The sequence below is a fragment of the Colossoma macropomum genome, unplaced genomic scaffold (assembly GCF_904425465.1).
Source record: "Colossoma macropomum unplaced genomic scaffold, Colossoma_macropomum, whole genome shotgun sequence".
NCBI classification, from domain to species: Eukaryota; Metazoa; Chordata; class Actinopteri; order Characiformes; family Serrasalmidae; genus Colossoma; species Colossoma macropomum.
The window spans coordinates 2420130-2492218 of record NW_023494801.1 but is presented as its reverse complement, the minus strand read 5'-3'; the positions used below and the strand labels follow the sequence as shown (position 1 = coordinate 2492218).

At 40.2% G+C, this 72089-nt stretch overlaps 3 protein-coding genes across 5 annotated transcripts in view; 1 reads left to right on the top strand and 2 right to left on the bottom strand.

Moving 5' to 3' along the window:
• Nucleotides 1-4079, bottom strand: part of LOC118821262 (pentraxin-4) — a 9837-nt gene extending 5758 nt beyond the window's left edge. The window contains exons 1-3 of the mRNA XM_036589798.1: nt 3694-4079; nt 2244-2832; nt 515-607 (exon numbers count right to left, since the gene is read on the bottom strand). Of these exons, the coding sequence (XP_036445691.1) occupies nt 515-607; nt 2244-2832; nt 3694-3837 (826 nt within the window). The 5' untranslated portion in view covers nt 3838-4079. The remainder of the gene's footprint in view (nt 1-514; nt 608-2243; nt 2833-3693) is intronic.
• A 10428-nt stretch (nt 4080-14507) lies between these two features.
• si:ch211-157c3.4 (uncharacterized protein LOC561592 homolog) lies at nt 14508-29037 on the top strand. The gene is made up of 5 exons (XM_036590353.1): nt 14508-14647; nt 23750-23805; nt 24769-24873; nt 24959-25133; nt 27060-29037. Exons 2-5 carry the CDS (start codon nt 23769-23771, stop codon nt 27172-27174), a joined length of 432 nt encoding a protein of 143 aa, XP_036446246.1. The 5' UTR covers nt 14508-14647; nt 23750-23768; the 3' UTR covers nt 27175-29037.
• A 1949-nt stretch (nt 29038-30986) lies between these two features.
• Nucleotides 30987-67691, bottom strand: usp7 (ubiquitin specific peptidase 7 (herpes virus-associated)). Of its 3 annotated transcripts, none has more exons than XM_036589476.1 (31): nt 67610-67691; nt 61687-61791; nt 59836-60034; nt 58551-58689; nt 58342-58430; nt 56668-56776; nt 56432-56562; nt 53988-54042; nt 53783-53863; nt 53598-53688; nt 52131-52213; nt 50511-50620; nt 46786-46963; nt 45195-45339; nt 43797-43927; nt 43394-43528; nt 43000-43101; nt 42524-42629; nt 41962-42054; nt 41800-41867; nt 41594-41694; nt 41356-41509; nt 41198-41265; nt 39543-39651; nt 39165-39242; nt 36864-36964; nt 36504-36603; nt 36215-36334; nt 34547-34618; nt 34324-34414; nt 30987-32590 (listed from the first exon to the last, which is right to left on the bottom strand). In XM_036589476.1, the coding sequence occupies exons 1-31, from the start codon at nt 67689-67691 to the stop codon at nt 32484-32486; spliced, it is 3333 nt and encodes a 1110-aa protein (XP_036445369.1). In that variant the 3' UTR covers nt 30987-32483. The 3 variants fall into 3 exon arrangements, with proteins under 3 accessions (XP_036445369.1, XP_036445370.1, XP_036445371.1); XM_036589477.1 differs by having other exon boundaries at nt 32233-32590; nt 46807-46963; XM_036589478.1 differs by lacking the exon at nt 67610-67691 and adding an exon at nt 66265-66348 and having other exon boundaries at nt 32233-32590.
• Between the last annotated feature and the right edge of the window lie 4398 nt (nt 67692-72089).

Below are 72089 nucleotides of genomic sequence, written 5' to 3'. Positions count from 1 at the left end.
GACGGCTTCAAACAGCTGAAAAACACTAACCAAGCTAGTTTGTGTTTAATATGAGACCAAATATTCTCTACAGGGTTTAAATCTGGACTAACTAGATTTAAATCTGACCAGCAAAAACCATCAGTAAAACACATTATATTTTGGACTTGACGCATTTTTGCCCATGAGCTCTATACAGAAACATTTCTTGCTTGCATAGTGTTTCATATTGATGGTGAATGTGTTGTATATGGTTCTTTATAGAAGGGAGGCTGTATAAGGTATTTGAGCAATGTATTCTGGGAATTGTAGTCAGAGGACACTGATAGACTGATAGAAAAGGGATAAAAAAATATGAATTCTGTAAAACTGATGAGGCTGAGGGATGCAATGCTGTATGATTTAACTCTGTGTCTTTGAACCTGACCTTTTTATTTAGCTTACAAACTGAGTCAAGTGTATTAAAGCCAGGAAAACATAGAGGGCAAGCAGAGCAAGCAGGCCCAGAACAGGGTCAAATGAGGCGGGCACGTACTTGTAGTGGCTTTCTTTGGGGTGTAGTGCTGTGGGATCTTGTGTCTGAGGGGAGGAGATGTTGGCGGGGCGACAGTCTGACTGGGTGTCTCCACTGAAAAAGAGCAAAGTATTCAATTGACTTGATTAAATTTGTATCATTTCCATTAATAATGTACACCGATCAGGCATAACATTCTGACCACCTCCTTGTTTCTACGCTCATTGTCCATTTTATCAGCTCCACTTACTATATAGGTGCACTTTGTAGTTCTACAGTTACAGACTGTAGTCCATCTGTTTCTCTGATACTTTGTTAGCCCCTTTTTACCCTGTTCTTCAGTGGTCAGGACCCCCATGGACCCTCACAGAGCAGGTACTATTTGGGTGGTGGATCATTCTCAGCACTGCAGTAACACTGATGTGGTGGTGGTGTGTCAATGTGTGTTGCGCTGGTCAGTGGATCAGACACAGCAGTGCTGCTGGAGTTCATATTCACGGTCAGTGATGGATCTAGAACTTTCAGAAGGACAGAGTTTTGTCTGTCACTTCCTAATTATGCTGGTAGTTAATCTAACATGTTAGGCCAGGGGTCGGCAACATGTGGCTCCAGAGCTGCATGCGGCTCTTCTACTGCCCTGTTGCTCCACAGCTGAATCAGATTTGTAGGTTAAAATAAAATAATCCTCCTTTACAGTAAAATAAAGCTCTGCTGATCGTTCAACATAGTTTAACAATAAATGGTCTTAAACTCTGGAGTTAATGTAGAACTGCTAATTCACCCCCTGCTGGTCACCATAACAACACAGACAACAATCTCGCCTAGCTAGTAGCTAACGAAACGGCAAAGAGAGAGATTTAAGATGAACATCGATAATTTGCAGACAAATTGACTAATTTGCATGTATAATCACTCCAGCTGGTTTCCTGATACGTTTAATCTGCAACGAGAAACTGACAAACACTAAAAAGTCACAAAGCTGATGTCAGCTTCTTGTTCGAATTTTCCCGTTCCACCTTAAATAGTGCCGCAGTTACATTCTGGCACCTCAGGCACCCTTTAAGGTGGAACGGGAAAATTAGAACAAGAAGCTGGCGAATGAGAAGCGACTTCAGCCTCTTAAAAAAGCGAACATTGGAGACGTTTTACAAGAAACTGTTCTACTTTTTGAGGAAAAGTTTCCTGCCAGAGATGCGAGAAAAGCAGCTATAGCTGAGCTAAAGCTTAAAGCAGAGCAAAGTAAGTCTGCGTTTTTGTTTGTATTATAGTTTTTAGTCTATACTAGTTCATCAGCACTTACTAAGACATATTTACAGCCAAGATGGTAAAATGGACATAAAATGTTGTGGCTTTCAAAAGGTTTGATTTTTGTTAAAAGGCCAAAATGGCTCTTCTTAACATTTGGGTTGCCGACCCCTGTGTTAGGCCTTCAGTCCAGCTCCTGAGGTCTTAACCAACGGGAGAACTCGCTCAGCTGTATCTAACTTGGTACCACAGAGAAAATAATCCTCATTGCATAATGTTCCATTGACGGTTTTAAGAATTTAACCCTTTTGTTTCCAACCAAAACATATCATTGAAATCTGAGAATTGCTACACTACTTGCAGAGTTTAAATACAACAAGCACAATGACTGTATTAAATAAAAATCACAGATTTTTTAAATTCAAATCATTAAGCATTGTCTGAAAGCACTGAAGGCCCTGATGCTCCCCCTTTTGGTCTTATTAATGTAGAAATGTTTTATCACCTGAATATGGATCCGGTGCGCTGGTGGCCCTCACTGCTGGAGGAGGAAGCCAACTTTTCATCCTGGTGTCCTTGGAAACTTTGGGCTGCCCTGCTCTGTGTGAAAAAACTTGATTCTTCTCCTTCCTACTGAGGGCGTTTCCGGAAGTATGCTGGACACTCCTCATTTGATCCTCCAGCTTACTCATCTGTTCTCTAAGGGCATCCTGAAGGTGATGGATCTCGCCTTGCTGGGCCTCCACAGCCCTGATTCGGCCCTGCTGAGCCCCCAGCTCCTGGGTCAGGTTGGCCATAGCTGTCCTGTGTTCCTGGAGCTGCCTGTGGGCCAGCCGGGCGTTCTCCTTGACTGCCCGTTCCGCGCTGACCAGCCTCAGCTCCAGCCGCCTGGTCTTCCTCTGCAGTTTCCTGCTCCATGACTTTAGAGAGTTGAGGTCCTGCTCAGTCGCCGCTCTAAAGGAGCTTATCTCTTTTGAAATGCCCTCAAAGTGCTGGGTCAGCATGAGGAAGCGGGAGTCCATGCTGTAGGAGATGTTGTAGCTCTCAGCAATGCTCTGAAGATGCGTGAGGGTCATCTCTTGGAATCTTCTAAACTGAGTGGGATATAGAAACATAGAAATATTCAGAGACCTCACATTTAAAACATACATCGATCAGGCATGACATTCTGACCACCTCCTTGTTTCTACACTCATTGTCCATTTCATCAGCTCCACTTACTATATAGGTGCACTTTGTAGTTCTACAGTTACAGACTGTAGTCCATCTGTTTCTCTGATACTTTGTTAGCCCCCTTTTACCCTGTGTGTTAGTGTGTGTTGCACTGGTCTGAGTGGATCAGACACAGCAGTGCTGCTGGAGTTTTTAAACACCTCAGTGTCGCTGCTGGACTGAGAATAGTCCACCAACCAAAAATATCCAGCCAACAGCGTCCTGTGACCACTGATGAAGGACTAGAGGATGACCAACACAAACTGTGCAGCAGCAGATGAGCTATCGTCTCTGATTTTACATCTACAAGGTGGACTGACAAGATAGGAGTGTCTAATAGAGTGGACACTGAGTGGACACAGTGTTTAAAAACTCCAGCAGCACTGCTGTGTCTGATCCACTCAGACCAGTGCAACACACACTAACACACAGGGTAAAAGGGGGCTGACAAAGTATCAGAGAAACAGATGGACTACAGTCTGTAACTGTAGAACTACAAAGTGCACCTATATAGTAAGTGGAGCTGATAAAATGGACAATGAGTGTAGAAACAAGGATAATGCCTGATCGGTGTATCAAGCAGCATTTAGCATTGAAAAAAGATAAAAAAGAACATTTTCCAAGACACAATCTCACATGACATCTCAGCACTGTGAAATCCCCTTGCACTGTCAGCTGTGATGGAAAAATAAGCTCAAGACAAAAAGGCGAAAGCTTCAACGCGTTCATGTTACAGCACAAACCTGCTCGTCCAGCCTCCTCAGCCTTTGATATAAACGCTTCCTCGTTTCTGCAGATGCCAGCCGTGACCTTTGCCCCTGGTTCAGCTGTACCTGAAGGAGGACGAGGATCAGGAGGACGCCCACAGCTGCCCTGCTGCAACCCATAATGAACGGACCGGCGGGAATGTCCACTTTTTCAGTCTTTCGAGCGACGGGATGTGAGCGGGTTACTCTACATAGACACACAATGTGGCCTTTCCATTAGATATGCAGGCCAAGAGGGAGTCCAGAGCAGAACTAGATGGATTTAACAGAGCAGCGACAAAGACGTCCAACACAAGGATACAAGTGCTCTGAGATTCCTGCCCAAGAAATCACTACAGGCCCCTAAATCTACGCATGGCCAACCAAACACTCAACATGCATGCACACATGAATGCAGTCCAGTGATGGCAGCATTGCACTCTTGCAGACAGACACATCGTCCTGTTTAGCACGAGCGTGTGTGGGTGTGAGGGTAGGCGAGCGGACCAAATCACAAAAGAGAAACTGTTCAGAGTCACACTCCGCCCTCCTGAAGACTTCTTGCCTGAAAAAACAGGGATGCATTGAATTGACTTGATTCAAATGTTTGTCAACATGTATATTACACTGTAAGTACATTAAAAGACGAGTGTGTTGACGTTGACTGTCATTCAGGAGTTTTATATCACATGTTATATCCACCCCTTAACCCTTGAGCAGTGTTGAGGTCTGTGGGACCCATTTTTATTGTTTACCAAAAGAAAAAAATGTGATTTATTATTATTTCAACCCCAGATTCCTTGGCCTTTGCTCATTTTCTGTGAAGAACTTACACCGATCAGGCATAACATTCTGACCACCTCCTTGTTTCTACGCTCATTGTCCATTTTATCAGCTCCACTTACTATATAGGTGCACTTTGTAGTTCTACAGTTACAGACTGTAGTCCATCTGTTTCTCTGATACTTTGTTAGCCCCCTTTTACCCTGTTCTTCAGTGGTCAGGACCCCCATGGACCCTCACAGAGCAGGTACTATTTGGGTGGTGGATCATTCTCAGCACTGCAGTAACACTGCCGTGGTGGTGGTGTGTTAGTGTGTGTTGCGCTGGTCTGAGTGGATCAGACACAGCAGTGCTGCTGGAGTTTTTAAACACCTCAGTGTCGCTGCTGGACTGAGAATAGTCCACCAACCAAAAATATCCACATGCGCAACACACAATACCTAAAGTTGGACAGCAAAAAAAAAATCTTAGCGAGTTAAAACATCTTATATGTAGTGAATATAACTAATATTTCTCTTTTTGAGGTTGTTGTAATAAGATAAGCAAAATTATCTTCATTATTTCTTAAAAACATGTAAATTTTGTCTGCCAATGGGATAACACAGTGATTGGATGGTTTTTTGTTGGGAGGTTTAAGAATTTGATCTCAGTATGTGCTGATGTTCTAGTATAGGCTAAAAATATAATATAAATGAAAACACAGACTTACTTTGCTCTGCTTTAAGCTTTAGCTCAGCTATAGCAGCTTTTCTCGCATCTCCAGCAGGAAACTTTTCCACAAAAGTAGAACAGTTTCTTGTAAAATGTCTCTCAGCGTTTAACTTTTTATGAAGCTGAAGTCGCTTCTCATTTGCCAGCTTCTTGTTAAAATTTTCCCGTTCCACCTTAAATGGTGCCTGAGGTGCCAGAATGTAACTGCTGCACTGTTTAAGGTGGAACGGGAAAATTGGAACAAGAAGCTGGCGAATGAGAAACTGACTTCAGCTTTGTGACTTTTTAGTGTTTGTCAGTTTCTCGTTGCAGATTAAACATATCAGGAAACCAGCTGGAGTGATTATACATGCAAATAAGTCCATTCGTCACCAAATTATCGATGTTTGTCTTAAATCTCTCTCTTTGCCGTTTCGTTAGCTACTAGCTGGGCGAGACTGTTGTCTGTGTTGCTATGGTGACCAGCAGTCTGCGCTGATCTTCAGGGTTAAAGGGTGAATTAGCAGTTCTACATTAACTCCAGAGTTTAAGACCATTTATTGTTAAACTGTGTTGAACGATCAGCAGAGCTTTACTTTACTGTAAAGGAGGATTATTTTATTTTTACCTACTAATCTGATTCTGCTGTGGAGCAACAGGACAGTAAAAGAGTCGCATGTTGCCAGGCCAAGGAGGATTTGAGGGTTCTCCACTGTTTATCATTAACAGCTAACGCTAATTAACGCTAATTACTTTAGTGTTTTCCTGCTCTGGAGCTCCTGATTCAGCTCTGTAAGGACTTGATCATTCGCTAATGACTAGTAAAGCATGAAACAGACTACAGTACCGTAGATGGGAAACACTGGCCTACAGTGCTAAACAAAACAGTGAAAACTCCTCACAATCAATCCATATATCACTGACAAGGTGCCTTTTGTCTTCATAGTCTCTTCAGGCTCCGGAATGGTGTTACACACGTTTTCTACAACTGTTGAGGAATTAGTCCATTCTTTACAGAAACAGGACCAAAATCACGTTAAGACAGCAGAGACTGACAGCAGGATAAAGGCCTTAGGCTCTCTCCAAGCAAGACGGGCTCACAAATGGTGTAAAAGATTAAAAGAATACTTAAACTGAGAGTCACAAATACTCAGTTCATTGTGGAGAATCTTACAGACTCAGATGTCTTTACAGTGGTGGTGATAGGAGCCAGGGGTCGCCATGACAACACAAATATAGACATTTTATTTACTATCCAGAACCACCAGTGAACCTACACGAGTCTTCTGAGTCTATATGGAATGTTGATGATGGAAAATAGTGGAAAATCTGAAATAATAAGTTTTCTTTGGGGACTATTTTGCCTCACAACACCCTGCATGTATCCATCCACCATGTATTAGAATATTAGAATAAACACAAATCAAAATAAAAGCCAGCATGCATGGAATCAGCATCTGGTAAGAGTGCGTTTAACTTTGAGCACCAAATTCTGACCAATTCAAAATGAAAAATCAATGATCGGTGCACTGTTAGCTGTAATACGTTAGAATAACACTGATTTGATTCAGCTTACTCTGACCGGTTATATGAGTGGACTATAAATTCTATGGATTGTTCAATTCAATCATCGGCACATTTGATTTAAAGGGGAACTCCACTGACTTTTCAAAAATTCTGCGTAGTTAAATGATTAAGGTGTAAACAGAGACATACTAAGTTTTCTTTGGGGACTATTTTGCCTCACAACAACCTTCATGTATCCCTCCACCATGAATAGATTTTAAAAATACATTTTGCACCAAAATTATCATAAACTATCATAAAACTCATAACAAAAAAAATCATAACCATTTCATGTAGTAACTCTCTGTGAGGGAGCTTTTAGAGGTGGATGTCTGGTTCCTATCACCACCACTGTGAACAGTTCTGACTCTAGGAATGAGCATTTCACACCAAACCACTCTGAGTGACTCTGTTTACATCATGCTGAATTCTGCCGAAATTCTGAAAATATTTATAGAAATATTAGCGATTTATTACATTAAATGGTTATGAATAAACTGCCTGGTGCCTGAGACATTTTAGTAGTTTTGAGAAGGTTCTGGTCTAAAGCTGAATTTTTTTAATACGTTTATAATGAAGAGATACAGTCCTATGCAAAAGTTTGGGCGCCCTGGTCAAATTCCATGTGTTCTTGATTTTCTGATGTTGACCAGTAGAAAGTATGACAGGAGTCCAAAGTTAACCATACACTGAGACGTGCTGTGATGAATGTGTGGCCGGAGCCGTGGGCGTGGGCGTGGCGGAGGTTAGACTGAGTGAGCCGACAGCTCCGGGGCAGGAGCTGTTCCGTAGCCGTGAGGTGTTGGAGTAGGTGGTCCTGTAGGGCCTGCTGGATGACAGGAGGTTGAGCAGATGATGACCAGGGCAAGTGGTGTCGTCACAGATGTTTGTGCGGTGTAGATGTGCTCCAAGCTCATCTGCTGCACGGCTTAGTGTTTATACCCCTTGTGTCAAACACCAGGCCCACGGGTCAGATCAGGCCCGCCACACAATCCTACCCAGCCCGTATTTTAATTTTCTATTAATATTAGCCTGTTTCACAAAGCGCTGCACTACAATCCCCAGCATGCACTGCAGCGAAATGTGTGCCCCGACTCTCCTACCCCAACAACAATCTACACTCTCAGAAATAAAGGTACTGAACTGTCTCTGGGTCAGTTCCCCTCTTGTCACTGGGGTGGGACCCTCAAGGCTCCATCTCAGTACCTTTAGTCAGGGAACATAACTGAACCATAATCCACTGAAATGATATGTTCTAAGCTGTACTGACTCCACACACCCCGTCTCGTCTCCAGGCTTTTATTTTACTGTTCTGTTTAAAACATTCGGTTATGAAAAGGTACAAATACAAACTTTTCACCTGGAAAAGCTTATTTAAGGTTCACAATCAGACCTTAAATCCACTGTTGGAGCTTTGAGGGAACATTTACACTGTTTGTACCTTGATGAACGAAAAATGTACCTGAGCAGAACCTTTATTTCTAACAGTCTATGGGACACTGGTTACACCTCAGTTCTACACAATTCTATGCAATTCCAGACCAGTCATATCACCAAAATGCATCTCAGCTGCATTTCAGCCAGTATAAACACTTAACATCAGCTCAGCAGCTCAGAAACTGAGCACAAGTCTTAATGAACTTGCAGCAAAGAAAGGATATCAGGTGTTTAGTTCAAGCAGTTGGTAGGTTTAAAAGACTGAGCACCTGGGGACATTTAAATTATGAATATTTTAAGGTCCACTACAAGTTTCTGTATTTTACCATTGAAGTTTTTGCATATTTTGAATGAACAATGGCCAGGTGGGGTTATAGTACAACATTAATTCAAAATGAAATGAAAACATTTTTTCCCCTGGCCTGCAGATTTGATGAGGGTTTTTAATACGGCGCTTTTACTGGTTGAGTTTGACACCCCTGGTGGTCAGAAGCCGGTAGGAAACCAACAGCTGTTGCATTCTTAAAAGTAAAGCTGCTAGGACAAAGGGTCCTCTGAGCGATAGAAGAACCACTTTTTGTTCCCTAAAGAGCCAAAAGAGATGAGAGTATGAAAAACCTTTTAAAAGGTTAAAGGTTCCTTCCTAGAACTTTTTGTGGAGGTTCTTTAAACTTTTTAAAAAGAATAAAACTGTTTTTGTAATGTCATAAAAAGCAAGACATTTACTGCCTATAGCAGTTTAGCTCCGCCCATTCATGCTGAAGTTATGAGGAGTTTATAAATTAATTTAAAGAATTTAGAAATACATTAGGGCATAGAAATACAGGAGGATGTCTATGTTAAGTTGCATTAGCATGTTTTAGTCATTAGCAAAATATGCCTGTTTCTTTACAATTAATAGTTCTTCAAATAAAACGACGAAAACATATATATATATATATATATATATATATATATATATGTTTCAGCCTGGTCTGCTTTTTGAATGAGGCGGAGCCAATCAGAACAGAGATCATTTACATATGTCAGTCTTACAGGTACAGTTACAAAATTCTGAGATAAAGAGAGGCGGTCATTATGCCTGTCATCTGTCTGCACTGCAAAAATTATATCTGAACTGATGAAAACATCTTAAATCTAGTCAATATATCTAATATTTCTTCTTTGTAGATTCCTGTGAGAATATTATAAAATAATTTAAATCTATTTCTATAAATTTTTACTTGTAATTTATGTTATGGAGATTTTTATGAAGATAATGTTGCTTATTTGAAGAACTAATAATTAGAACAAGTACATTGATCTGCCAATGGAATAAGAATGGATAAGAACAGAACTTTAATAAGATAAAATTACTTAAAACAAATAACAAATTCTAGAAATACGTGGAATAATCTCATAATATTTTTCTAATATTAGATATATTAATATATTAAGATGTTTTCACGTTTGTCCATCTAACATATTCCACCCAGCCAGCCTCTCTCTATTACTCCCAATTCCTCCCTCACTCTGCCTCACCTGAGCAAAGCTGCATCTCATTTACCTGCCTAACCCTAAAGCCTTTTATCGGGGAGCACAGCTCCGGTCCTGGAGGGCCGTCATCCAGCACAGTTTGGAAGTTTCCCTTCTCAAACACACCCACTCAACCTGGCAATTAACAGACGGTGTGTTCCGGCGTGTTGGAGCAGGTAAATCACCAAACTGTGCTGGACACTGGCCATCTAGGACCGGAGTTGTGCACCCCTGCACTATAGAAACTCTCTCTCTTCAGACCCCTTACACAGCACTGTACTTCACCATGTGCTTTTGCTCTGCGAAATTCTGCCTCCTATGATCCTGTATCTGTGTTTATTTCTTGTATTCTGCTTGCTTTTGTTTGTTACCTTAGTTTAGCCCCTACGCTGCAAAAATGGTATCTTATCAAGTAAAATTATCTTAACCCTTGTGTGGTGTTGGTGTGTGTGTTACTCAGTGGTCTGCTGGACCCACTGCATTATTGTGTTTTAAATCAATACAGCCATAACAATTTATATAAAAATACCAGATGTTTAAAATATCACAAGTGGCCAGCGTAGGGTTCTCCTTTAGCAGCTGTAGCCAGTCAGCAGCCTGTCCATGTTGTCCACCCTCACACACACACACACACACACACACACACACACACTAACAGCAGGCCATGTAGGAGGAGAACAGAGTGAAGGACACAGCACCTCCACACTTTTACTCCCCGCGGGTTCACCAAACACCACATGTGTAATATAAATGTGTGGGGGGTGAACAGAGTGAAGACACTGAAAATGGGTTATTTTATATGTAGAATCTGAGGTTGAAATAATAAAAAACCATCATTTATTTTTTTAATGTAATATTTCTCCTGTTGAGATTGTTATAAGTTTAATTTAAGATTATTTACCTTATTACTAGACATTATTTACTTGTTTTAAGTCATTTTATAAGGTAAATTTATCTCACTATATTTCGGATAATTTTGCTTGTTGTAAGAAATGAGCCTGAAACCAGCAAAATTATCTGCCAGTATAGTGAGATTAGTTTACCTGATAAACTTTCTTAACAAGTAAAACAAGTAAAAAGTGTCTAGTAATAAGTTAGATAATTTTATAATAAGTGCACAACCATCTCAAAATAGGAAATATTAGATATATTGACTAGTTTTAAGATCATTTCACTTGACAAGATCACGTTTTTGCAGTGCACGTCTTGGTTTTTGCTTTGTTTACTTTCTGGTTGCTTTTTATGTTCCATTTGCTCCGTTTTCACTCTGGTTCTGTTTGTTGCTCATTCCTTGGTGTTTGTATTGTAAATAAACGTTACAATCTAGGTTAAGCCGTGGTGTGTGTACTAAACAATCTGCTCCTTTTATTTGCCCAAACTGGGCCGGTGTGTTTCAAAAATGTCCACTTTTGAAAGAAAGTAAAACATTGAAAATAACCTGCGTAACGTACAATGTCAAAAAGATACTCATGCAGGATAACGGCCCACCTGAATGTACATCTGAGGAAGAAGTAGATTCGGTTTCTCATCATCATCATCCTGTACAAACTCCAAGCTCCAAGTGCAGTTATGGTTTGGCTTTACAGTAAATAGACACTGTTCTTACGAGGGGCTTCATCCACCATTTCCCAACCACTAGTCCCTCAACAATGAACTCAATAATTAAGAGTAGTGTCCACATACTTTTGGCCATGTAGTGTACATCAAGGTAAAGTACCTGCACGACACCCCTCCAGCCAACGCTTGGCATTGTGCATAGTCCTGGTCTTAGGCTTGTGTGCAGCTGCTCAGCCATAGAAACCCATTTCATGAAGCTCAGGTCTAAAAGTTTGCGTGATTTACTGCATCATAGCTTAGCTATTGTTTTCATGGACTCCATTCCAAAATAATAGCACTTACAGTTGTCTTGGGCAGATCCAGCAGGACGGAAATTTCACAAACTGACTTGTGCTAAAGGTGACCGTGCCACGTTTAAAGTCCCTGAATTCATCAGTACGACCCATCCTACTGCCAGTGTTTGTCTATCAACATTAAATGACTAATTTTATCCACCTGTTAGCAACAACTGCGGCTGAAACACCTGAACTCAATAATTAGGACTGGTGTCCACATACTTTTGGCCATATAGTGTATGTGAATTTTCCGTATGGTTGCTTGGCAGCAATAGCTGTAAACAAACTACATATCATAATAGAAGAAGTGTTTATTTTGATTATTATTGATCAACTCAAATGAACTGAATACTTTGTTACAGGTGTTTCAAGGCACAGTAAACAACAGGCTCTCCAGGTTTATTGCATTATTACTGACGTTACACCAGAACAGCATGATTATAATTTTTCACATTGTTCTCAGTGGTGCAACATACACAAGTGCTGAATGGGACAGTATAAACAAATACTAAAGTGATTAACAAGGGTAGAGGGAGGGCCCACGCCTACTCTACGAGCGCACAGCCTGCTGAGGAGCAGAAACTCTTCTGCCCTTTTTTGGAATGTAGAACAGAGAGAGGTTTGGTGGAATGCTGCAGGACAGGCTGGACCGCGGTGGCAAAGGTGTGTCACATACATCGCGGCGCGTTGGCCAGCTGTAAGCCCACAGCTGACAGACCCACACTGGCACTCTGTCTACACGCCCTGTCTCCTCCCAACACTGTCACTGACGACCCAAGCTATAGTAGCCCACCCCTGGAGGCAGAAGGGTGTGGACATCTCGCCCCTTCCCCCACCAAACACTGTCGCTAAGGCAGCTGAGGAATCTCGCGGCTCAGAAAGCTTTCGAGAACACAGTTACGCTCACTTTAGTGAGGGAAGCGAGTGCTCAGCCACAGCGAGAGATTCATGCCCTCGGCTGGTGGAAAGGCCCGAAGGCCATATCTTAGCGCAGGATCGCAAACAACCAGTTCTGTGAGGTATGAAAAATGTGAGAAATGCTTGTGGAAACTGATGCGCAGACTTTGTATTTAAAGCTGCACTATGTAAGATTATTTTGTTAACGTTTAAAGAAGCAGCATTATTAAAAAAACAGGCTGAAATGCGGTGAACGGAGTCGATTCGATGAGTTTTTCACACCACGTCGCACGTCTTTATGCATTAATGTCGCATACGCAGACTAAAAAAGATGATGTTTAGGTCTCGAATGATCTCAAAATCAACATTATACTGCTGAAGATGTGATGACGATAGTAGATAATTCACTCAAATCCTCAGAAGATGCGTTCTTTACTAAGTTTTGACTGAGTTCTCTTTGAATTCTCTTTCAATCGTTACATTCACCTACTCAGGGAAGGGGGCCGAAGCAGAACCCATGCTACAAAACACTGGGTGCAGTTACACATTTCCACCAAAGAGGGCTCCAAATCCCTAAAACGTACATAGTGCAGCTTTAAGAACATTAAAAATGGCATTGAATTTTAGTGCAGCTATTTATTTATTTAGATTTAAATAATAAATCTAAAAATAAATCTAATAAATTTAAATCTATTCGATAAAGTCCAACTTAAAAATAACTACTGCACACTCATTCAGTAATTTACATACAAGACTTTTGGGTGGTTCCTGTTTAATTATGTAGTCGATTTTGTATTTTACAAAGGGGTGGCACGGTGGTGTGGTGGGTAGCGCTGTCGGGCCTGGGTTCGATTCCCGGCCGGGTGACCAGGTGCTCTGGTTTCCTCCCACGTCCAAAGATATGCAGTCAGGCCAATTGTACACGCTAAATTGCCCCTAGGTGTGTGTGTGAATGTATGTCTGCCCTGCGATGGACTGGCGACCTGTCTAGGGTGTTTCCTGCCCTCCGCCCAATGACCGCTAAGATAAGTTTCAGCTGCCCCCGCAACCCAGAAGGATAAGCGGCTTAGAAAGTGTGTGTGTGTGTGTGTGTGTATTTCACATGAATCAAGAAATTCCAAACCCTAAAATGAGATCTTACAAATAAAGGCTCCCAAATGGTTCTCCACTTTTTAAACTTTAAAAAGGTTCTACATTAAAAGGCACTGTGTTAATGTGGCAGCTTGACTTTTAAAGGGATATTCTACTGATTTCTCAGAATGTCAGTATAATAATATGACTGGGATGTAAACAAAAAGCAAAGCCATTCAGAGCGGTTTGGTGTGAAATTCTCTGTTCTAGAAAAACCTGCAGAGTCAGAATTGTTCACAGTGGTGGTGATAGGAACCAGGCGTCCACCTCTAAAAGCTATGAGACATTGGTTTACAATAGTTTTGAGAAGATTTTGGCATAAATCACATTTTTAAAAAATCCAGTCATGGTGGAGGGATACATGTAGGGTGCTGTGACGCAAAATAGTCCCCAAAAAAAAGAAAACATATTTTTCAGATGTATCACTAATTTACCATCTTCAACGTTCCATATAAACTCAGGAGACTCGTGTTGGTTCACTGGTGGTTCTGGATAGTAAATAAAAGGCCTATATTGGTGTTGTAGTCATGGCGACCCCTGGTTCCTATCACCACCACTGTAAAGACATCTGAACCATTTCACACCAAACCACTCTGAATCACTCTGTTTACATCTCACACACTGAGTTATGCAGAAATAACCCTCATTCATATTCATGGTCATATTCAGAGAGTCTGATCCAGACCACAGTGTCTGAAACCAGAATGACACACTGGACATCCTTTGCTGTGAAAATAAACACATAGCTTCCATAACTTACTTAACGCTATGACTAACAGTTCTGCCAGTTTCAGGTGCTGATAAAACGCAAAACCCCAGAGGAACAGGTTATTCTGAAGATCTTCCAGAAACAAAGGGCGACGACTTCCTGACTGGGTCACATGCATATTCATCAGGATGATGTTAATGCGTGTGGCTGAGAGTGGGGAGGAGTGCAGGTGAGGCGATGAAAAGCTACAGCAGAGCAACCTGTACTGCACCACTTCCAGACACACTGACAACAAGAGCGACAGCAGCAGCAGCAGCTCCAGTGCGGCGAGGTAAGAGCACCTTAACTCTGCCTATTCTCCACTAATGCTGTATTAGCTGACAGAGTCTGCTGTTATGTGGCTGATTATGAAGATTCAAGAGGACTTTGATGTGTTTAAGGCAACATATGTGTGCATATAATTCAATAACAAGGACACTGTTAATACTTATAATGAATGTATAACTATAAGCAGTATATAATTGTTGTGAACTTCAGCTCAGTCTGTAAAACCTTCACTGTACGATTCTGAACAGTTGGTGAGATCTGAAGCGCAGATTTACAGATCAAAGTTACCTTTAACCTATAAAACACAGAGATAATTACCACAGGGCTGGGACTGACAGCTGGCGCTCCACCACACCTTGTTTCTTACTGTATTGTATTTCACTTGTTAAATTAACAAGGTGGCACCCGGTTAATGATACGAATCTGTTTAGACACTTTCTGAATCTCGGGCTGATAATCTCATCGATGTTTTAAAGGGTGTGGGTGACGCTCTGGAGCAGGGCTGAAGGGTGAGATCTACAGCTGGTCATATCAAAGGCCACACTTGATTTGGTATTTGATGTTGTCCAACAAAAAGGTCGTTAAACAAGGACTCGGGATTTGTAGACATTCGGAATAAATGATGTTATCAAACACCAACATAAAATGACAGTATTATCGATATACTTCTGCTCTCTAATACTCGGTAAGGTAATATCTGAAATATCTTTTAGAAGACGGAAAAAGTTCCTAATTTTGATACGTGTCAGTGTAACAAGAATTCTGGTCCATTTCTGTTGGTCCGAACATCATGAAATGTTGATCACAGCTGCCATTTTTACATGATTTTTTTTAATGTAAAAAACTTTGTAACATAACATGTTTTCATATGACAGTTAAGATATCCAAAAATCGAAGAAGTAATAATAAGAAAAATAGAAAAATAATAAATGTCTTTTTTAAAATGTCACATGCTGTAATGCAGTATATCATACTTTAACAGGAAAATATATAACAGATTTTCCCATATACATATTTATATATATGAGAAAAAAGTACTGAATGGATGTTAATGGAATGGGATGGAAGTCATTTTGAAGCACTTTTATTGGTCCATTTGTCATAAGCTGTCAATAAACTAATCAATAAAAATGGAGAGAGGTTTTCTGAGAGTGACAAGTAAAAAAAAATATATATATATATATATTTATCACTGCTGTCGGGAGAAAACCTTGTATCTCCATTTTTGTCGTTTTTCAGTTTTTATCATAATTTGAAAATACCTGTTGCTCTTTACATTGTGTGTAAATTTCATGATGAATGGACCAAATTAAACGACACAAAATGACTTGGAAAAAATTCTGGTTCCGTTGACTTACATTAAAAGTAAAGTAGGTTTTTTCCTTCTGTTTTAGAGATACGAACTTTTCTTCCAACAACAGCGACATATATACATATATTTATGTGTATATGTGTATATATATATATATATTTCCTTCTCCTGTTTTAGAGATACAAAGTTTTCTTCCAACAACAGTGACATACATATATATATATATATATACATAATCTAAACCGCTTATCCTTTTGGGTTGCGGTGGGGTGCTGGAGCCTATCCCAGCTGTCATTGGGCAGAAGGCAGGATACACCCTGGACAGGTCGCCAGTCCATCACAGGGCAGACAGACAGACATACACCCACAGGGAGAACAGGCAAACCCCCACAGAAAAGACCCTGGTCACCCAGCCGGGAATCGAACCCAGGCCATTCTTGCTGTGAGGCGACAGCGCTACCCACTGCGCCACCGTGCATATATATATGTCGCTGTTATTGGAAGAAAACTTTGTATCTCTAAAACAGAAGGAAAAAAACCTATTTTACTTTTAATGTAAGTCAATGGAACCAGAATTTTTTCAGTCATTTTGTATATATATATATATATATATATGTATATTGTGACTTCTGACTTACTTCTACTGCTACCCTATTCCCATATACATATATTATATCTTATAGAAAGTGTGTATATTTGTATGTGTATGTAGAAAAAAAAATCTTCATTTTTGTCCTTTAATTTGTGTGAAACTTGGACCAACATAAATGCGGTTCAAACAAAATGAACTTACATGAAAGGTAAAGAATGTTTTTGCTCTGCTCCTGTAAACTTGCGATTTTGGAGACCTTTGTTCCATGTTGGACAGTGACGACATGTACACGAACCACTGACTGATGCCTCGGATGCCACGAATTCCACTTGATTACAGATTCCAGTCACAAGGAAGTGGAATCTACCCCTAAATAGGCCTGTAGGCCTATAAAGTATTCTTCAGAATGACAATGTAAAAATCAGTGAAAGCTAAATGTGATTAGATCTGTACGTAAATCAGTTCTGTGATCGGAAGCAGCTCTGCGCAGAATTCGGAAACTTTCAGTGCTGTCCTTTTTAGGCCCGTTGAAGCAGCACGATCTCCGACTAGCTCTGACGAGGAACGTCCTACACAAACCTCAGCAGCTTATTTCATTGTCACGGAAATGTGTGACCATTTCTAGTCTTGTTATCATTAACAGTGATGAATGATGATTTATTTACAGTCAGTTATAATGTATCTGGCTCTTTTTGGAAAGAGATTTTAAATTTGTGTGATTAAAGTGTGCTTTGCCTGGTCAAACAGAGCTGAACCCCAAAAAAGGCCAAGAAACTTTTATTTCATAAGCTGAGAATAGCTCAGTTGACACTATAATCCATGTAGAGAGCGAGTAATAAGCCTTAGAGTGAAATACGTCTGGGAGGTTAAGGGATTAAATAAAATGATAATAATAAAACATCAACATCAGTGTTGAGAGTGAAGTATCTAACAGCTGTATGCACTTCTACAGAGCCGCTTCAGTGTTTCTTTAATTAGCACAGAGCCCCCGGAGGACCACTCTTCCCCTTTTGGAGTGCCTTTCCTTCTCTGTCACACCTTATTCTGCTAAATATCTCATCACCAAGCCCTGCTTTGGTGCTGTTAAAGCAGGAGAAACCTTAAAATGATCAATCCCGGATCACTGCATTCGGTGAAAGCTTGGTTTCTTGGTTGATGCCAATCTAAAGTGACAGGGTTACAAAACATCCCACGGAGCAGCATTCCACTCTGGGCTTCTGGTAGACGCCCGTTTCCCAAGGGCTAGGCTAGTGAAATTTTTGTCTCCGCTCGTCATCATAGGCGTTCACTGACTGTTCATTCATAGTCCAGCTAGACTCAAACGCCTCGTCCCTTTAGAGATCTTAACTTCTTCAGGTATTTCTGAAAGACGTTTCTATGTAGGTGAAGGATTAGACAGTGACTGTGCATCCTGAAGTAGGACCAGTCGTCCTGTACACAGGTACTAAACTGTGACGGGGGCAGTGCCCCTCTTGTCGCCTGGGTGGGACCCTCAAGGCTACATAATTGGGTAACACTTTACTTGAGGGGTGTCTACATAACACGTTCATAACATCTTACATAAACGCTTCATAACCTGTTAATGAATGTTTAATTCAACACTTTATGAAGTATATATGCTTTACATGATATTAAAATGGACTACTATGTCATTTTGCTGAGATACAATTTTCAAAATAAAATTTCTTATATTTTATTTTTAAATAGTACATTATTTTCAGTAAAACGCCTCATTTCTGGACAGCCAAAATAAAAATGACCTCGCTTTATCCCTTTGGTCATTGAGTGCTTTGACACTCTGTCATGTTTCACCTTCTTATTAATTATGTTTTTTTTTCTTAAGCATTTGTTGCTTTGCATGTCACTTTACTACATGGACAATAAATTACGTAAATATGCTTATAATCAATCATTTGACCAAATCTTAGTATGAAGGTGTGCCTGAGTGTCAAAGTGTTCATTTTTACTTTGTCTGTCCAGAAATAAGGCTTTTTAATATACTTTTCAAAATAAAAAATGAGAACTTTTATTTTGAAAAATGTCTCTCAATGTAAAATGACATAGTAGTCCATATTAATATCATGTAAAACATTATGAATGTTGATTTAAACATTCATGAACATGTTATGAAGGGTTTATGTTTATGTTATGAATGTGTTATGTAGTCACCCTTCAAGTGTTACCCGTAACTGTACCATAATCCACTGAAATGATATGTTCTAAGCTGTACTGACTCCACACACCCCGTCTCGTCTCCAGGCTTTTATTTTACTGTTCTGTTTAAAACATTCGGTTATGAAAAGGTACAAATACGAACTTTTCACCTGGAAAAACTTATTTAAGGTTCACAATCAGACCTTAAAATCCACTGTTGGAGCTTTGAGGGAACATTTACATTGTTTGTACCTTGATGAGTGATAAATGTACCTGAACAGAACCTTTATTTCTAACAGTGTAAGCCGCTTCAGCAGCCCAGCGTTCCTCCACCCAGTTCAACTCACAGCCTCTTAATGAACCAAATCAGGTGTCATTTTGAAACTAACTGTGTTATACACACATCATTGCTTTCACTCAAAACCGTGTCCTCATTTTTGCCATTTTTTACTTTTTTGCATAGTTTGAAGTCCAGCTACTCTTCACAGTGTTCAAATTTCCTGAAGAACAAGCCAACAGAAATGGTCCAAAATGACTTGGAATAAAATATTTTTATATCAACTTCCATTTATACGTTTATAATGTTTTCTCCTTCTCATGTAAAGTTACCTTTTTGGAGGTTTTGTTCTGACAGTGATGATATTGTGGTGCTCAAGAGAGATTCTGCACAATTCATGGTGCTTTATTTTCCAGCTGTTGTTGGCCACAGCCACGCCGCACCAGAGCAGAGGTTTCCTTTACAGCCTGGGGTGATTTTGAGCCCCGCCCTCTACAATAAGAGTCCATAATAACATGAACCAAGTGCAATAAGTGTTAGAGACCACAGCCCAAAACTAACAGGCCAAAACACACTACAATAGTCTGTATGCCAGTGTATGTGACATGTGGGGAGACTTTAGTGAAGGGCAGCTCTCAAGGCTACACAACACCAGCATATCGCTGTTGTCGGAAACCTCGTATCTCCAAAATGGTAACTTTACAGGAGAAGGAAAAAAATGACTTCACTTTTAATGTTAGTCAATGGAACCAGACTTTTTCCAAGTCATTTTAGGGCCTTTATTTTGGTCCATTCATCATGCAATTTACACACAATGTAAAGGGTAACAGGTATTTTAAAATGATGTCAAAAACTGAAAAACGTCAAAAGTGGAGATATGAGGTTTTCGATAAGCCTAATGGCATGACATGGACATTTGTAAAGGCTTTTCAGTTGTCACATCATTTGTTGGTGTGAAAAGACATTTAAATGGGCAAAACAGTCTTCATGACAACTGGTGCTTGTTGGAATACGCCTTTATAAAAGTCTATGTTGGTTGTCATTAAAAGCTCATGCAGATGTCCCAAATGCTGTCCTTCAGTAAAGAGTTAGGTCTTAACATTTATGGGTTACATATCGCTGCTGTCGGGAGAAAACCTCGTATCTCATGATGAATGGACCAAAAGAATGGAAAAATGACTTGGAAAAAAGTCTGGTTCCATTGACTTACATTAAAAGTACAGTATGTTTTTTCCTTCTCCTGTAAAGTTACCATTTTGGAGATACAAAGTTTTCTTCCGACAACAGTGATATATGTATTAGTACCAATGTTTAAACAATGGAAGAATCAAAGTTACACATTTTCCCCATTTAGGGCAAATATAGAAGATCTTTAGTTTAGCTATGAGGCTAATTTAATAGACGTCTACGTCACCCAAAACAAGTTACATTACTTGTGAGCTCCAGTGCAAAAACTAAAGAAACTTCAGACACCAATCATGTCTCGGCTGATCCTCTTACATTTGGAGTAACTATATTTTCAGTGAACTGTGTCTTTAATATTTAATATACTGATGTAGATAGTAATATTCAAGCTTAATTTATAACGAGAAATCACATTTAAATCACAATCACAGTATTTAGAGAATTAGTTGGTGTTATAGCACATAGACAAAAATTGCAGTTACACATTTCCACCAGAGAGGCCTCCAAATCCACAAATCTTACATAGTGCAGCTTTAAAATACATGCCAACATATGCATATACATATTCAGTTGTGTGTAAATGTATAGGCGCCCCTAGTCGAATCCCATGTTGTTGTTGAAGTGTAAATAAGTTAACACATCCTCTGCAGAGAGCACATGCACATTTTAATGTTACTGTTACTATTTAGTCCAAAATGTTTTTTATGCTATGTTTTAATATTTCCAATATGTTTAACAGCACATGATCAGGGGTGTTTGAACCTTTGCACGTGACTATATGCATATATGTAAATTATTGCTGCTGTCGGAAAAAAACTCTCCATTGGTTCCATTGACTTACATTAAAAGTAAAGCAGGTTTTTTCTTCTCCTGTAAAGTTCTCATTTTGGAGATACGAGGTTTTCTTCTGACCGCAGTGTTATGTATGTATACCACAATCTTGTAATTCTTGAAATAATAACACAGTAACTTAGCACTGTGTTTCCTTTGCTAACTTATGGCGAGTTCGGACAGTCTGCCATAATTGTAAGGTCATAAAATGTTCACGTCACCAAATTGTAATTACCACTTGTATGAGCTCGGGTGGTCATCGCCAATGAGTGCATTTATTATGGACCAATGACATCATTAGGTGTTGTTGGTTGCTTAATGATAAGGCCGTTCTGTTCACCACAAGCAGAACGGTAATGTATGAACATCATGACAGAAAGTACTTCTGTTAACTTGGTAGCATACAAAGTTTTCCAGCTGGATCTGCTGTGATCCACATGGTGTTAGAGAACGTTCAGGCTAGTTCACAACTCCTAAACCCTGGTGGATTTGGTGGTGATGACTTTGTCAGCCGCTCTAGCGCATCTGAGAGGTACAGAATGAGGCAGAACAGAGGAAAGCAGACAGGAAGGACATCTCAGTCAGGCCAGGCCTGAATCAGCCAGTAAGATTTCCCCTCTAAAAAGCCTGCACATGCTTACAAACCTCTAAACGGACCTTTTCTCTTTTTTGTGATTAATTTCTTATTATTTTCTAATTAAAGAAGCCAAACGACCCCCATTCTGACCCCGACCCACATCCACATGGGACCGAACAGAAACTGATCATACATACAACACAGGACACATGAAAACTGAGTTACACCATTTACGTCCTAAACACAAACCAAAACACATCGTACAGTTAACAAGCATAAGAGTCTTCAGTTTAGATTTCCCATGAATCCACGTATGAAGAGTCTGAGGGGCTGCACTGCTGACTGCTGCAGTAAACGGACCTTTTCTCTTAGATTTGCTGAAATATATGTTTTCTGTTCGGGTCTCCAGAACAGACTGTACTCAGGAACGTGTGATGAACTTCTCTATTCTCATCACCAAGTGCTTCAAACATGACAGCACAACTGATCACAAAACTGCTGCCACGCTTAAAACCCTTAAACTCATTCATGACACCAGAAACAACAAATGGTTGAAATATTATTCTAATATAAGCAGTTTTTTATGTGCATCCAATTAAGTTTTTTTTATAATATTTATATTTATAAAAATAAAAAATACAATAAAAATATAAAAATAAAGAAATATAAAATAAAAAAATAAAATATTTATATTTGTAAAAGCTGTTTTTTTTTATTTTTCTACATCATACGAGCGCAGCTGCTTCCCTTTACACTGTAAATGCGATAATGAATGGACCAATAGAAAGGCTCCAAAATCAGATGGAATAAAATCTCTTCATATGAACTCGCATTAAAGGTTGAGGACCTTTTCTCCTTCTCTTGTAAAGTTTCTATTTTGGATTTTTTTTTATTTGGGCAGCAGTGATACGTAAACTGTATTTATGAAATACAAAATGTATGAAAATAGCAACTTCCCTTGTACTCTGTACTGTAGAGTTTGGAAGGAATCCATGTATTTCAAATGTATCTCACAAAACAGTTTGCTTTTTTTCCTTGTTATTTATTTTAATATATACTGCTGTAAGATTTTTCCAGGGTATTTATATATTATTTGTGGTTATTTTCAGATCTGTGTCCAGCAACTATTGGATTTTTTTAAATGATGTTTGATGTTTGTGCGCCCTCTGGTGGTGGAGGTCGTCAGAGCAGTTCAGATGAACAGCAACAGAGATGAAAAATAATCCTGTGTAAATGATGTGACTGAATGATGAAGACTTACATTCTACACAGTCTACACTCTTAAAAAAGAGGGTTCTTTAGGGTTCTTTAGTAATAAAAATGGTTCTATATAGAACCATAAACACTCAAAGAACCCTTTGCATGATTAAAGGGTTCTTTGCATCATGAGAAGAATTGGAGGATGTGCTGTGGATGGTTCTATATAGAACCTTTTTGAAATGGGTTCTATATGGCACCCAGTGTCAGGCATATAACAATAAAACCTTTTTGGGTGCTACATAGAACGCTTTTAAAAAAGGTTCTATATAGAACCATCCACAGCACATTCTCCATCTACCTGAAGAACCTTTTCATGATGCAAGGAACCCTTTAATCACGCAAAGGTGTCTTTGAGTGTTCATGGTTCTATATAGAACCATTTTCTTTACTAAAGAACCCTTGAAGAACCATCGTTTTTAAGAGTGTTCATATCATCCTGTTTAGTTTGGCCTGAAAGCAGCTACACGAAGAAAATCACACTCAGTCTTGTGCAAATTTTGGTCAAATTCTATGTTTTGCTGATTTTCTAAGTGTAAATAAGTGTAAATAAGTGTGAATAAGTGAACACGTCCTCTACAGAGACACACGTCTGCACATTTTAATGCACAATTACTGTTTATTTGCTAAATTTAACATATTAGGAACAATTAACCATAAAATGTGGCCTGCGCTAAAGTTATGGCACAATACTGTATGTTTTATTCTTCCCAACATATAAAATTCAGTAAATAAACAGTAACTGTGCTGTAAAATTTGCAGGAAAAATACCAGATTTAAGTGTTTTCTCTGTAGAGGATGTTTAAACTTCTCTTCACTTAGAAAATCAACTAAACGAACAATAAAGGAAACAGAAAAGCATCAGTAAACAGTAAACAGTAAACAGTGGGTGAGACTGATCTCTTCTCTCTGTCCTTCCAGAGAGCCATCCTGACACAAAATGAGTGCCAAAGACCCGCCGCCCTACGTCATACCAGGTCAGTTCATCAGACTCACGCTTCAGGTTTAGAGCCAGCCTTAGTCTAATTCTGGACTAAGAAGGAACGACTGGGGTTTGATTCTCTGTCCGAGCTACACACCACGCTACACTAATGAGAGTCTTCAGGCTGACTCACCTCATCACAACAATTACGCTCTGGATAAACGTGTCCGTCAAACGCAGAAACATAGATATGATACGCTGCAAAACAAAGAAGACATTTAAGAAGTGAATGAAGCCGCAGATGATTCTGAAAATAAAAGGGTTTTTAAGAAAAAGTCTGTTTAAAAAGTGGAGAAATTGTTATTTAAGGCAGATGAAAATAAAACAGTATGTTAATTACGATTTAACAACTTCCTGTTGTTCTGAAAATATTTAAAATACCAAAATACCTTGGAATACAATTAAAGTAATTAAGTAATAAATTATATTAAATAAATAAATACATTAAAACAAACAAAGAAAAAAAAATTAACTAATTAAATGAAGCTGTATTTGATTCTAAAATGGCTTAATAACTGAAATGTTTCATGTTTTAAAAAAGTGGAAAAATTGTTAAGGCAGATAAAATTATCACAGTATATTAATTATAATTGAATAACTTCTTGCTGTTCTTAAAATATTTAGAATACCAAAATACCTGAAATACAATTAAAGTAATAGATAGATAGATAGATAGATAGATAGATAGATAGACAGATAGACAAATGGCTTAATAACTGAAATGTTTCATATTTAAAAAAGTGGAAAAAGGCAGATAAAAAAATATTACAGCATGTTAATTACAAATTAATAACTTCTTGTTGTTCTTAAAATATTTGGAATCCCAAAATGCCTTGGAATATAATTAGATACCATCACAGAAAGTTATTATTCTGCATTAAAAATAGTAAAAACCCTCAGTATGACGTTCTGTTGTGAGTGTAGTTCTGCTCATCATGCTCCCCTCGTGTTTTCACAGTGGAGGGCAAAGGGGACAACGTGAAAGTCTACAAGGTGCACACGCCGTTCAACCCGGGTTCCTCCACCCATGAAGACTATCAAATCAAAACCCACGCCACAAGCGGTGAGTCAGAAAATCTGAGAACAGACACTGAGATTCATCGCTCAGTGCTCCCCTCACTGAACCTGCCCCTTTCTCGCTCTCGCAGTTCAGTCCTCGTCGGCTGATGAAGGCAAGAATAAGTTTGTAAGCTACGACTCGGAGCTGGGCCGCACACCGGGGATGACCACCTGCACGACCTGCCGTGAGCAGGTGCTCACCAACGTCGACTACAAAGTGGGCGCCTTCGCCTGGCTCATGTGCATCCTGTTCATCCTGTGCGGGTAAGAGCGGCAAACATGACCTTTTCTTAGCTTGATAGCTCTTATTTCTGAGCTCTGTGTGTGTGACGTGTGTTGAGCTGCTAGTGAGCAATGAGGGGTGAGAACTGCTGTGAAAACTATGCACACTTCTCCACGAAAACGGCCTGTACAGCTGAATGTAGCCCTGTGATCCAGTTATCTGTGGTGTAGCTCTAATTCTAGATGGATTTTTATCAGTCAGCCCATGTTATAAATCTATTTCTATCATCCTATCATGTCCAAAAATATCCAGACAGCCCTTCTTAGTGGATTCAGCTACTTTACAATGCACCCACAGCTTGTATAATCTCCATAGAAAAGCACTGACCAATAAAATGGGACGGTCTGGAGAAACGGCATAACAGCCTAAGGTCACTATGCCAAATGCCAAGGCCTGTGGAGCAGTAGAGCTGTGTTCTCTGGGGTGATGGAGCTCCAACCAATACCACTGGGATGAGGTGGAGTGTCCAGAACTGACCATCCAACATCAGTACCTGACCTCACCAAATAACTTGAAGAGAGGAGAATTACCACTCTGTAAAGTCATCTGGGTTTCTCAAACGCTAGAGGGCGCTCCTGAGTCCAAAAGGAATAGGTTGATATATAGGAGTTTAAAACGGCGCCTCATGTAGGTTCATAACACAGTGAGCACAAACAGCCAATGAGCTGTTCTGCTCACCATCCAATCAGCACTCAGAAGCAGTAATGCCAGCGTTCTGCTGCCCAAAACCTGTTTGCTGTAGAAAAAAAGAAACTTACAGGCAAGTTGACTTTGCTTTATTAGTGAAATAAATCCACATACTTTCTAAAATTAAACAAAGTTTCTAATCACCTGCCCAGATCCTATTTTAACTTTTTGTTTTAAGCTGTTTAGTCAGAGCCGGTTTATGAGGAGCCTGGCCACTTCTTATTTCCACCGTTATATCAAAAACAGGACTGCTAAACAGCAGAGGGCGCCTGTGAGGGAGTCCTCAATGAACGGGAGTGAATAGAGCTAAACGGCTAAAATGAAAAGTTAAAATAGTTTCTAATCACTGAACCAGAACTTTCCTTTAATTTTAGAAAGTAGAAGGATGGATTTCACTAAAAAAACAAAGAAAACTCACCTGTATGTTTCCTTTTTACTACAGCAAACGGGTTTTGGGCAGCAGGACGCTAACGTTACTGCTACTAAGTGCTGATTGGCTGGTGAGCGGAGCAGCTCATTGGCTGTTCACGCTCACTGACGTCATGAACCTACATGAGGCGCCGTTTTAAACTCCTATAACTCGAGTTTAAAAGCTCTTAAAAATATAACAGCGGTGTTTAAATGTTTTACGCTGTTCTGTGTTTAGTAAAATATATTTTTTCGTATTTAAAATGTTTAAGCATTTATAAACCATGATTTTGCTCAAATGCTCCATCTTAACTCCTTCATTTTGGACTTTGATATAATGAGGGAAATAGGAAGAGGCCGGGCTCCTCATAAACCAGCTCTGACCTCACTGGCTGAATGCAATCAAATCCTCACAGCAATGTTTCAACCCTGCTGTGTTTCTATTGTTTCCTATTATAAGGAAATTGTAATGTGTTTTGGCTTTTTATGGGTTGATCTCACAACATAAAGGGACCAATTGCTGATTCTAGATGATCTGGTGGCTTCCTAATAGGAAGGTGTTCCCCAGTAAACTAGTGGCCTCTATTAGAAACCAAACCCATTTAGGTTTCTAGAGGTCCTTTTTCAGCAGGGAACATCTAGTTTAAAGCCTTCCAGAACAGTAGAGGCTGGTACTACAGCACACACTCACTATTACAACGCAAGAAACGCTGCCTGAGGAGGCGTCTACATACTTTTGGACATACAGTGCCGTCCCGTCCCGCAGTCACACCAGGACTCAGTGTAACTCAGGGTTTGTCTGTGTGTTTCAGGTTGGTGATCGGCTGCTGTCTGATCCCCTTCTTCGTCAAGCACTTTAAAGACGCCTACCACTCGTGCCCCAGGTGCAAACGGATTCTCCACGTGGAGAAGAAGCGATGCTGCTGACCCCAGCCTCCCGTCTGAGCTCATCACTGTCCCGCTGCTTGCAAACTCTGCTCTGAAAGCACAGCTTGTGAGAATGCCACGGTTGCAGACAGACCATTTATTCAGTTTTATATCATAGAGGCTGATGGTCATCATGGGGTGACCTACCAGAATGTATTAAAGTAGGGGTGGGTAGTTAAAGCAGAGGGTTGGTTGGCACAGTGTTCACTGTCTGCTGTATATTCCAGCCATTCTACAGATCTGTGGTCTCCAAATCTTGTCCAGTAGGGCCTGGTTCAAACCACAGTTCGTCCTACTACTGTTCCAGCTAATCAGCCTCTTTCCAAGTCCCTGATTGGCCGGATCAGATGTATTGGAGTTAAGTAAGGGGTGGGACAGCTTAGTGGATAAGGGTTGGAGACCACTGCTGTAGATCAGGATAACTCAAATAGCGGCAGATGAAAGCATCTTAGCTTAAAAAAAAAGTGCATTCAGGACGAAATTCATGTTGTGCCAACCAGCCCCAACATGGGTCCTGCTTATGGGGATGTTTGGCACATTAACCTATTGAAATCCCAGATTTATTACACAATAAGGCTTATTATTCAGTTACTACAGAGACTTCAATGCAAACAGGTTGGGCTATTCTTAGGTTATAGAAGTGTGTAATAAACATTGCCATGAAAGGGGTTAAAAAGCTCAAGTTTCAAAAAAGAAATAATCCAAGGTTTTAATTTAAACCAAACATTTGACAGCAACCAAATAACATTTTTGGATCAGTTAAATATCAGAAATGTTGATTCATCTTAGTGGCTTCTATTGAACAAGAAGAAAAACAATAACAACACAAAACTGGGCCACTTTAACATTAAATTTCTTTTATTAGCTTGTATTAAAACATCACAGTTTAGTTATTATTAATAATATTTCATTTTAGCAAATTAGTCTTTTAAAGCTAAATCTCACTAAGTAAACTATAGAAAGTCATGTTTTACAACATACCTCACTTTTGAGCTCTAGTGTTTTATTTTAGACCAGAAAGCCCCAAAAAGAGACGGGCAGAACCGAACAAACTTCCTGTGCTGATAGACGCTGATGTTCCACTGCAGTTCTATAAGAGACCTCAGTTCACTCCAGTTGATATTAGAGTCAATATTTCATTAAAGAAACGTCACTTTTGTCCGATCCCTGTTTTTGGCGACTCAGCCACCTCTGATGCTGATGCTGCATCGCTGCTCTGCAACCCTGGCATTCGAAGAACCCTTTGCTTTAACTCACCTATGTCTTGTTTGTAACGAGCATCTGCAAATCAGGAAGTTCAGACACTGTGATGAACACTGATTATCTTCGCCGTTGATTCTGAGGGGTCAGGGGGAGGGGGAAAGATGCTTGGGTTGGGTTCGTTAACATGAATATTAATGATCATATTTATGGCCAACCCTGGTACGGAGCAATGAATTTTATGAAAATGAAAGTAAGCTACTTCACATGTTTACCTCATATGATCCAAATTGGCCACACCAGGGCGGGTCATCAACTGTTTTTATCTGTCAACACAAACTGGGCGCTAGTATTTTAGATTTTTAGATTTGAAACTGTTCTTTAGAAACAATCTAGTTTAGATTTAGGTCAGAGGACACGTCCATGCTTTGTACATAATGCTATATCTGTTTTTTTTTTGTCTATTATTGTTCTATGACAACCTACACATTAATGTACCATTAGACCTGTCATATAATTAAAATTCATTTATGAATTGTCATTTTAGAATTAGTTCTATATCTACTCTAGCATAAACAAGGGACTTAAGAGCAGAACTGCTGAGTATTACGGCCAGAGAGCCTAATGCAATCAGTGAAATGCCAATTAAAAATGTTAATTTCATATCTGCCTCATTGTCAGTCACTGATGCATTACCTTGTATTGAAATTGGCTTGATTTAACCGTGTCTCATGATAGTGGATCGACTTTTTAGCAGGGCTACATCGTCATGTCAACATAGAAGTCTAACCTGCTCCATGGCTGATTAAAGCTTCACTATATAAGTTTTGGGGATTTGGAGACCTCTCTGGCGGAAATATCTAATTGCAAGCAGTGTATTTCAGAGCCCTCCCTGAGTGGATGAATTAGGTGATTGTGTGCTGAAAAAGAATTCAGAGAACTGTCAAAAGGTAAAGGATGTTTCTGAGGATGTTTCTGAATTATCTACTACCTAAAAAGGTGCTTTTTGCCTGTGCTATACAAACAATTAATTCTCTGAATACTAAATGTAATTTAAATGCGATTATTAGTTATAAATTAAGCTTAAGGCCTTTTTTTAAACCCTAATCAGAGCAACACATTCATTTTGACATGACGACTGAACGTAAAATGCCAGACTGCCAGTTCGCGAGCTCTGTGTTACTGTTAAAAGTCCCAGATTAAAAATCGCAGCTCTTGCAAATTTAAAAATGTACTTAAATTTATACATAAAAACAATCATTCAGCCCCGAAAAGGACTGGAGGGTTCACCTTCACCATAAGGTCGGTGGAAGAGCTGTTCATGACGCATAATCTCAAGTTTAACCGGCCCTGGTGCAGGTCAGGCGTCCAGGATATATTGCCATGGCTGAGAAAGTGATCCACCGTTTACAAAGCAAACATGGGTTAAAAAGTCTGACCGCAGATCAGATTCTTCCATATGTATGACTTAAAATGGGTTCTAGATCAGCCCGCCTACTCGAGGTGGTTTGTGGACACAGGCCCGAAATTAGACTGAACTAGGTTTTTGAGGCTACATTCACATTACAAGCCTCATTGCTCAAATCCGATCTCACTGTCAGGATGGTTCACATTGATGTTAACGAACCGGCACATGCGCACATCCTTCTCAGTAACGTCACGTGAATGAATCACGTGAATCACCAGCACAAACTAATGAGCAGAACGAGCTTCGCTGAGAAGATAATTAACTCTATGTTCACATTACCAGGTTGAAGTGGCGCAAATCCAATTTTTTGCCCTAATGTGACTCAGATCTGATGTTTTCAGGGCTGTGTGGACACAGCAAATCTGATCTTTTCAAATCCAACCTGAGCCACATTCATATGTGGTGCTAGACCTGGTTACATATCCAATTCATGGCCATGCGACCTTAATGTGACGCTCAGATCGGAATTCATGTGCTCTTTTCCACTGTGCCATCATTCAGCGTTACCATGGCAGCAGCGCCCAACAGAAGTTAAAGCCTGTAAATGGTGGAAAAGCAGCTCATCTCACCTTTTTCTCCTTCGTCTCGCTCTAATAATGAAGCTGAGAGCTGATCAGAGTTAATGATCTTCTCAGCGAAGCTCGTTCTGCTCGTTAGTTTGTGCTGATGATGCACGTGATTCGTTCACGTGACGTTACTGAGTAGGATGAGCTCATGAGGGTCATTTCAGGACGCCGGTCTGTCACATTAACGACAGATTTGATCTCTTACCTAAACGAGTGTGAACCATCCTGTCAGAGAGATCGGATCTGAGCAAAAAATCGGATTTGAGAAATGAGGCTTGTAATGTGAACGTAGCTAAAGTGGCTCAGGTCGGATTTGTAAAGATCAGATTTGTGTCCACAGCCCTGAAAACATCAGATCTGAGTCACATTAGGGCAAAAAATCGGATTCGTGCCACTTCAACCTGGTAATGTGAACGCAGCCTAAGCTACCTTTAAGAAGAGATTGTACTTGGTGAGATCGGCCCCAGGTTGGTTAACACGTAGCAGCTCAATATGCAGCATTTTGCATCCAATCTGTGTAGAAAACCGGCTTAAATTTACTGTTTTTGGGGACCAAAACGTTCCACTGATAAGTGCAGTAGCTTTTATAGAAAATTTTATTCAACATACATTTTTCAGCAAAAAGGCAATATACAGGAATAGGTGTCGTACACTGCTGCTACACGGAGGAATTAGACTGGAAAAAAAAATAAATCAAATTAAAGATGTGATCTGCAGGTCATTTTTGTACTGCACTTAAACAAGACAAACTGTTGCAAGTAGTTAAGGAAGGGGGAAAAAAAGTAATAAGAGACAAAATAAAACGGAAAGTCAGTGTCCAAAATAAAACTACACACAATGAATATGAACATCTGAATTGATCTGTACCCAACAAAGTGTGTCTTTAATTTTACATGTCCATTCTTTAAATATACAATTTTAAATGTTGTCTTTACAAAGCCAACTATGCACTAGGGAGCTCCCCTCCTGTGCTTACAAAACAAAAAGAGGAAAAAAATAAGAAAAAGGAAAAACAAAAGAAAAAAACAAAAAAAAAACCCAAAAACAAACAAAAAAAAAAAACCCAAGGATTTTAATCGGTTCGTTTAATGCTGGTTTCTCTATGTCCTGAACCAGTCGACTGAATGTCTGCAGCCTCCTGCCAATGCACACTACAGTGAATGTGGAGCCTCTAGCAAGCAGCCCCACCCGCCTCCCTTCGGAACGATGCCACGGCTAAGCAAGAGAGGAGCGTGGAGGAGGGCGGAGGGAGAGACGGGACGCAGGGGGGTGTTTGGGGTAGATGGGGGGGCCATGGGCCAAATAACAACCAAAGATCACATTTTCCAGCTGAGAAACGTGGAATCTTTGATATTTAAGTGCCAACGTGCAAGATGAAATACAGACAATTTATTTCGTTTCTGGTTTCTTTTTTCTCTTAAAAGGGATGCAACGGTGGATCTTTATTTCTTTATATCATACAAGATTTCCAGAAAAGAGACAAACTGAACCCCTCCGATCAAACTAAGTGAGAAAAAAAAAAAGTGTAAACATGAAAACTGCCTAGTTGCACTAAGGGACAAGAAAATGAAACCACTTCAGGGCAACTAGCAAGCTATAACCATCTGTGGTGCTTCTGTGTGTGTTTTTTTTTGTATTTTTTATGTTTTTTGGGTTAAAAGGATCGAAATCCTTTTCTTATTTGCAAATGGCAAATGTTCTTTCGTCCATCCCCCTCACTACGCAGCAGCTTTCTTTCCGTAACAATTCTTAAAAACAAAATTAAAAGGAAAAACAAAACAAAACAAAAAAAAACTGAAACGGTCTAGAAGTTCATACTGTTCCCCCCAGTTTGTTAAAATCCAATTCATTCTTCCAGACAAAATAGGCAGTCAATAGAGAAGCCAAATCAAAGAGCTTCTAATGAAAAAGAAAAAGAAAAAAACAAAAACGAAACAAAAAAAGAGCGGCAACTCCGTTTTGCTGAAGACTTCATACATTGGGCCTGTGTACCCAGACAGCAGGTGGTAAGAGTGGTGCACACAAGACGTTTGGTTAAAGTCTTTTTAGTAGGGTCGGTTAGGGTGGAGAGCTTGTCAGTTGTGGATCTTGATGGCCTTTTCCAGGTACGTGTAGCGCCCTCTCTTTGGAGCCTTGTTGAAGTGATCGAGACCCAACCAAGGCCTCGGGTGGGACATGTTTCCTGGTGAGGAAAAAGAAATGCATATATTTATATTTAAAAGCCCAACATTGAAGCACTTCGGACTCAGGGTTACTTGCGCACACACGCAACCCCAGATGAACAAGGTGACAAATCTCACCAACAATGCAAGTAAACTCAAATCTCACACGTATCAATGTCTATTTTATTCAACAGGCTGGCTCAAAGTTATACATGGCTATACAGCAAGGTCTGAAAAGTCTGAAAATAAACAGGTTTAAAAGTTTGATCAATTTAAAACAAAGAGAAGTTATGACAAGTAGAATGAAGCATCCAAGATCCTGCACTATTTCTGGGTCATCAAACTTAAGCAAACTTGGGAAGCTTGAGCTCACGCTGTAAATAATGCAGGAGTGGGACACAAATACTCAGAAGTTCTTATGGACTTATGGACCCCATTGTATACGCTGACATTAGGGATGTAAAAGATACATAAAAGATTAACTGACACACCTGTCGACCAATATCACCAGTTAAAACCCCATAAATCTACTTTCTGTTCAATAAACAGCTTCTATTTGAAGAAGTTTTCTACTGTATGCATGATTGAGCGATGGACAACTGGTTCTGCCAGACACACCTAAATCAAGCACGTAGCCCAGCGGTCAGCAACATGCGGCTCTTTTCCTGTCCTGTTGTGGCTCCACAGCTGAATCAGATTAGTAGGTAAAAATAAAATAATCCTCCTTTACAGTAAAATAAAGCTCTGCTGATCGTTCAACACAGTTTAACAATAAATGGTCTTAAACTCTGGAGTTAATGTAGAACTGCTAATTCACCCTTTAACCCTGAAGATCAGCGCAGACTGCTGGTCACCATAGCAACACAGACAACAGTCTCACCTAGCCAGTAGCTAACGAAACGGCAAAGAGAGAGATTTAAGACGAACATTGATAATTTAGAGACGAATGGACTTATTAGTGTTTATAATCCCTCCAGCTGGTTTCCTGATACGTTTAATCTGCAGTGAGAAACTGACAAACACTAAAAAGTCACGAAGCTGAAGTCAGTTTCTCATTCGCCAGCTTCTTGTTCGAAATTTCCCGTTCCACCTTAAATGGTGCAGCAGTTACATTCTGGCACCTCAGGCGCCATTTAAGGTGGAATGAGAAAATTGAACAAGAAGCTGGCGAATGAGAAGCGACTTCAGCCTCGTAAAAAGTCGAACATTGAGACACATTTTACAAGAAACTGTTCAACTTCTGTGGAAGAGTTTCCTGCCGGAGATGCGAGAAAAGCTGCTATAGCTGAGCTAAAGCTGAAAGCGGAGCAGTAAGTCTGTGTTTTTGTTTATATTTTTTATCCTATACTAGCACATCAGCACATACTGAGACATATTTACAGCCAAGATGGTAAAATGTACATAAAATGTTGTGGCTCCCAAGGTGGTTTTGTTAAAACGACAAAATGGCTCTTCTCAACATTGGGGTTGCTGACCCCCGACGTGGCGGAAAATAATGGGGTTAATTTACCTAAAATACACATGGGGTCCTTAATATTTCATTTTTCTTAGAAAGGTCTCTAGAAATAATGACAGGCTGTATCACTGTCAGTTTCTTAAAGATCTAATGTAAAATTCCGATCAAATAAAGTGCAACACAGTAGAAACTCGCTCATCCTGTGGGAATTTTCCCACCATCTGACGTTCTGACCAGCCGACGATGCTCAACAGATGAGACATTATAAAAGCACATTACGAATGAAGTTCGACAAACCTGGCTGCGGCTCGAAGTCCTTCAGATTCACTTCATAATCATCCTCGTTGATGTACTGATGCCGACCCATCATCACAATCGCAAACTTGAACTGCAGGAAGAACACAAATCGATCAAGATCACAGAGCATGAACAAGCTACTGCTCGAAACTTCGTCAGTAATCCTGATTTATTAGTTATTAGAAAAAATTTTATTAGCTGCATTTCTTGTGGCTCAGTCTACCTTCTCAAACTCTTTCTCCTGGATGTCCAGCATGCTCTGGATCCTCCTCATGACCTCTCTGAAGGGCTCCGCCTGACACAGCAAAGCAAGGGGTAAGCATTAGTCATCACTAACTTTCTATAGACTCCCAACGTGCATCGACTACTCATAACCAGAAATGAGAACTCGATCAGTGGGGCTGGGGTGGGGGTGGGGGGACATGTTCAGAAACCAATTCCTTGTAGTGGGAAAGGGGAATATCTGAGATTTTAACACGAACAATCTGGTGGATTCTGGTACAGACTAAATTACAGGGGTAACTGCTGCCCAAATTAAATTAATCCACTGAGATCGACAACTACGTAAACTACTGTTTTCTAGGTATTTTGATCACTTATTAAAGACCCCTTATTAAAGACCCCGTGCTCACAATACCACACAATACCACGCATCTTCTTTCGAGACCTCACATCTACTGTAAACAGAGGCCACTTTGCCCATCTTTGCTGGCTCCAACATTGCATGTTGTGCTTGGACACCAATGACTGTGACTTGCAGTGTAATCTATAGTTCAGGGGTCGGCAACATGCTCCGGAGCCACATGCGGCGCTTTTACTGCCCCCTTGTGGCTTCACAGCAGAATTAGATTTATAGTAAAAATTAAAATCCTTCTTTGCAGTAAAGTAAAGCTTTAACAACAGTTTTAACAACAAATGGTCTTAAAAGCTGGAATTTTGCTTATATTTTTTAGCTTATACAAGCACACCAGCAAATTGAGACATTTACAAGATGTTAAAACGTTAACCCAATAAAATAGACATAAATGTTGTGGCTCCCAAAGGGGTTTGATATTGGTTGAAACAGGACAAAGCTCTCATGGCGATTACAGCAGTTCACAGAAATCAACGAAATCGATTTCGGACAGTAACAGTGAAGCTGGTCGTTTTGGTTTTGGTTGTATTTCTCCTAATGTTCAAAAAGCTCTTAAAGAAATAAATTTTAATACGCAAAAATGAACCCACTCACGAAAAATGGCTCCTTTCACTTTTCAGTAACGATATATTACTCCGGATTGGCCAATAAAAATTAAATACTATATCTGTAGTAGGGCTGAATGATTTTGGAAATATATATAACTATATATAATATAAATATATATACATTTTTCTGACCGCCGTTGTGATTATGATTTTAACTGCGACTTTTTTTTATATACATTGAGGTTTGGGCCTCTTTTGGGCTAAGAAGACCAGCAGGCTTACCACAGTATCTCAGCTGGTGTTAACACAATATCTACATAACAGCCTGTTCATTGGGATTGTGATGTCACAGCACATTGATGATTGGTTGGTTCTGATTAGTGGAATTAACCTAAAAGCAGTTTGCCAGCTCCATGTTATTAGGTTGAATTTCCTTTATTTAAAACTTCCAACATATCAACGTTGTTGATAACAGGCTGCAAGATTGTAATAAAAATTGCAGCTCTTGTGATTTGAAAATTGCACTCGATATAAAGACGATCAATCTTTCAGTTCTAATCTGTAGTTTGGCTAAAAAATGACTTGTGCTGTGTTTGGGGAAAGAGGACCCTTCCCTTTCTACAATAAAAGCTCATCAAATGTAGTCAGAAGAACGGCATATCCATCATTCAAAGCAGTGAATTTGTTTGTATACATAACCCTCACACACCTGACGGATCTTCAGCAAGAATGGAATACCAAAAGTCCCGAAGACCTCCTTGTGGAAATGTGCAACTGGAATCAGCAACTCATTTTCCTTATCCAGGTCGACCTGATCAAGAGGGATTTCCTAAAACAGAAAAAGGGATAGTCTAGTTCAGACCTGCTCATTCCACACAACAGCCTCTGGGAGAAAAAGGCAGATTTAACACAAATATTTACTGAGCATTTTATGGGGTAATAATGCTTTATTCGTATGAGGAAGAAGAGCCTCAGAGGAGCCGCACATAAGCTCTTACCTCTATTCTGAATGTTCGACTGGCTGCAGGAGATAAACATTCTAGCAGTTCGTCCTCTTGGTGAACCCCGATAATTTTGTAGCTTACAATTTCTAACAGCCTGTGGGGGAGAGAAGAGAAAAGGAGAGACTTTAACACAGATCTAAAAACAGAGTACAATAAAAGGCTTAGAAAAGGAGTGATAACGGCATCAAGAGCTTTCACCGTTGAAGCAGAACCTATCCTCCCTCTCGCCGTCGTTTTTAGACTCGAGTGGTTTAGTAAACCTTTTTCAAAGTGCCCTCTAAGCAAAGCCTAATCTGAGAAGGCACCAGCATAAACACTAAACTAAGCAAAAGGTTGCAGTACAGCGCAACGAACCTCAGCTTCTCCGAGCCTTTGTCAGAGAGCTCCACGGCTTTTTTACATTCTTCCAGAAGGTCTCGAACACAGCCATGCTTGTCTGGGTACAGTGTGATCTCCTGGTGGGGAAAGAGAGCATGAGAGAATTCACCATCAACAAGTTAGGAAGAGCAATAAAGCTTAGATGAGTTTGCTCCATCTCCACTGAAGAGGGCCGCGTCCCAGCACGCTTTAATACGGTTCCATCTTAGCTTAAACACATCTGATTAAACTCCTCGATTAGCAAGGCTAAAAGGTGCACTCACACCTGATTACAGCTCCCATAGGACTTGCTAATTAGGAGGTTATCTTCCCACTCAGGTCTCTTTTGCACTTTGTAATTGGTCTCCAAAATATTTTATTCTTTACTGTATTTAACAGCAACTTTATCCTGAAGTGTAAACCAACGCAAAGCAATAATGTGCACCCAAACTACTACACAGACGCCACAACGGAAAGGCTCTGATGTTTTATGTGCACGGCAAGCAGCAACAGACTTGCTTTATGTCAAAGGTTCACTTACTGCTTTGTCAAAAATGTATTTTGTTGAGTTCAGAACGTTTATTTAAGCTGTTTAAGCTGATAAACTTGCCTCTGAGTCAGGTTCTGTGTTTTAGGCTCATTATAGTATAAGTAAATATCGATATCGTACTGCTTTCTTTTGCGATATGTTATCGATACACAGGTGCAAAATATTGTTTTCTTTATTGAAACATGCATGAGCTCTAAATGCTCTATATGGACTCTCCCTCCAATTTCATTTTAACAGATTCACTACACCATGACTCCACATAGTGGCGTACAGATCTGGGCCACTTCAGCTTGTACAGCATTGAAGGGACAAAGGAAATAGACAAAGACTTTGCGATGTGCAAGAACAGTCTTATTAAAATAAAGTACACGGGCAACACAACGAACATGCATGGCCACCGTCTTCGTCATCATCTGATGTGGTTGTTGAGAAAGCAGCTAACGCTGCCACAACTCGAAGTCGGCCTACATTTATTACACGCTACCAGTATTACTAAGTCTATCGCTGGGTTTATTTGCAAGGACCTTCGCCCCCACAGTCTAGTCGAAAATAAGCGAATACATAAGGGCACGTTTCAGAACAAGCACTGAAGCGTACCCAGTTTACATAAAACAAGGTGGTTATGCTTGTTAAGCACTGAAATGTGTATTTTTAAATATGTTTGAGAGAGAAAATATGCATTTTTGTATTATTGTATATTTTTTTTCTGCAAGTTTACACAGAAAAGATTTTAGTGAGGCGCAGTTATGTTCTACAATCCGACCAGGGGTATTTAATTAAAATTCAGTAAGGTCCAGTTAGAGAAAATTTCCTCCAGAGCATCATAATGTCTAACTTGCATCATGATTCAGTGCCATATACTGTTTACTGAAGTAGCCTAGTAGGTATATCAGCATCTTATACAGTCACCAACTGAATGTCAAATCAAATAAAGTATAATTCAGTGATATTTCAGCAATATTTGTCAGTTTTCTCTTTTTGGATCACGCCACGTGAAGTAACTTCCCTCTGACTCACTTTCTTCTCCGACTGCTGTGTCTCGCCTCGTCCCTCCCGTGTGTGCTTCACTCATCTGAGTCTCAGTGTTCATCGTAATGCACAGATCTGATTGGCTGAGTAGGGTCACGTGTGATATTTACAACGCATGCGATTGGTCTGTGAGTCTCTGGTCACTAAAACTACCATAACGGTAGCTTTAGTACCAAAAATAATTGTCCACAGTTTATCGGTTATAGGTCCAGGTCCACATAGGACAGCAACTGGGTCCGGACTCGGACCGTGGTCTGCCTATTAGTGACCTCTGCCTTAGACATTTTAACCCTAGAGCTGTTCTGCTTTCTGGCAGTTTATGACTATTTTACTTAGTTGTACATTGTTTCATACTGATTGTCAAATTCAGTGAAACTCGCACTAATAAACACTAACATACACATAATTCCTGCTATTTGCTTATTTAGCAGTATTTAATTTTCTTCAGGCACTCAGACATCGTTATGTATCGCAGAGGACTGTCTTGCCGAATATCGAGTATATCGCAGCATTGTAAAATTGTGGGCAAAGCATTGTAATATCATGAGATGCCCTGTGATTCCCACCCCTTTTATTATATCCGCGGAACAACAAAATCCATATTATAACGGTATTTACTTATATACACCAGCATACCTCGCACCTCTAATGACAATTCTGAGCAACAGAGAATGTCGGCTGCATGCATGCAAAACAAATCAGGAACTCTTTTTCTTTACCTCCTCCCGAAACTGACTGTTGAGCCATATGGACTTGAAACTCCTCCTGTTCTCAAAGTCTGTGATCTTCATCTTGAGCTGAGAAGTGAGCAGAGACATGAATAAATCAGGGGACTGGAGCTGAAGCTGCTCAGGTTCCCGTAAAGAGAGCTCAGAGCACAGCATTAAGGATGTCACAGTATATTGAGGTGCCGTTTACTGAGCTACTAAGCTGTGAACGATTATCTTTCTGTCTAGAATTACCATATTTGTTTATTTAGACAACATTTGTATAAACCATTATCACCAATATCAAGGAGTTTAAAAAAAACAAGAACAAGCAAACAAACAGAGAGCCAACACAATTTTCACACCAGGTGCAATGAGGAGTCCCCTCACCTGCTGGTAATAGAGCTTCTTGGGCTGCCGGGGCTTAAAGAACTGCAGCAGGTCTCGAAGAGTGCCCTCGTAATTGTGCCTGAGTGGGTTGCCAGGGCCGTCTCTGTACCTGCGAAGAAGAGTGAGAAGGAAAAGCAGGTTAAAATATTCAAGCCAGGTAAATGAGTGGAAATGGCCAGGATGAGACTCGGCTGATATTCGCTTCTGAAAAGCAACCGGTCGATTTATTTTTATTTTGGGTGATCTGCGCAACGATTTTATGACCAATAATGTCAGCCGAGCAGAAGCACTAGAGGTACACCACTCATGACTTACATGGCTGATTCCAATCTCTTTACAGCCAAACTGTCTGATGGCTGATTACTTGTAGGGGAGGCAAATCCAGCCAAAGAATAATTTAAAATTAAAACAACATGTAAATGCAAACCTCTCTTTTGCCATCTTTTTCCAAATATCTGTGCAAACATCCTGACAAAGTTGAAAATTAAATGCCTACATGTGCAATTTACACCATATCTGAGACATGACGATGGTTTTTCCGAGGCTGAGGTCTGAGGATGTCCTAAAATATACCCCGAAGCCCCGCCTAGTGTTAGTTAACATGTATTTGCATGTTGGTCAACTTGAAAACGAAAAGGCGAAGTGGGAAATGAAAAGTAAATCACCAGCAGGTGGCGCCTGTGTTCGTTTTCGTTCGCCTTTTTATTGACACTTAAAGCGCATCCACGCTGAAAACTGAATCGCAAACCGTCACTTTGTTGTTGATTTATCCATTTTAATTTTGTCACATATGCAGCCTATTAAAAAGAAATAAGAATGTAAACATTGCACTTTGATTTTAGTTGACATATGCATTTCATGAAGAGGAGCCAAAATGAAACATGGATTTTATTTTCTCTATTAGCTTTTCCATTTTAGATATGGCCATGAAACATCAGAACGATGACTAAAATGAAATGACAAACAGTTGCTTTAAACACATCGTTATTTTTGTCACAAATAACTTACGTGAACTGCAAATGTAGATATATTTCATTTCATTTTCAATTTTGGCAGGATATCTGCATAAAACTGCAAAAAGAGATTTGCATTTCCATTTTGTTTTAATTTTAATTTCTTTTTGGGCTGGATTTGCCTCCCATATTACTTGTTTTTAAATCTTTAAATGAAAAAAAAATCAGTTGCTTGAAAAATGCCATTAATGAAGGGCCACACTGAAAATAAGCGGTGATTATTTAGCATAATGAGTCATGTATAATTATGCAATGACATTTTGGTACAGGTGTAGCAGCAGCACTCAAATACAGCTCGAGTGCACTTTACTGCCTCACTTTATTTACTAAAACTGCAACACAGATCTGGCAAAATCTAAATTGTCTGATTGCGTATTTAGAGCAAAAATCTCCCAGTTTCAATAGTGCACACTTAAAGGACGTGCATGTATTTGAATGCTGTGTATCCACGTCTGTATATTTCCTATGCATGTGTTTCAAATCAGTGTATTCAGTTAACCTGCAAAGCGCAAACTTCAGGTAAAGAGCAGATTATCTATCACACATAACGCACTGGCTGATTTGGTTGTAAAACTGGAATCAGCCACAGAACGTCATACCCTAAAGGAAACAGGGGTACAGGTAAGAGGTCAGCACACATACCCCTGGGACTTGAAGAACTGCAAGAGCATGGGGTCAGTGTTTAACCTCTGTGCAACAGTCTTCGCCACCTGGAAAGAGAAATTCGAAAATATGAGTGATCCGACACGAAAGGGCAGGCAAACCGCTCCATATAGATTTGCTTTATTTTGAAAACTCACTTGGAAGTAGTTCATTCGGTTTGAGAGCGTCACAACGAAGCCTGGGTCGTTGTGGATGGTTTTGTCACAAAAGATGACGTCCACACGGTGGTACAGGTCTCTGAAGTAGTCCTTCGCAGTTGGCAGCTCACTGGCGTCGTTTTCCGGGTCGTCCCTAGTAACAACAGACAAGAGGGGTCATTTCCTGGCCTTGTCTCGAGTACAGAAAGTCTGAAAAGTACGCTGGGGAAATCCTTACTTCTGGAACACGATTATGTCTCCATCCATTAGCTCATCCAAAGCTTTGTCCAGGGAGACGTCATAGTCCTGTATCCGCTCTGTTAAATTCGGTTTAACTTCCTACAGTGAACGAAACAAAGCAGACGTGAGAGAATTAAAAAAAATAATAATACTTTAACACAAAGTGGTTTAGAGACTGAATATGTGCATCGTGGGGAAACTTGCCTCATAGAGGATAAGACTAGTTCCCTGCTGAAACCCTGCTCTTTCACACATGACGGGCAGCAAGTCTCCTGGTGACGAGAAAGAGGAACACATTCAGTTTTCCAGATTAACAGCAACTGAACTCAACAGGTTTTGTCAAATGGCTCAATTCAAGTTACTTACGTATTTTACAGGATATAGGTGTGTAGATATGTCCACAATAATTTAAGCTTCTGGTTTTTGGATCATACATCTTCAAGAACAACATGACATCATCTGAAAGTGAAAGGAAAAGTGTTATTAAATTGTAAAACTAGAGCTAAAGAATTTAAACTATTAAAAGCACAAGCCTAAAGTTGTTAAATTAGCCGAATAGATTCTTTGCTTCCTATCTGTCTATATTTAGTAGCTCCCAAATGATGGACACCAGCTCAAATAAACAACACACACACATCACCTCGCTCTCTGTAAGTGACAGCATCAGTCAGAAATTGGAACTTTCATTGCTTTTTCAAAAGACATGACATGTCTTTATAAATGAGCTTTATACTTTACTTGCATGCAGTAATCAGCTCAAATAACAACGATTACGCACCCGTTGGGACATGCCTACTAAAGCAATCTGACTCTGATAAACATCAAAGTCCATCAAAGCAGCACAATGTCACTAAGTACTTCTGAAAAGAAGGAAAAATGCTTCAAGTAGGTTAGGTCCGGGGAAAACGCCTCAGGAGGTCATACTCACGGTCTTTGTCGAACTTGGGTAATGTTGCACCGCTGGCAGCCATTTCCGGATCTACCGTTTCCAAAAATATTGTCCATGGATTCTCGTTGTCGCTCAAGTCAATCATCTAATGACAGCAGGAGAGTGAAGTTTGTCAACAGTGCTATGAGAATTTAAGCGTAAACACAGCATGTACAGCAATGTGGAGTGAAACGGATGCTAGAGGTGGGCAATATGACGATATTTATTACTGAGAAATTTTGTTATCGCGGTAATACGCTTTTCTACGCATGTAGTGGACGTCTGTCCTTCAAGAACACTGAACGGTTGCATGTTTCACTAAAAAGAGAGCAAAATTAGTTGAGTTTAATTTGATTTAGTGCAGTCCAGTGTTTAAAAGGCTGAACAAAAGTCACTGTACTGTCAGCTGCGATAATCGCCCACCCCTAGCGAGACGCATGGGGCAGTGATCTTACTGATTCACACGATTCACTTACAGACTTGTTGTAATCAGCCTCGTAATCCAGCATGGCTGGCCGCTTGGTGCCGTTGCTTCTGGCCTGCATGGGCCACAGCCGCATCTGGTCCTGTGGGAAACCCTGCAGAAAATCAATATAATATTCAACACATCTTCACCAGAATTTTGGGCAAATCTTACAGCAGCTGAGATAAAAATTATAACGAAATAAAAACACAGGTACATTAATTAATGAATAAATAAATAAATAGCAACATGCAACCCTTTTAAACGATATTAGACCCTTTTAAATGATCCACATCACGTTCAAAAGACACCACACTGTTTTTTTTCCCTAAGGTGTGAAATTCCAGTAGGTTCGGAAAAGTCCTGTAGACTTAAGAGCCTGTTATGCGCCCAGCGGAGGAACTTACCATGGTCTGTGAGAGGTTCTGCACAAACTCAGCAAGGGTGGAGCTCTTAAGAACCTTGAATACTGTGTACTTCACTTTCTCCTCATCATACATGTCGTTGCCCTGGTGCCCACAGAACTGGTCCTCTGTCACCATCTTTAAACATAAAAGCACAGCAACATTACACCTTGTGCAGAGATGGGCTCATCCTGTGATGAAACGAGGCTGCACAAGATAGACGGCATATTACTATCATGATTAAACCATTTTATATAATGCATCTGCAGTATGTAAACACACCGGTGAATGAGTAATGCAACAGGGTTAAAGACAAGCCTGCATTATTTTAAAGAATTACCTTTTGTTGTATTACATAAAACTCATCTAGAACATATTGTGCCTGCGACATGAAGCAACGACTCACCTGTACTTGCATATAGAGGTGAGCCTCCTGGCGCTCCTTCCGTTTTTGTGCCTCCACCCTCTTCTCCTCCTGCAGTCGCTCCACCAGCTGCTGAGGGATGTCCATGTCTGTAACTGGCTGCAACACCTCACCTGCAAATAAGCACATCACAGCATTTATGATCAGAAATTACTGATATTTTTAATGTCTATTAAGCCCATAATTACACTGTTACATTAATTGTTGCACTCAACTCCATTTTTAAAAAGAGTCCAGTCAGAGTGAGATGAGCAGCAGTGAGCAGTGCTTGTGTTTTTAATTGCTTTAAAATGATGTCAGACTCAGGAAAACGTCCTTCACATGTCCTTATTAAAGAAGGCCGAGAGGAAGACGTCGTGTTCTGAGACGCATAAGCTGGACGTCCGTCCCACCGCCGTCTTTTAAAGATCAGAGCATAAACTTCGTCTCCTCTGCAGACCAGTTTCTGCTCCGCCATGTTGAACGGTATAAACTCTCACTATGACGCGACGAACATGATCAGAACGGACTTAAACTTTCCGATAGGGAATGTAATCAGATACAGGCGTTTACACGGATATTATTCTTCTATTTAATAGATCATTTACAGGATTACCCACCTCGATCAATCAGATAGAAATTATATTCTGAATGGCCTTAGTCAGACTAGTGTAGCCTGACTGAGGTGTTTACATGGACATATTCTATTCCGATTGCACTCAGTCGGATTATTAACAGATTATTAGGCTGCACGTAAACGCTGCAAACCAGAGTGCCTTCGCCTTTGCCTAGCTCTGATAATGATCAGGGCAAAATATCCTGATGAAGAGGGTTATTCTGCTAGGTTAATTAGTTTGCTGCTGTTGATATCAGGTGAATTAACCACATACATTTTTATGATTAAGTGTGCATGTGGGTCATTTCAGGGCACAGGTTTGTTCATATTGATAACAGATATGAGTCACTTACCAATGCGAATGCAAACTATATGATTAAGAAATACAAGAAGTATCTGAGCTAAAAATCAGAACTGAGCAATGAGGTCTGTAATGTGAACAGTGAAATCAGCATCAGGTAAACAGTGCAGAGCTTGAGCACCACACCTGAATACCTCTCAGGACTCTTAACCACAAAAAGGCCAGAAACACTTCAAAGGGCAGAGATACAGTGATAAACAACCCCAAAAACAGACTTGGGCTTGCCGTCTATTCAGACAGAGCCCTTTCTTCAAAGCGATTCAGGCTGTTTGATTCAACAGGTTGTGTAACAGAGTCTGCTTCGTGCTGATGAGCAGCTGTTCCAGAGCGGTTTGCACTTCACACTCCACAGTCACCAAAACACGAGCGCGAGCAGCTGGTGCCAGGCGGCTTTAAAGAAACAGCAGAGATGAGGAATACTCACTCAGCTTAGACTCTCGGATGTACACCAGCATGTACGCGTTGGTGCAGTGACGTACGGAAAGGTCATCGTCGTGGCCACCGTAGTTGTGCTCGATGGCCTCCTCTTTAGTGCATCGGGAAACAACGTCGTCATCAAACTTGCACCACTGATGACGGGAGGAAATGCAAGTTCAAACACACCAAAAATCTCCACTCTCAATTTAATAGGCATGCATCTGCGCTAAATATCAATAAGAACTGAAATTTAATGAAACATCCTGAAAGGTTTAGGGTTGTCACAATTATTCATGTTGATAACTTGATTAAAAAAATAAATAAATAACTTTACACAGCAGGTAAAAGTGGCCCAAATCTGATTTTTTTTTCTTCATATGTGACACAGATGTGTGTCTGTGTGTCAGTGTGAATGGCAAAAAAAACGCACTGAATCTGACATTTTCAATTCTGATTGAGACGCTTTATGTGGTACTGAAATCTGATCTGTACCAGATCTGCGGCAATGCGACTCAGTCTGAACAGCCAGATCGGAATTCATGCGGTTTTTGCGTCAATCCAACTTGACATTCGTCATAATTTCGTGCTGCTGAGACCTCAAACATCTGGGGTGATATTTCTGTACAAAAATTAGAAGAGACTCATCCAAAACCTCCACGTTTGAAGAGATTTCTAAAGAAATGCCCGAACGCGGCCGCAGGAGAACGAGGCTGAAGCGTCAAAGAACAGGCAAAAGTCTGAAAGTTTAAAGAATCCGAGGACGTGAACCAAAAGTCACCGCGCCCTTTTTACAGCTCGAACACATTCGGGGTCAGTCAATGAAGCTTCACAATGGCTCCTGTGATGCTGGCGAAGATGAAACTGAAAGCTCCGGGATCCACTGGCGTTCCTTGGAAGCCACTGTTTACCTCTGGATGAGCCGTGAAGCAGCGTGACACATTGGTCTTTTGCGTATGTGGGTCAGTTTAGGAGCTGACCTGTTCAGACTGATGTCACATACAGATCACATTTAAAAGATAATGATAATAATAATAAAAATAAAAAAAATCGGATTTGGTGAGAAAATCAGATTTGGGCCACTTTTACCCGCTGTGTGAACACAGCCAAAACGTCTTTCATAAAATCTGAAAATGCTTTAAATTGCGTTAAAATGTCATAACCAAAATAGAATCGCTCCAAAAAATATCCTGTTACATTAACTTCCATTCAAAGTTTTCAAAGTTCCTTCTCCTGTAAAGTGTCCGTTTTGGACATGAGGTTTTGTTGCAAGAGTTATCTACAGGTATTTTTGCCTTTGTAAAAGTCTTTTTAAAGGCGTCTTTGTTTAAATAAAGCAATTTAAGCTCATTAAAAGGTTGTGCGTGGTTTAGTTCAGTTATTTTTTTTGTTTGGCCTATTCCTTTAAAAAAATTAAAGTAACTAGTCAATTAATTGTTAAAATAACCGGTAGATCACTCAATTAATATAAATGATAGTGACAACCCTAAAGCACTTAAAGAAGAGCAAAACAAAAGCCACATCCACCATTTAAAAAATAACATTATCCAGCATGCACTAACTATAAGAATGACCCACGAAATAAGGAAAATGGTTCTCACTATTGGCTCCGTGACACTCACTTTGCCGTCTCCTTTTGGGTTGAGATAGACGACATAATGGCCCCCGTGGTTGTCTCCGCTGTGCACCAGCACTGCATGCAGGATGTAGTTGGCTGGGTCCTTCACATCAGGTTTCTGCAGGAACTCATCCAGCGGTAACTGCTCGGGAAACTCGAACCTGAGGACGAAGCAGCATCAAAATTACCACGGGATAAAAAGGAGCATATGAACCTACAGCACCAAGTCTTAGGCACCTGTAGTATTAAAATTTTATATTATATTAGAAAAAACATGTAAGCAGTAAAATGTAACAAGATTACTGTCTAATCTATTCGAACTGACTGGTTGGCAAAGCATAAATAAGCATGTTGAGACCGGCATCAACTGTTTTGAAGCAACTGACAGTTTCCGATCAAAGGACCACTGAATAGTTTTGTTGGCTGGCTTTTCTGAATTAGCCTGTTCTTGATGACCTGTTCTTCAGGAATCATCTTAGGATTTAATGAGGCATTGCCTGGTTGGATCAGGCTTAGCTCTGCTGATACTGGATCCATTAAAATATCCCTAAATTACCCTCTATAGCAAACCAAAAAAAAATAAAATAAATAAAAAACACACAACACATTGCAATGAAAGGCACAGACTAGCTGCCTTTTTGGATTTGAGAGCTCTAAAATCCAAAGAAGTAACATGTAACCTTGCTGTACTAATCTCAGTTTAACCCTCTACTGCATGACGTTGCCTCTAGGCAACAAACCTATTTTCCTACACTACACGTTAAACATTATTTAACGACGATGACAGGGTTAATAATAAAGGGAAGAGTTCGAGTAAGTCAATAAAGAGCATGTATTTGGTCATACTATCTCTTAATGGACACTTTTAAACCTCCAACATTCCAGTATCATTTTTGTTATGAGAATTTGCAGAAGTCTGTTTGTTGCCCAGAAGCAACACTGTAGGGCAGTGGACTGGATTCAGCCAGTCACAAGCCAGATCTCACCACTTCAGGGAACACAGGTTTATATCATTTCTTCCCATTGTGGCACAATGTTGCCTCAGGGCAACATAACCAAAAAGGACCCCTGCACACATTATTACTTAAAAACGATTTTGAATTTAATAATCAGGTCGATTTTATGCGAGAAAAGTTAATCGTTTTTTTTTCCATTGCTCTCATATTGCGTCCGGTTGAGGGTTAAGCAGGTCACGTCAAAGCAGTTACTAAGTCAGCATTATCACCTTGAGAACATTCGAACATCAGAGATTTTCCGACTAAAGCAGACGTGGAGAACCTCATCCACGCCTTTATTCCCAGCAGGATTGATCACTGTAATGGTCTCCTAACTGGACTCCCCAAAAAAAAGACCAACAAACAGCTTCAGGTGATTCAGAATGCAGCTGCCAGAGTCTCACTGGGAGTAAGAGAAGGACTCCCCATTCTTACATCCTTACACTATCTGTCTGTTCCAGAACAGACTTTAAGGAGCTGTTACTGCTCTATAAATGTCTTAATGGAGCAGGAGCAGCGTATTTATCCGATCTGCTGCAGCGATATGAGCCGAGCTGAACTCTCAGATCATTACGAACTGGTCAGTTAGTCCGAAGGTCAAGACTGAACATGGAGAAGCAGCATTTGGCTACTATGCTGCTCTTAAATGGACCCAGTGGACAGAGAGCATTAGAAGAGCCCCGACACTGGACACTTTAAATCCAGCCTAAAAAAAAATGTTCTTATTTGAGCTGCTTTCAGCTCAGTTCAAACACTGTTAGCTCTACTGCACTTCTCTCCTGTAACAGCACTTTACTATCCTTATTTAAATTTTTCATTTGATTTCTAATTTAATGTTTAATTTCTTCACTTTTAAATCTATTGTTTTAATCACATTTATTTTCTCCTACATCTTAAATATTAATCTGAAATATCTTTTGTATTCTCATTGATTTAGCACTTTGTATAAAAGACCACAGCATATAAAAGGTGCTGTATAAATTAACCTGCCTTTTAGACATTTTACGACCTTAAATATTTTCTTTTAAGACTTTAAAAGGCTTTTTACGGAGGCGCTGAAACCCAGGGAGAGGTTTGAAAATGCACAAACACACATTAAATCACTACTTTTTTAGAACTTATTTGCATTTATTCTGATAGTAAACATTTCCCAGATAAATCACTTCTCAGGTGCCCAAGACTTGCACAGTGCTTCATATGAGCCGGAACGAGAGAGAGAGAGAGGAAAACAAAGTGGAAATGGTAGCTGAGAAAGATCGAGTCTCTGGGCTGCGGAGAGTAAAGCGCTCAGTCAACAAGCGCGTCACTTAGATGAGTCATTCTCAAGCTTATTTGAAGTGCAAACCTTGCTCTCTGCATGATGTACGTTTATCCTTACTACCAATAATCCAGGGGATTTGATTCATCTCATTCGGAAAGAATTTAAACACTGAACACACATGTGAGTACTGCTGCCGTTCAGAGCACCAGTCCATTAGCTTAGAGTGCTGGTTTGGGTCCAAGCTTTTGTTCCAGCGCAATAACTGCCAACAACTAAGAGTTTAATGACTTGATTCAAACGTGCTGCCGATTGTTTCAGCCCACACGGGTGCTGCAAGACCAGTGACCACTTTGGTACAGCCAAATCTGAAAAACAGTTCCCACTCCCTATATAGCGCACGATGAGTTATGAAACTTTGGCTTATTCATCCAAACAGTGCACAATACACCGATCAGGCATAACATTATGACCACCTCCTTGTTTCTACACTCATTGTCCATTTTATCAGCTCCACTTACTATATAGGTGCACTTTGTAGTTCTACAGTTACAGACTGTAGTCCATCTGTTTCTCGGTTACCCTGTTCTTCAGTGGTCAGGACCCCCATGGACCCTCACAGAGCAGGTACTATTTGGGTGGTGGATCATTCTCAGCACTGCAGTAACACTGATGTGGTGGTGGTGGTGGTGTTAGTGTGCGTTGTGCTGGTCTGAGTGGATCAGACACAGCAGTGCTGCTGGAGTCTTTAAACACCTCAGTGTCACTGCTGGACTGAGTATAGTCCATTAACCAAAAATATCCAGCCAACAGCGTCCTGTGGGCAGCGTCCTGTGACCACTGATGAAGGACTAGAGGATGACCAACACAAACTGTGCAGCAGCAGATGAGCTATCGTCTCTGACTTTACATCTACAAGGTGGACCGACAAGGTAGGAGTGTCTAATAGAGTGGACAGTGAGTGGACACAGTGTTTAAAAACTCCAGCAGCACTGCTGTGTCTGATCCACTCACACCAGCACAACACACACTAACACACCACCACAACATCAGTGTTACTGCAGTGCTGAGAATGATCCACCACCCAAATAGTACCTGCTCTGTGAGGGTCCATGGGGGTCCTGACCACTGAAGAACAGGGTAACCGAGAAACAGATGGACTACAGTCTGTAACTGTAGAACTACAAAGTGCACCTATATAGTAAGTGGAGCTGATAAAATGGACAATGAGCGCAGAAACAAGGAGGTGGTCAGAATGTTATGCCTGATTGGTGTATTATGCATTTGTTTGGGGGATTTTATCTATTGATTTTAGCATCTACCTAGTGCACTATGAAGGGAATAGGGAGCCATTTGATATTCAGCCTAAATCTGCTGCACTGCTGAACTCATCTATTTACATTATCACTATCTAAACGAAAAAGTTCTACACTGTGGATATAGAAAGTTTTTTACCTGTCATTTATCTTGATGTTTTGGTCGGTCTGTGGGTCGTACATGAACCTCATGAGCTGTAAGTGTAGGATGGGAGGGAAGGTCAGAAACTTCACCCCTTTCTCAGCTTCCTGGAAAACAGAATCATGGGACTTCATTAGATTCTGGCAAGGGGGCTTATTGAGCTGCGCAGAAGACCCTTTCATTAATTTAATTTACAGTCAAAGTCTGTAAGTACAAGTTACTCATTTTACAGCATGAGGGAAACAGAAAAAGCGCCTCAACATCTAAATATCACATGTTCCGGTATTTATTGTGTCCAGCCTTTACCTTTATAACAGCTTCCATTCTTTATTTCCCAGCTGCCCCCCCCAGCACCCCACCCACCATCCTCCAAAGAAATCAGCCAGAAAATTCCTGTTTCCTGTAAACAAACCTCCGAAGTCAAGCCTTTGAACTTGGTTACATTTCCTGCTTCTCACAATTCATGTAATCTCAAACACATTCAGTGATGTTGAGGGCTGGACTCTGGGGTGGTCAGTCCATTGTTCAGCTTCTTTGTTTGATGTGTCCGTCTCCTTTTCTCAGTGAGGTTCTTCTTGACAGCTACACATCCTTTCAGACCCACAGCGCTGAGTCGTCTTCTCACAGTGGAAGGATGGACAGAAACACCTGTGGATGTTTTCAGATCTGAAGCAGCTTGATTTTCTCCTCTCTCTCAGAGATGAAAGCAAGTGCTGTTTATCTGATGGGGCAGTTTTGGGGTTGACCAGGTCTTCCAGGTGGTTGTTAGGAGACATTTTCTCCTGCAGTTTTTTTTTTAACTCCAGTTTCCTTTGACTTCCTCCTTCCTTATGCAAGTTGATTATCTTACATCTGATCTCCTCAGCAAAATCTTTTACCATAGATGCGCATGATAAATGCGAGAGGCGGTTAAGGTGAGTTTTGGTAGTTGCTTGTGTGAACGTTGGTGTCTCTCTGAAGGGGAACAATGTCTGTAAGATCTCTGGGAAGCTTTTATTAGGAGGACACAGCTGTAACTGGTTGGTTTAAACATTGAAACAATGGAAAGGTAGCAGCAAGATGCACAAAAGTAGAGGAATGGACAAATGAAATACTTAAATATTTGACATTATATTTAGTTGTTGAGGGTTCTGTGTAATTTTCTGTTCTAAAAATATTTTTGCTCCTTGATTTTTTTTTCTGAAACTGAAAAATGAACAACTTGTACAACTTCCATGTTTTACTGGAAATTAAATAAACAAAAGGACGGTCTGTACAGTACAGCAGCACAGTATGTTTATGTACATGTATTGGGGTGTTGACACATTTATTAATTAAAAAAGAAAGAATTTGAGATGAACACTTATGATTGTATACTATTAGTGCAATTTGTTCATTCACACTTACAAGTTGAATCTTAATTACATTTATTTGCTATTTTATTTATTCAGCTGGCACTGCTGTCTTGTTTTGCTGATTAGACTTTGACCAAATAGAGGGGAAAAAATGGATCAAAGTAAATGCAGGTATTTCTTTACATATCGTAATAATACATATCATATTGTGAAATCCGTGTATTGTTACAGCCCTTGTCTGTGCACGTACAGTCCGGGTGAGTCAGAGTGAAAAGATTTGCACCTGTAGGCCATGCTCCCCCGCATCATACTTGTTATCCCCATCCAGCTGCTCCACAGCTACGTAATCTTTGAACGACTCAAAGACTGCAGGAAGAGAGAAGACCATCGTGAGCAAAGGGCACATAACTGTACTGAAAACTTCATCTACACAGCACCTTTCACACGAGATACAGTTCAAATGGCTTCAGAAAGGGAAAAAAATAACTGGGAATAATAATAATAATAATAATAGTAATCCACTCAGGTTACAGAATGCATGACCTACAGAACAGAGCACACTTCACAGACGATGCGGTATTGATTCAGCAGGGCAGTAAATGACTGTGCTTTTCAGCTTGGCACGTCGAGACTGTACAGCTGTTTGCAAATGCTAGTCAGTGGACATAACCTCTTAAATGCCACAGAACTGCTGGTGCTTCCAGACTTGCATTCCTCACTCATATGATTTAAGAATAACTTAGCCAGGGTTTGAATACTGCTGCATTTATAGATATCATTGCTGTAAGGACAAAACCTTGTATGTCCATTTTTGTCTATTTTTTTCATTTTTTGACAATTTGAAAAAGCCAGTTGCCTTTTCTGTTGTGTCAAAATTGACGAATGGATGATGAACAGACCAGCAGAATTTGTTGGAAATAATTATTCTTCCATTTACTTCCATTAAAAATTAAGTTACCCTTTTAGAGATATGAGGTTTTGTTCCGACAGCAGCAATCAATATGTTTATGTTTTTATATACACACACTAATTAAATTTTTCATCATTTTTAATGTTTAATTTGATGCACATAAAATCACTACTTTTTTTAATAACTTATTTGCATTTATTATGATATTAGTGTTTTTCTGAGCAAATAAACATTTCCCAGATAAATATAAATAGATATATTTTGTCAATAATTTATATCTTATATCAGAAGAAAACCTCCAAAATGCTAACTTTACAGGAGAAGGAAAAAAAACAACTTTACTTTTAATGTAAGCCAATGGAACCAGACATTCCCCCACCACCCCTTCCGACAACAGCGATACATATACATGCATAAATAAACACATCTTTAACCTTAGAAATTCAGGAGTGCGTGAATGGAAATGTCTGTCTGTTGAGGCCAGATATACATCCAAACCTGTTAGCTTTAGTAAGAAAAAGATGTTGCTGCTAGAAATCATATTGATTTATTTTTTAAATAGTTTTAACTATGTGGAGTTTTTGCTGTTAAATATCAAGGATCGCAATACAAATAAGAGTTGGACACAGTTCTGTTCTCTTTAAGAAACAAGCTGAGATTTAACTCTTGCTTTTTTGTCACAAAAACTAAAGACATAATCCAAGTTTCACAGTTGAAGAGGTCAAATCTGAGCCAGCGAATTCTACACTTTGACATCAGTGTCAACCTCTATTACCCAACATGAAGCTTGTCTCACCAAATCAAAGAACAAACAGTGCCACAGTAAAAATGAGTACTCACTGTTTTTCTTTCCTTTTATGCTGAGCTGGATGTCGTAGTAATCCTCTATTCGCTCAGACCTGTAATCCACATGCTTACACTGGATGTAGGACTACAAAAGAAACAGTAGGGTGCTTACTTATTAGTCCAACCAAATAAATCGCAAGCAGAAAAGCAAAAAAACCCACAAGGCTCAGCCAACTCACCACCATTTTTCCTCTGAAGAGCTTTGGGATCGTGCCCTCAACGCAAGTTCCCTTCATCTTGTTCTCAACGTTGTCCAGAAGCTGGAAGAGAGGCAAGCGCAGCATGCTTAGGTTTTTATTCAGATTAACAGACATTACGAAGCGGAGTAAGTGGGTTTTAATCTCGGACGAGAGCGCCACAGAAAGCAGTAACCACAGAACTCACCACTCTGCACAGCTCCTGTACATCGTGCTGCATGAAACTATCCAGAGTCTCCCACCTGAGCAAACATACAAACGTGTTATTAGGGGTGGGAAATATGTCAATAATTATTATTGTTACTGTGATAAATTACATCACATCATGACACAATATGCTTTTCTGAGCATACCATGAAGATTGTGAGTACCTGAACACTGAACAAGTGTGTGTAAAAAAAAAGGATGAACCCAAATTTTTAAAATGTTATGTACATTTTTAATGTTTTTGTATTAAAGAATTACAAAACAGTGTTTTCTGGACAGAAAAAGAAACAAAGTTCATTATTATTAAATATTAATATTAAATATTCAAAAAGATTCATCCGATTCCAAAGCACCATATTTTTACAACCGTGAGCTGCCCATAGGAACCAATCACAATCCAACTGAAAGAGGGGGTCATAGAGTTTCTGACTGTCAGTGGAAGATGGCCCCCTTCAGTCTGAGAGGAGATGAGACCCCTGAGCAGAAAGCGTTCTGCGTTCTCCACTTCAATAAGAGTGAATCCGTCATAACTGTGCAGCGTGATTTTCGTGGGCAGTGAAGCTCCAACAGCTCAGAGCGTTCGTCGTTGGTTCCACAACACTGGATGATCTCCGAAATCGCACTGAAAGAGCCGTGAGTGCAGCGACACCCGACACGCTCAATCCAGTATGGGATGAATTTGACTATGGTGTTGATGTTGTCTGTACAGCTGGAGGAGGTTCATACTGAGACCTTGTACAATTACATAATAAACTTTATGCTCATTTAAACCATTTACAGTTTACTGCATTGATCTGTAATGATTTACAAGAGAAATAAATAATTCTGAAATCAGATGAATCTTTTTGAATCACCCTGTAATCAAAGATAAAAACATGCTTAGAAATCCTGTTTTTCAATTGTATGTTCTTCCTTTGTTTCACTCTACTAACGCAGTGTCCACGTAGGCAGTTCAGTAACTTTTATTAGTGATTATGTAAAATGAAAATCCAGAGAATTTTTAAAAACAATTTCTAAAACAATTTCTAGTAATTTATGCTTGAAAGGGTTAAAACCCAAACATCATGACAAGTACAGTCTACCCTGCAACCAGCACAGAGACATAATACATAGATACCACATTATAGATGTGAACGATTAACTGTTAACTGAAAAATAATCCGAACACGCTATCGGTTAAAAAAAAACATTAAATGTAATTTTTCACATGGGTCAAATTTCACATTCCTGATTTCAACAGTTGATCATTTAGGCTGAGGAACGTTTCTGAATTGTGCATGAAGACGCAACAGGCAACTGGTTCTGTTAAACAGGCCAACTAAAACCATGAAGGGTGCAACTAATACCAGTGGTGTTCAAAACCACTGTATCGAAGGCCAGTGATGAGAGACGACGGCGCGGTCTGTGTTCTCAGAAAGTGTGATGTGTCGATGTAAGGAAATCACACATAGGTTTGCAGAACTACAGAGAAGAAAGTGGCAGACGGCGCTGCTTTTGAGACATGCTGAGAATCACTGAACCAAAGCTGCCTCCGTCACTGCGTTAATGCTCATTTAACTTGGGCTGGTAATGAGTGGTAAATACATCTTTAGGAAACTTTCAACAGCTCATGAGCATTTATTCCAGTCGTTTAGGCAATTTTGTCATATAATCATGAACACATCATAGTTGTCAACAGAGATGGACCGATCAGTGTTTTTGGGGCCGATAGTGATCGCTAATCGCCTTTCAGCATGATCAGCCGATAACCGTTCGAGGGCGGGGCAGGACCGTTAAGGCCTATTCACACCAAGTTTTTCTGTATAAACACATGCTTACACTAACCATGTTTGCATGCAGCCTGATAATCCGTTAATAGTCCGACTAATAGCTCAATCGGAATAGAATACGTCCATGTAAACACCTCATTCGGAATAGACTAGTTAAACTGAGGCCGTTCGGATACAATTCCTATCCGAGGTGGATAATCCTGTAAATAATCCGTTAAATAGAAGAATAATATGCATGTAAACTCCTGTATCTGATTACATTCCCTATCGGAAAGTTTAAGTCCGTTCTGATCATGTTCGTCGCGTCATAGTGAAAGTTTATACCGTTCAGCATGGCGGAGCAGAAACTGGTCTGCGGAGGAGACGAAGTTCATGCTCTGGTCTTTAAAAGACGGCGGTTGGACGGACGTCCAGCTTATGTGTCTCAGAACACGACGTCTTGCTCTCGTCGGTTCCTTAATACATGTGAAGCATGTTTTTCCGCCCTAATTTTAAAGCATTTAAAAGAAACACAAGCGCGCCAGCTGAACACTCGTCTCACTCTGACTGGACCTCACGTGATGCTCGTTGCCATGGTAACGCCCACACTTCTCCAACTGGTCTTCACGTTTTGCTACCTAAGAATTACAACTAAGAATACCAGAAAGCCTCTTACCCAAAAGACTTGGTCAGCTTCTTTGTCCCAACTGGCTTATCGCTGTGTTGGAGTTCATAGAAGACCCTCTGCAGAGCAAGGGGAACACTTTTGGAGGAGTCATCGCCCTCAGTGGGCATCATGTAGACCGCCTACAGGGAAGAGAAGTACAAAGATATGACGCTGAGGACCATTTCACGCGGCTAGAGCAAACCCACTGTCCATCCACCGGCGTTCGTACGGAGAGGCGCTCTTACCCGCCTGAGCTGGTTGGTGAAGAAGAGTGTTTGTAGTAGGCTGTTCATGTAGCATGTGGCTCCCTGGTTCTTTAATCCTACATAACCAGTATGCTTCTTTGAATCCCATCTGGAAATAAAAGGCACAAGATCATTAGATTACATTAGATACTCTGGAGTAGGGGTCTTTAATTAAAATTCAATAAGGTCCAGTCAAAGAAAACATCCTCAAGCAAAGATCCAGAACATCATAATGTCTAACTTGCATTATGACTCTGGCCCATATACTGTTTACTGAAGTAGTAGTTATATCAACACCTTATACAGTCAACAACTGTATGTCGAATCAAATAAAGTACAATTAAAGTACAAAGTAATAATTCAACAATATTTACTGTCAGTTTTCTCTTTTTAGAGCACACCATGTAAAATAATCTGGCTCACTTTCTTCCATCACTGCTTTTTCTCGCCTCGTCCCTCCCCTGTGTGCGGCACTCACTCGAGTCTCGGCGCTCATCGTAATGCACAGATCTGATTGGCTGAGTAGCGTCATGTGTGATATTTACAATGCATGCGATCGGTCGGTGAGTCTCCCGGGCTGCTAAAGCCGTACCGTAAAGTCTAGAAATGTTACGGCGATTAAAATAGGACCACCCCATCGAAATTACATAATTCTCCACAGTTTATAGGTCTAGGTCCGCATAGGACAGCATTTCGGTCCGGACTCGGATCGCGGCCCAGATACTGGAGACCTCTGCTCTAGAGCTGCCCTAAACAGGCTTTGAATAATTGCTGATATGTCCTAAAAAGCAGGACATATCAGAATGACCCCTAAAACCAACATTTGAAGTGTTTTGGTCGCCTGTGTGACGGAACAAATCTATTTCCATCAGTGTTTCAGTTCCACACCCAGCTGCGTATATCACGCATATCAAATTGTGAGCCTTTTTTTTGCACATTAAACTCGAGAGATGCAGTCAAAGTTTATTCCAACTTACATTACAATTCTACATTGTTCTAAACTTAATTCACAAAAACTAATGCACTAAAATGTGCTGATCTTGTTGGCGTGGTAGAGGCAGAGCAGCTCCTGCGCTGTACTAACGATATGTGGACGCTTCTCTGATGCGGCTGTGAAAACCTGTGGTTGTGAATTTGAATAAACAGATCCGCTTTTTGATGTCATACAGAGGAGAGCTGTGGATGGGCCAGCCGAGAGAAGGTCTACCGTGAGTATTTTTCTTATTGTCTGAAAACCTAAAAGCTTCTATTTATGTGATTTCTTAAGTATCTTTGCTCTTTCAGCTTCAGCAGCCGTGTGGAAAGCAGGGTAGTCCCTGAGGAGAGGTGGCATGGATGCCTGGCATATATTAATGATGCATTCAGCACAATTAGATATATACATATATATTTTTTTTAATTTTCCATACATCTACCACCGCTCTTTTAAAAAGTCTTTGTTGAGTAAACTTGTTTTAGGCTAAAATCTTTGCAGCTTTAAAACAACAAAGCTTCCAAATACTACATACAGAAATGAGCACCAATAGAACAGTTTTAAACAAATACCCCTCAATATTATTAAATATTTGGATGATTCAATGCAGCATCAAATACAATAACAAAATAAAAAACATCAATAATCATAATAATAAAACATTATGCGTACAAAGTAGAAATAATTTAGCTTTCACTTACGCCACACCATGCGGAGCATCCGCCTGGACATAAACCTCGAATGTGACCTTGTCGTCCTCAATGAAGCCTCTCTCTGGATCAGTCACATCCTGTAAAACCAAACACAAATAGGACGGAAGTGAAGCAATGAAATCCTAATCAAAATGCAGAATCTGTGAACTCTAAAGAAAACCAGTTCTGATCTAAAGCACATCAGCAGTAGAACTTACGCTCCATGACATGAAGTTGGAGAAACCCCAGTCGTTTTCCTTGTGGAAGAACAGGTGACTGATCCGACGGCTGAATGACTTCTCCTCGTCTTTGTAGTTTATGATTTTCAGCATGGCTTGAGCGTGACATGACCATGACCTAAAAACAAGAAGAACTGGACCAATTAGGCCACTGAGAGCTCAGTATATGTGCACAGTCAGCTTAAGTTAAAGCGGAATGATACCGGCATTTCTCAAAACTTCTGCAAAGTTCAAAAACTAAAATGTGAACTGCAGATAAACTCACCAACTTAGATTACTTTGCAGTGGTGGTGATAGAAAGCACAAGTCTACAATGTATATAATACCAATATAGCAGTTGCAGTTATTTACTCTTTACTCTTACTCTAAAACCAATAAATCAAACCTACATGTGTCTTCTGAGCTTTTTATGTAACGTTGATGGTAAAATAGTGGATTATTTTTTTCCTTATAGCATCCTGCACGTACCTCTTCAACTTGAATGATTTAGAAGACAATACAATACAGAAAAATTCAAAACCTTCTCAAAACTATCATAAAACAATGTCTCTGACATCAGGTAGTGAATTCATAACTATTTTGCGTAATACATTTCTGTGCAGGAGCTTTTAGAGGCATTAAACTTCTCAGAAGCCTGTTTCCTTTCACTTCTACTGAAAAATCAGTGGTGGTTCACCGCCATGAACAATTCTGACTCGGCAAGTTTCTTTAGAACACAGATTCGATAACCACTGAATGATTTTGCTCCCATCTTAACCACTTAATTACCCAGAAATGTTTAAAAATCACAAGAATTCCCCCAAGTACACATACCGTATGGCCAAAAGGGTGACCGTCTTACACAGTAAAATGCTCATTAGTATAAGGTTAACGTGAGGCACCCCAAATAAACCCCGAAGTCAAAGAATACAACTTTATTTTAACTGCATGTTTTCTGACGCCACCTGGCCGTTCTAGCACTTCCAAAGCTCCTAAAATATCATAATTCATTTTCAATGACAAGATTTAATTTGTTACAAGCATAAAGACTGAAAATTTCAAAGCAATCCGTAACACTGTTACATAAACTGTGATTTGATTGATGTACCAATCCTCCAACTTTACTGCAAATAAGAGTGGCTACCAATGTTGTGGTTCCTCACCAAAACCTACAAAATAAGAAGCGGCTGGGCTTCCAGCGATACACAGCAGTGTGAAAAGTACAGCTGAAATGCTCCATCAATAACAATGAACACGAGTCTATTTAGTGCAGAGATTTGCTTACGTAGAATCTGACTCAGCATTGCACTGCAGGAAGAAGCCCACGCTCTTCTGGTGAGGCCTGTCTGGGTAGAAGCGGGGCATCACCATGATCTTCCATGGAAGGTTCCTCACAAAACACGAGGGGCTGAGCACCGACTCGCTCAGTCTGCTGAAACGCTCCACCACGAAGCGGAAGGTGGCCTCCGAGCGCCAGCTTGTATCTGTTTACACAACAAAACCCACACCAGGTCCATGGTTGAACATGTGCGCTAATTTTGTGTCCGGTGAAGAACTGTTCCTTACTAGACAGAGCAATTCTCAACTGATTTGATGGTTCTATCTGGTACTGAAAGGCCAGATGTGACTTTGTAACAAGAACTCATCTTGGGACATGGTAAACCTTTGGTGCTTGTGGCAAAACCCACCATAAATAAGGGTACGTCCCCTGTAAACCCCCCCCCAAATTCCTCTAGTCTGGGATCTTTTAACATACAGAATACAATCAATAACAAAAGCAAAACAAGATAACTAGCAAAATGCTATCATTGACTAATAGAACCGCTTTTCTTTTTGTAATACACTCAATATGGTTCTGTAAGGGTTCTTTAGTAGAGATCTATCAAGAACCATGAACACAGAGTCCTTTGCATCATGAAAGGGTTCTTCAGAACATGCTGTAGATAGTGCTATATATAGAATCCTTTTCAAAAAGGGGTGTATGTAGAACCCAAAAAGGTTCTTCTATCGTTACGATTTGTTTCGAAGCTTCACTCTTAAAAAGATGGTTATTTTAGGGTTCTTTAGTAAAGAAAACGGTTCTATAAAGAACCATGAAGACATTTGCATGATTTAAGGGTTCTATGCACTATGAAAGGGCTTTTCAGAATGTGCCATAGACAGTTCTATACAGAACCTTTTTAAAAAGGGTTGTATGTAGCACCCAAAAAGTTTCTTCTATTATTACGATTTTCCCCTTCACTCTTAAAGATGGTTCTGTAAAAGTTTTGTAGTAAAGGAAATGGTTCTACAAAGAACCATGAACATTTAAAGTATCCTTCGCAAGATTAAGGGTTCTTTGCATCATGAAAGCGTTCAGATGGTTCTGTGAAGAACCTTTTTGAAAAAGGGCTGTATGTAGCACCCAAGGTTCTTCCATTGTTATGATTTTAAACTGCAGTCTTAACAAAAGATGGTTATTCTAGGGTTCTTTAGTAAAGAAAATGGTTCTATAAAGAACCATCAACACTCAAAGAATCCTTTGCATAAATAAAGGGTTCTTTGCATCATGAAAGGGTTCTTCAGAATGTGCTGTTGATGGATCCGTCTTCTAACCTTTACTATATAGCACCCAAAAGGGCTCTTCTATTGTCACAATTTTAAGCTTTTAAAAATAGAAGAACCCTTGTTCTTACAGAACCATATACAACACACTCTATATCAAACCAAAGAATGCTTTAATGATGCAAAGAAGCCTTAAACCACGCAAAGGGTTCTCTGAGTGTTCTTTATAGAACCATTTTCTTTAATAAAGAACCCTTGAACCATCATTTAAAAGTGTATGTTTATTTTTTCTGCATGTACTGTGTTCTCCGCACACAGGGCACACTTCAACAGCCTTAATTTTAGTTTGAGCTTTGCCTTCATGAGTCGCTGGACTGGTTTAGAAATTCTACACTCAGTTCATTCCCAGCCTAACAAATCTACACTTAGCCTAAAATATCTGAAATCTGTCCCCAGATGCTCTAATTACGAGGTCACGTCTGGCCCCGAGAGACCATCCTCCTCCTTAAAATGCAGGATGCTAAACCATATTCAGCCTTTAACAATGGAAAGAATGCAATTAGGATTCCAATGCAAACATTACCATCCTTACCATCCTCCATATCTTCCTCTGTGTTATTGTGTCCGTCCGCCATTGCCACATTCCCATTGATGACGGGATTTGGAGGAATTCTTGGGGGATCATCTGTGTCCCCAGCTGAGGAAAACGAAAAAATTAACAAGTAAGAAAAGGGAACTTTCTTACCTTGTAATATACACCAGTCAGGCATGACATCATGACCACCTCCTTGTTTCTACGCTCATTGTCCATTTTATCAGCTCCACTTACTATATAGGAGCACTTTGTAGTTCTACAGTTACAGACTGTAGTCCATCTGTTTCACTGATACTTTGTTAGCCCCCTTTTACCCTGTTCTTCAGTGGTCAGGACCCCCATGGACCCTCACAGAGCAGGTACTATTTGGGTGGTGGATCATTCTCAGCACTGCAGTAACACTGACGTGGTGGTGGTGTGTTAGTGTGTGTTGCGCTGGTACGAGTGGATCAGACAGCAGTGCTGCTGGAGTTTTTAAACACTGTGTCCACTCACTGTCCACTCTGTTAGACACTCCTACCTTGTCAGTCCACCTTGTAGATGTAAAGTCAGAGACGATAGCTCATCTGCTGCTGCACAGTTTGTGTTGGTCATCCTCTAGACCTTCATCAGTGGTCACAGGACGCTGCCCACAGGACGCTGTTGGCTGGATATTTTTGGTTGGTGGACTATTCTCAGTCCAGCAGTGACACTGAGGTGTTTAAAAACTCCAGCAGCACTGCTGTGTCTGATCCACTCAGACCAGCACAACACACACTAACACACCACCACCATGTCAGTGTTACTGCAGTGCTGAGAATGATCCACCACCCAAATAGTACCTGCTCTGTGAGGGTCCATGGGGGTCCTGACCACTGAAGAACAGGGTAAAAGGGGGCTAACAAAGTATGCAGAGAAACAGATGGACTACAGTCTGTAACTGTAGAACTACAAAGAAACAAGGAGGTGGCCATAATGTTACGCCTGATCGGTGTACATTTCAAGTCTTCCTCGGATGAAATGTACATCTCCTTTAAACCTTTGGTTCATATACTGATCACATGACAGCCTGAAAACACAAGGTAACACAATTATAAGGAAAAATAAGAAATTACACTCTCTGCTAACATCTTATGCTTCAGTAAACAACAAAATAAACTGGCAACCTGAGAAGCACGTCTCAGCAGTGCACTTAGAAGATGCTCATTTGCACACTTCGTCATGACCAGGCAAATCGATGCCAGGTAAATAAAGTGTGTGTGGTTGATTTGGAGCAGAACAGAAGAGATTCACATCTTCTCCAGAACAGGATCAGTACTTAGCCCAGAAGCTTCTATGAGTTTAACACCGCACAGAGGCATGAATCAAGAGAATTTTGGTTCCTTAAATAAAGAAAACAGGGAAAAATCAAGTGCAACACTAAATCTGACAGCGCAGAGTCGGCTGGCGCAATGCAAACCTTTGTGTACAAGCAAGTGGCAGCCAAGAGATGCTGAATGAGCAACACCCCCTGCATGTGGTTCAGCAAAGCCCAGACAAAAACACCACTAGCCTTGCCACCTTGCCTCCCAGTTACATTAAAGAAAGTGGAAACCAGCTCTCCCACTGCTGTAATTCTTTTTGAAAGCCGTTAAACAATGAAATGAAGCGAAATTCTGGTGTTCTAACTATTCGTCCGTAGGGCAGCCCTACCAAGCATGTGCATATCATTAGTATAGTGACGCAACACCAATCTTTTGGTTGTAAACAAACTCATTCAGAGTGGTTTGTTGTGAAACGCTCTGGTCTAAAAAAAACTTGCTGAGTCAGAACTGTTCCCAGTGGTGGTGACAGGAACCAGACGTCCACCTCTAAACTGCCTCACAGAAAGTTACTACATGCAATGGTTAGATATATAGTTCCTGATGTCTGAGACGTTGTTTTATGATAAAGTTTTGGCTTAAAATGTGTTTTAATCCCTTAATATTAATCAATTCATGGTGCAGGGTGTCGCGAGGCGAAACAGTCCACAAAGAAGACATATTTCTTCAGATTTATGACAATTTTACCATCAACGTTCCATATAAAACTCCTGTAGGTTCACTGGTGGTTTTGGATAGTAAATAAAACGTCTGTGTGTTGTAGACATGGGGATCCCCTGGTTTCTATCACCGCCACTGTAAAGACATCTGAGTCTGTAGGTTTTTTTACAGCGAGCCACATGAAATCATTCTGGATGACTTTACATCTCAAGGACTTAATTATCCAGAAATTTTAAAAAATTGGTGGAATTCCCCTTTAACATTTCAAATGCTTTATTGTGTTTTAGAGTTAATTCAGTACAGACTCAGCTTAATGTTACTATAAGCCTGACTAGGAGATTCAGGGTATTAAAATATCAGAATCATTGTTTTAATGATTTTAGCATTGGTGATTTATTCGGTAGTACATTTTACAAGGCAGCACAGTTTGTCACATAAGGCTCGTTGTTATGATGACTTATGTCACAATACAATATGTTTTCTGAACATATGTATACTGTCAGTACTTGTAAAACACTGATCAACTGCATATTTCATTATTAAGAAAGCAAAATTAATCCAGTTTAACTGGATTTAGTGCAACACAGTATAACAAACACTGAATAAAATTCACTGTATTCACAGTTTTTGATAGCATTTTTAAAATTAAGCTCCTTTTCTCTATTCCAACTGATCAGATTTCATCATGAAAATTTCTTTGAGTATCGCGATATTATATATTTGCCATATTTCCCACCACTAGCGAGAGAAACATCCATCCTCAATGTGATACCTTGTCAAAACATCCTACCATAGCGCATATTTATAAGTAGCTCTCTTCTTACAATATTAATAATTCACTGTATCAGAAAAAACTTCCAGGGCCAAAAAAACAGGTAGAATATTTTAATAGCCCAAAGCCTCTCATCAAAAAATGCTACCAGCATTAAAAGAATAAACCGGATATTCTGACAGCCTAAATGACCTTTGGTAGTAAATATTAACCCTCCTGTTATCTTCAAATCTACTAACATCTTTCATTCTTTCATCCACAGCAATTTAAACCTCTGGGAAATACCAAAGTTCTGGTGGGAATTATGCCCCCCCCATCCATGTGGTGTGAACTATCAGTAGTTCTTGCACTACTACAGGTGTGGTTAGGTTAGCATAGGGCCCTAAAGCAGAGGGAAGCTTTTTCTGAAAATATAAAATTGCATGTTACATCATCCAAAACAAAATGTGTGTAAATAATAAAATTTCCTATGTTTTATACAGTTAATACAGCCTGGAGTCAAAACCCCAAAGAACATTGATGCGTACAAAACATGTACAGGACACTGGAAACATATCATCATGTTAATTTTACGCTTACTCATTAAATTCGGAAAAGTCATTAACAACATTTTTTGCTTCATGTTTAATCATTTATTCAGAGACGTTAACACTGAATGGGGTCAAATTAACCCCAAAGAGGAGGGTTAGGCTGAGTCTGTACGACAGACTTGAGGTAAAACTGAACCAACAATAAAAACACAAATTATTATTCTATACTGACAACATGCGCATGCTCAGTAGGACCGCTCAATGGGTAGGACCAATTTGTTTGAACGTTGTCATTTTGTCGAATTGTGCTTGTCGAAATGTCCTGCCGTAGCACATATTTACAGGTAGCGCTTTACATAAAACTATAGGTAGCACGTTTAGATTATTTATATTATTATTTATTTATAGGTACCTTAAATTAAATGATACAGAAATGCAACCAGCATTAAAATGTATAGGTAGCATATTCTGACACCTTAAATCTCCTCATCGGGCTTGAGTGGTAACATTAAGCCGAGTCTGTACTGAATTAAAAACGTCTGAAACATCAAAGGGCAAGTCCACCAATTTTTCAAAATTACTGACTAATTCACTTCCAATTCCTTGAGATGTACACAGGGTCATTTAGAGTGGTTTGACGTGGTTCACCGTAGAGAAACTTAGACTGATTTCTTTAGTAATGATATGCACACGCTCAGTAGGACCCCTCAATGGGTGGGACAAACTAGGTAGGATAATCTGACCGCCTAAATCTTCTTGTCTGTAAATGTTACAAGTAATAAATGAATAATTAGGGTGTTTGATCGCCTAATTCAGTTTATCAAGGAACAAAATGAGTAATACTGACCTGAGTATGTGCTGAATTAACGTTAAAAGCGTAATAAAACGTTTGAAACGCTGAGTTACTACGCTATAATGATGATTTGCGCATGCTCGGTAGGACACATTGTTAGAACACCGGCGCGTCAACATGCTGAGATATAAACACAGGCTGAACGCTTTATTTCCCTCCTCAGCAAATAAAGCTGCTCTCCAAAAGGGAGACTAATATCTTAGACACGGCCTATTTCGGAGTCTATTACTAACCCCTCACCACCCGCACCCCCCCGCCTCCTCCTCCCCAGTCCCAATGACTCGCCTTAGCCAGCGAGCTAACGTTATTATCCCCTATCTCTCCGCATATAACCGTATTCTTCACTATAACTCTATTACGCGGCGGATAAACAGCACTGGGCGCTTCGCTGCGATCACTGGACAGAACAAACAGCCGTACCGGAGAGGGCCTCGCATGGATGGGATCGCTGGCAAAAACACAGGGCTAACTAACCACGGTCCACCATCTTGAAGTAAAAACCACACGGAGGCTTACACACTCCATCTGCTTCCTCTGCGGCTCGGCAATGCACACCCGACACCGATTACAATCCATTCTGAGCTTCTCCGAGCTGCTGGGCTGTTTACAATAAGCACACCAGCCGGATTTGCTGCCAAAACGGATATTTAGACTGATATTGCACGGAGTTAAATGGCTGGGTAGAGTTGGTTTGGCATTATAACAACAAACAATGAGTCACATGTCACTTTCAGCCCCATTTCTACATGCGGTGGTCGTGCCATTAATGCACGGTTAAAGTTACCTATCAACTCCTAACACGCACATGTGACCAAAGATCTACCCTCCTGCCACTCCTTGTCCTGCTGAGAAAAAGACAATTAGGACGATAGATTTGCTTTCTAATGGGAATTGGCGTAATGGGTACCATTATAGACCACCAGGAGTCCTGTTAAACCGTTACACCGTGATATCAGCCCACCAACACTAACTACTAGACAACAACAGAAACTTTCCGTTTCTATTATATTTTTGCAGCAGGGTGTAAGTTACCCAACCGCATTTCAGACGAGGCTGAAGTTGGCTTCCTATTCGAATTTCCCCGTTCCACCTTAAATGGTGCAGCGGTTGCTTTCTGGCGCCTCAGGCGCCAGAATGCAACCGCTGCACCATTTAAGGTGGAACGGGGAAATTCGAACAAGAAGCTGCCTTGGGCTTCGTCCGCATCGGCCTTGCTGCTAAGCTAAAACCCAAGTTAATCTGCGATAAAGACGCACACATTAACTAGGTTGAGTTACACTAGTTAGGCCTGAACTAACCAGCTAACTAACCACCAGATATTACATAAGCGAGCCGAAAAGCCTCCCTCGCTAGAAATCCGCACCACGTTAATGTGGCGGTGCTAACGTTAGCACGCAGCAGCCATATAATGCGGTACTGAGGCGAAGGTAGCACATTAGCCACTAATCATACTAATCTGACCAACTAATTTCACGAAATATCTCGTTCTCGGCTTAAATTAAGCACACGATCCCGACTTAACACTTCACATCATCGTTTTTTGGGGCTCCTTAACCTTAGCCAGACGTTAGCTTAGCGTGCTAATGAGGTCAAAAGCGGCTTTGCTCTGCTAATAAACAGTGCGTTAGCTGGCCGGCTAATTCGGCTAGCGCGGCTAACGAACTGGTTATCTGCATCGCGGCGCCTCTCAGTCAAGCCAAAAATGTCAAGTTTTGTCAGTTTTAACGCTAATACGCTGGCGAAAACGGGGCTCGACGGCATGTACCTTCCATCTCCATGTCCTCCGGCTCGCTGAGCTGCTGCTCGCCGGCTTTCTGCTGCTGCTGCTGGGTGTGATGGTGGTTCATGGTGGTGATGTCTGCGGCGGGATGGTGGTGGTGGTGTTGGTGCCTGTCGTCGTCTCCCTCTCTCTCGGCCTTCTCCGGTGTCGGTTCCGTGGGGAAAGGGGACCGCGGTGGCTGCTGCTGGTGCTGGAGGAGGTGGTGGAGGGGAGCTGGAGGATGCGGAGGTGGAGGTGGGGTGCACAGGTCGAGCCTCTGCGCCTGGGCCTGCACTAACACGACCTCCTCGGCCTTTCCCGCCGTCAGCGCCGGGGATGGAGGGAGGGAGGCCGGTGGGGGAGCGGGCAGAGAAACGCGGACGTATTTGCTCGCTATTCGCCCAATCTCGGCGCCTTGGGTGGGGGGGCGACTGCTATCACTGACGGTGGTGGGCTCCAAAATAAAAGAAAAAGGAAGGCCCGATGGAGTGAGTAAAAAAAAATAATAATAATAAAGGAAAGCGGCTTCTGTTTTCGAACGAAAACACAATGTTTACGGCTAACCTAGCTAGGTTAGCAGAGAGCTTCAGGAGAAAAAAACAGAAGAGCTATTTTCACGACTCATGCGATTAAAAGAGGGGAGGGAAAAAAGAAAAAAATGTTCTAGATAATATAACTTTGCCTGCAGGGTTTCCAGTCCGTGTGCTCCTCCGGTCGTCCCTCTGGTAAGGGGGAGCGGAGAGAAAAGCTATCCATTCAAACCGCTCGGAATCGCTACTGAATCTAGAAGTTTAAAGTGACGGAGGCGCTTCAGCTCGACGCGGAGGCCCAGAGCAGAGGAGGCGCATCTCACCCAGCGGTCTCGATACAATAATAGGACAAAAAAAAAGCAGAATAATAATATTATTATTGTTATTATTATTATTATTTCTTTTCTTGCCCGGTCACGGCCAGACAGAGCCTGCCTCGCTCTCTCTCTCTGTCACTCTGCCCCCCTCTCTCTCTCTCGCTCTCTCTCTATATCTCTCTATCTCTCTCTGTGTGTTTTCTGATGTTCAATTCTGAGGTAAAGCTCAAAATGGCGGTCGCGTGCTTCCCTCCGAAATGTCACATCCGCGCGGAGATGCGCGCGCACGTACACGCGCGCAGCGGACATGTAAGCTAATGTTTAAACTTAGACTGGTTTGACTTCAAATAAGAAAAAAAGGCTCTGCCACACAGCGCGCATTCCCAGGCCTGTTATTATCTGCGAAACCTATTTATTTATTTATTTATTTATTTGAAGGGGAACTCCACGAGTTTTTCGAAATTTATGTATAATTCAGTTGAGTGGTTTGGTGTGAAATGGCTCAGATGTCTTTACAGTGGTGGTGATAGGAACCAGGGGTCACCATGACTACAACACAAATATAGACATTTTATTTACTATCCAGAACCACCAGTGAACCTACACGAGTCTTCTGAGTTTTGTATGGAATGTTGTTAATGGTAAAATAGTGGGAAATCTGTAATAATAAGCTTTTTTGGGGGGGACTATTTAGTCTCACAAAACCCCTGCATGTATCCCTCCGCCATGAATGCATTTTAAGTACTACTGTAAAACAGTGTCTCAGACATCAGGCAGTGAATTCATAACCATTTCATATAATAACTTCCTGAGAGAGGTGGACGTCTGGTTCCTATCACCACCACTGTGAGCAATTCTGACTGTAAGTTTCTCTAGAACGGAACGTTTCACACCAAACCTCTCTGAATGATTTTGTTTACATCTTAATGTTTTAATTAAGCAGAAATTTTAAAAAACAGTTGGTGGAGTTCCCCTTTGTGTCTTGAGTATTAACCTGAACATTAGGGGCTCTTAGAGTGGGGTGGCCAGATAAGACCTAGAAATTTTATTGGGGTTGTAGACTACAATGGAAAAAAAGCATTACTTTATCAAGATGACATAAATTGATGTTGGTTTTATTCTGTATATAATTAAATCTGTCCATCATTTCCACATGAATAAAATATTACATCAATACAACTACTGCCGAACTGAAAGATAGAACTGTTTTGATGTAACATATTTTATTCATTCATGAGGAAATGATGTGTTTGAATGGAGTAAATTAAATGCATCACTTTTATTTTTCGTGCACAACGTTGAACATAAGAAAAACATTTCATACAGGCAGCTGCAACGCGTACAAACCTGACTGACATCTCAACATCTCTGCTATTACTGCTTCCTGTCTATGCAAGTATTACTACACCTGTGAGGCCCCGTGTATTATACATTAAGTATATCTGAACTGATTTTTCAATATTTTTGCATAATTAAATGGTTAAGATGTAAACAGAGCTGTTCAGAGTGGTTTGGTTGAACCCTCTGCATGAATAAAGGTTCTTTGCATCATGAAATGCTTCTTCAGATTGATGGAAAATGTGCTGTAGATGGTTCATTATGGAACCTTTTTGAAAATGCTTTTACGTAGCACCCAAAAAAGGTCCTTCTACTGTTGTCAAGCTTGTTACAATAGAAGAACCCTCTCCAAAAAGGTTTCAAATAGAACCATCTACAGCACACTCTCCATCGATCTGAAGAACACTTTCACAATGCAAAGAACCCTTTAACCCTTTTTTCTTTACTAAAGAACCCTTGAACAACCATCATTTTTAAGTGTCAAGCTTGTAACGATAGAAGAACCCTTTTCGAAAAGGTTCCATATATCCGTTTATAGCATATTCATGCACACTTTGCATCAATCTGAAGAATGCTTTCGCGATGCAAAGAACTCCTTAGTCATGCAGAGGGTTCTTTGAGTGTTCATGGTTCCGTATAGAACAATTTTCTTTACTAAAGAAACCTTGAACAACCATCTTTTTGAGAGTGTTAATGTAATGTAAAATAGTGCCCAACTTAGCACTGTTTTACCATTATTAACATCACAGTGGAAAATCAGAAGACGTGTGTCGGTTCACTGGTGGTTTTGGTTAGTAAATAAAATAGGCGGCTTGTTTTAGTTAATGGAAACTACAGCAATATTGAGGAGATCTCAATATCAGCGCACCGTTTCACACCAAACCTACTCTGAGTAACTGTGTTTACAATTGAATTAAATTGAGACAGTATCTGAAATGCAGTAAAAACAGAAAGCAGTGATTTGTCCACTTTGACCTGTATTTTAATGATACAGTACAAACACAAAATGTAATGTTTTATCTTATCATTGTTTTTTTATAAATATACAGTCATTCTGAAATTGATGTCTGCAACATGTTTCGAAAAAGTTGGGATAATTTAAGACTAGGAATGTTGTGAAATGTTCAAAATACATCTTATCCCTTGTGTGGTGTTCAGGTCTGTGGGACCCATTTTCAATGTTTACCAAAAGAAAAAATGATGGTTTATTATTATTTCAACCTCAGATTCTTGGTCTTTGTTAATTTTCTGTGAAGAACATATAAAATAACCCATTTTCAGTGTCTTCACTCTGTTCACCCCCCACACATTTATATTACACATGTGGTGTTTGGTGAACCCGCGGGGAGTAAAAGTGTGGAGGTGCTGTGTCCTTCACTCTGTTCTTCTCCTACATGGCCTGCTGTTAGTGTGTGTGTGTCTGTGTGTGTTTGTATATATGTGTGTGTGAGGATAGACAACATGGACAGGCTGCTGACTGGCTACAGCTGCTAAAGGAGAACCCTACGCTGGATCATCAGTGAAGGTATTTTTCCCTCTGCAGTGTATAATATCACCTTCTGTAATGGATAACACAGCATGGACAGATAGATAGATTGATTGATTGATAGATGAATAGATAGACAGACAGACAGACAGACAGACAGACAGATAGATAGATAGATAGATAGACAGTCATGCAGACAGACAGATAGATAGATAGACAGTCATACAGACAGACAGACAGACAGATAGATATAGATAGATAGACAGAGACAGACAGATAGATAGACAGACAGACAGATAGATATAGATAGATAGATATAGACAGACAGACAGATACATAGATAGATCGCACAGTGAGTGCATATGACCATGTCATTTGAGGTTATGTGCTTATTGAGCCCTCATTAAGTCCTTTAAAGGGCCAATTTTAAAGGGAAAACAGCACTGTTTTCTTGCTTTTTTTAAAAAATAAAAGCCTTTGATGTAGTAGGTAAACATCATTAAAGTAGACTCCAATCAGTCTACATATGGAAAGTAAGCTGCAAAAACAGCAATTATTGTGATGTCACAATAAAAAAACTTGTTTAGTAGTGTTTCAAGCCTGAACTGCTTTTTGAATGGGGTGCAACACAGGACAGCCAATCAGAACAGAGCTCATTTACCTATATCATATTGCTGGTGTCTGGAGAAAACCTTGTATCTTCATTTTTATCGTTTTTCAGTTTTTTACATCATTTGAAAATGCCTGTTGTCCCTTACATTGTGTGTAAATTTCATGAGGAATGGACCAAAAGAAACGACCCAAAATTACTTGGA

Bases quoted from the DNA above. Each gene is read 5' to 3' on its own strand.
- usp7 (XM_036589476.1), bottom strand. From the start codon at position 67,691: ATGAACCACCATCACACCCAGCAGCAGCAGCAGAAAGCCGGCGAGCAG. The intron at 52,214-53,597 runs GTGAGTACTCAT...CTCTTCCTGCAG, and splicing joins CATAAAAGGAAAGAAAAACA to TCTTTGAGTCGTTCAAAGAT. The intron at 34,415-34,546 runs GTAGACTGAGCC...TTCTTCCTGCAG, and splicing joins AGGAGAAAGAGTTTGAGAAG to TTCAAGTTTGCGATTGTGAT.
- si:ch211-157c3.4 (XM_036590353.1), top strand. From the start codon at position 23,769: ATGAGTGCCAAAGACCCGCCGCCCTACGTCATACCAG. The intron at 23,806-24,768 runs GTCAGTTCATCA...GTGTTTTCACAG, and splicing joins GCCGCCCTACGTCATACCAG to TGGAGGGCAAAGGGGACAAC. The intron at 24,874-24,958 runs GTGAGTCAGAAA...TCGCTCTCGCAG, and splicing joins CAAAACCCACGCCACAAGCG to TTCAGTCCTCGTCGGCTGAT.